Source organism: Dunckerocampus dactyliophorus, chromosome 1 (assembly GCF_027744805.1).
Source record: "Dunckerocampus dactyliophorus isolate RoL2022-P2 chromosome 1, RoL_Ddac_1.1, whole genome shotgun sequence".
NCBI lineage: Eukaryota > Metazoa > Chordata > Actinopteri > Syngnathiformes > Syngnathidae > Dunckerocampus > Dunckerocampus dactyliophorus.
The window spans coordinates 35,747,057-35,814,511 of record NC_072819.1 but is presented as its reverse complement, the minus strand read 5'-3'; the positions used below and the strand labels follow the sequence as shown (position 1 = coordinate 35,814,511).

Below are 67,455 nucleotides of genomic sequence, written 5' to 3'. Positions count from 1 at the left end.
GCACCATCATTTGTCTGACACGCTGTATGTCGCTAATGATACTCGGCCGCTCCTGTGCTCTTCCTCCCTTCTCTGGCTGCCTGCTTGCTTGCTTCCCTTCCTGCCTGCGATGAACCTTTCCCGCAGAAAAATGAGCAGCAGCACACCAAAGTGGGCGTAGACGCCGACTCACAGAGCAACACTGCAACGTGCCTTAGCACCCGGTTCACCAAGGCTATATACAACAACTCTGATACAGTACACACATTTATGAGATCTATTGTTTTAACATATCATTAAAACCTTGCTCAAAACCCTGACTTCTGCTCCCTGGAGGTTAGATATTTTTTTTTATAATTGAATTCCTCTCCTTTACAGTATACATTCACACACGCATTAATATACAAACAGTCACAATATACAAACTGGGAAACTGTTAGGCACCTTTTGGTAATGGTAATGGTTTAATTTATCTTGAACATCCACACAAATTACAGTGGAGCTCATCACCATGACACAATTCCCAATTCTGCATGTCCAATACCTTTGTTCAATGTACGACCAACTTTATCGTGGTAAGAAATTGATAATAGCAAATGCAATAGTTGGTGGTGAGTACAGGCAATGTACCCACCGAAAATGAGTTTGTAGTCTGTTTTGTTTTTGGAGCCCAGTTGTTTCCCAAGTATGTGGGAATGCATTTACTTGTATTCATGTACAGCGCTGCCTTGGACACATCCAATATGGCGGCGGCGTTGACGTACGGCTCAGCGCTTGATGCGGCGTCTATCATGTCTGCGTCACATGGCACAGTCTAAAATGGCAAAATTCTGTTAACCCCGACCTGACTGTGTCAAGAAGTAAAGTATAATTTTTAAAGGGTATGGTAAGATTTTTCTTTATATATTTACTAATATTTCAATAAGAGCATTTGCTCTCGCTAAAGAAGAAGCCACAAAATCTGACATGATTGCCACACTCCTGCGTACACGGGTACACGGAAAGATGGAATAAGGACATCCAGTGGTGTGAAAAAGTATGTGCTCCCTTCCTGATTTCTTATTTTTTTGCATGTTTGTCACATTTAAATGTTTCAGATCATAAAATAAATTGAAATATTAGTCAGTGTAAACACAGCTGAACACAAAATGCAGTTTTTAAATGAAACTTTTTATTATTAAGGGAGAAAAAAAAATCCAAAACTACATGGCCCCCTTTTAAAAAGTGATTGCCTCCAAAACCTAATAACTGATTGGGCCACCCTTAGCAGCTGCAATCAAGTGTTTGTTATAACTTGCAGTGAGTCTCTTACAGCGCTGCGGAAGAACTTTGGCCCACTCATCTTTGCAGAATTGTTGTAATTCAGCCACATTGGAGGGTTTTTAAACATTTTAAACATTTTAAACATGGTTTTTGAGCATGACCCACCTTTTTAAGCTCAAGCCACAGCATCTCAATATGATTCAGGTCAGGACTTTGACTAAGCCACTCCAAAGTTTTCATTTTGTTTTTCTTCAGCCATTCAGAGATAGACTTGCTGGTGTGTTTTGGATCATTGTCCTGCTGCAGATGTTACAGGTCTCAGTATGAGATCCCATGAACAGATTATTGTTCAGCCGATTGTGAAGGGTGTAATGGCCTGTTAAAACAGGGTTAAAGAAGTGAGACATGCAAGCGGTGTCTTCTCCACTAAGCCTCCTCAGAGGAATTTATTTACATTCTATTAATAAACAATTGCATTAATCAATTGCATTAATAAAGACATTTTCTTTCATAGTGTCTATTCAACTATGAATTAAACAGGCTACCATCTTGCAACTAATTTATTGAGTACTGAATGAATGTCTATGTGCATGAAATGGCAGGCTTAGAAACAAATGCCTTTTTCCAAAGTGCTTAACATCACCTTAATGTATACAAGTCACAAAACATATGATCATCAATATCACATCAAAGTTATCTTATATACCAATATATATGTGTGTTCTGGAGTCAAAAGGATAATTTCTGTTCAGAAGCGACACCAACGAGCGGGATCCGCCATTTTACACAAAGAACAGACAGAAAAAAAGCAAATACTGGACTGTTCAAACATGGCTACAAAACTGTTTAAATCTTTCCCAAATGTCACAAAAATACACCTTAGTTGTCCCAAAGCCTATTAATAATGTGTGCATGTCGTTCGTGACACTTTAAATGGACACCCACATATTAAAACAAGGTGTCTTCTCCATTAAATCTCCTCAGCGGAATGAGGAAGTCACGTCAGTTCTTTAGCAAGAGAGAATCGCTGCAAGGAAGGTCCCATAAATCAGTGGTCCTCAATCCCCGGGCCACGGCCCGGTACGGTCATTTCGTACCGGGCCACACAGAAAGAAAAAATAATTTCCATGATGTTATATTTTGAAAAGTGGCTGCATTCTCTCTGTTACGTCCATCTCACTTGACGCATGTCCATTGTGCGTGTGCTAACTTTATCTCATGCCGCACAGATAGACTACTACTGTACTTTTACCATTTTTCTTTCACCTCATATTTGGTCTCAAATGCAGATACTATGTCGGAATGCATAAAGGTAAGTTTTGATGACTTATTGAGTGCTAATGTGCACATTTGTCTCAAATTAATTCATGCTAGCGCACTGACTTTTACCACACATGTCAAACAGCGATGTAAAAATCTCTCTGGAAAAACTTGGCTGGAACTTGAACTGGCGGATGGTGGGTCGGCATTCATTTTGTGCTTTTAATTTGATGTTATTCATGTCTTAGTTTTACACAATACATAATAAATAAGATAAAATAGGTCGCTATAATGTACTAGCCCCTCCCCTCCTGGTCCGTGGGTCAATAAAGGTTGGGGACCACTGAGCTAGCTCACCAACCCATCGGTGGCCAACAGCGTTGAGCTTCGCAGTACTCATTACATAGGTCAATGGGTTGTTGTTGGTATACACAACAAAATGGGGGGCGTAGAACAAATAGTCTTTGAATTTTTCACAGATGGACCATTTCGGAGTCAAGAATTCCAGCTTGCCTGAATGGAGCCGGTAGTTTCACTCAGCAGGTGTCAACATCCTGGATCCATATGCGATGATCCTGAGCTTTCCTCCTTGGCGCTGGTATAAGACTGCACCGTGACGTGTCCGTGTGGAGCACATAAGGGAGATCAGGGTACGCAAACACTGGTGGATTGGACAAGGTGTTGAGGAGCTGGTCTAAGGCTCTTTGGTGTTCTTCTGTCCACTGAATTGAGGTTCTGGATGACAGCTGTGCTCCTTTTCCTCTTTTTGGTCTGGGCTGAGGCACGGAAGTGACTGAGTCCTTGGACTGCAAGAGCTCATACATTGGTTTAGCAATTCCAGAAAAGTCTTGAATATATGTTCTTTAGTAGCTGAGGAAACAGCCTACGGACTTCTCCAACTGTGTGTGGGACTTTACCCCTCAAAGCCTGGATGGCTTCCATGTCTTTTGGGTCTATTCGGACTCCATCAGCAGAGACCAATATTCCAACATATTGAACCTCTTTTCTGAAGAGCTCACATTTGTTAGGCCTGAGCTTTACACCATGGCCTTGGAGACCTCCCAGCACACGTCTCAATGACTCGACATGTTCTTCAAATGTTTTACTGTAGCACAAGACATCATCTAAATATGGAAGGCAACATTCGTCTCGCAAAGAGTCAAGCACTTCCTCCATACTTCTTTCAAAGGCGGCAGGGACATTAGAAACAGGAAATAGGAATGCGCACCCACTCGTACAAGCCCCATGGTGTGATGAATGGCGACCCCTCGGCAATAAAGCCCTGGTGATAGGCTTTTCTCTGATCTAAAATTGAAAACCAGCTATACCCTCCCAATGTGTCAATGAGGTCTTGAATTCGTGGGAGTGGGTGCCTATCTGGGATTGTTTTCTGGTTTAGGAGCCTGTAGTCAATGCACAAGCGCAAACTTCCATCTTTCTTGCGCATACATACAATAGGGGCAGAATATGGGGATTTGGATTTTACGATCCGCTTCTTGGCTAGTATGTCTTGGATGTACTCCTTGACTTCTTTGTATAGTGGCTTGGAAATGGCTGTATATGTTCGTTGTACCGGAATATCATCTTTCAGGGTTATGGTCATTTGCAGGTTTGGAATACATCCCATGTCATTTTCATCTCGAGCAAACACACTGGACTCCTCATAAAGCATCTGTTTCACTATTGCTTGTTGCTTGTCACTTAGATGGCTCACATCGACAGGTTTGGATGACTGACCTTGAACAGGGCCACGGAGGACGACGTGAAATCAGCAGGCACCTTGCACTTAATGTGGACGACACAGCCTGGGTGGATGATGACATCTTGACGGCCAACTCTCACCACCGAACTGCCCTGTGAGCATTCTTGGGTCTGTATTAAGGTCACCATGATCTCAGATTTCTCTGTTTCAATCTGCATGGCTTCTTTCAGTAACTTGGCAATAGCAACAATTATTTCAGTCTCCTTCTCTTGTCCTATAATGAGCTCCTGAATTACATTGAAACCCAATACAGGTCTGACCAGGCCAACGCAGCTGACCAGGAAAGGCACTCTGATGGCGAGGTTGGGGTCTTCATTGCCAGATAGGTTGAAGGTGAGGTCCACCCATCCATTATATGGTATCGGTCCTCCATTAGCTGCAGTGAGATCCAATCCTCTGCTTCCTAAGAGTTCACTGAGAGGACGCAGTTCTTGTTGAGGTAGGTATTTTTGCTTCCATGGCAGCTTGATCATACTGACTTGAGCCCCGGTGTCAAGTAGGACATTTACAGTGAATCCATTTAGATTACATTTTAATAAGCATTTCTTCAAAAATTAGCTGAGCAACCCGCTGTCATGGTGACATGTCACTAGCTGATGAGTGAGACGGGGCGGGGAGATGATTAGCTGGCTTGGTTGATTTTTTGGTGTGTATGTGGGACTGGGGACTTGTGTTGGTCACAGGACACGTTTCCCGACAACTTTGCTCTCTTCAAGCATCCAATTGCTCGATGACCTTCATCTCTGCAGGCAAAACAGTGGTTGCAGTTGGTACGGCCATGGGAAACACAGTTAGGACAGCCATATGGTCCTTCATTCTGTTATTCTTGACCCTGACGCTGTTTATTGGCACACTGACAGGTGGACTGGGAGTTTGGCCTTGGAGCTGGAATTTTTGCTTTAGCTGTGGCTGTTGTTGTCTGCATGGAGTTTATGACTTCTGTCAATGCTTGGACTTGAGCATTCAGCTGATGTATGAGCTCATCTTTAGCCTTTGTGTCAGCAGCAGGTTTCTCTTTGTTCAACTCACTTGTGGCGACTTCATTGCTGTGAGCTTCAACCATTTTGGGACGGGTGCTATGACCCAAGCGCCTTCTCCTTTCACTTTCCTCGCTGGTTGTCTTGTTAACTTGTCTTAGAAGTGCATCATCTGTCACGGTCGGGTCTGAGAGCAGGGGCTTGAGCTCCCGCCTGATGTCGTCATACTTCTCACTGAAGCCCTGATGGACAGTGCGGAGGAAAATGTTCTGAACTGTTTGCGGCTCATAGTTTGTTTAATAGTAGTGATGGCTTATTTGGTTATGACAAATCTACAGGTACAATTTGAGTCTCTTACTTCCAGGTGTGGACAAAGTACAGTTAAATCTAAATTTAAAAACAAGTTAGAAATAAGTTATCAGTTATTGTGTTGATATCGGTCCTGAGAAGCAGAAAGTTATTGGTACCAGTTTGAAAAAAACATTGTGTATCCTAATGAAAAGTAAAAGGAAGAGGAGAAAGACACAAACAGATGCTGAATCTGATGGAAGTGTTGTACAGACAAGGACAGAAGAAGAGGGTCTAACAGTGACACAGACCAAACGAACAAATAAATCTCTGAGGAAAAAAGTGATCAGGAAGAAGTATGCCTAAAGGTGGAGAAAGAGAGAATTTGAACCTCCTGATGTTCAATTTGATGACAATACAGATGCAACCATTGAAGAAAGGTCTCAGTTTATGCCATTCATATTGTTCAAGCTGTTCATTACTGACAAAATGTAACAGCAAGTTGCAGCCCAGACAAACCTGACCACTCCCCAAGGTCAGGTGAAATGGGGGAATGGGAAAACGAAGATGTGTCATGGTTCCCAGACCAGCCATTGTGGAAACCTATAATAAATTCATGGGGGGAGTTGATCTTCTGGATATGCTCACTGCCCTGTATCAGTGCAGCTTGAAAACCCGAAGACGGTACTTGTATACTCGGTGGCATAGTGTCACACTGGCCACAATGTCCAGCTCAGCCCAATCGAGACCAATAACTGTTTACTCCCACACCACTTGGCAAAATAAGAGAAATAAGATTGTTAATATAGCAGTTATAAAAAATGTTGCTGCAGATGTTACAGATGTTGTTATTGCCTAAAGTTGTACTGCCTAATTCACACTTAGAAAAGTAAAAGAAAAAGTAAACAATTTGAAAAAATATAGATGATGTTACAGATAGCCAAAGAGAAATGCCAGTATTACATATAGTGTTTAATGTATCAAATATTGTAATACTATATTTTAATATTATTAGGGGTGCTCCAATCGAGCAGCCACGGATCAGTATCGACCGATTTTTGTGAAAAACCACGTGATCGGCATATGCCGAGTCAGCAGCGATCCTTTCGTCCAGTGTAGTGTTTTGCCCTAACTAGCATCATCCTCCCACTTTCCTTTAAAACAATAACAATCATGTCTGCCCTGTGGAACTTAACTGCCACCACGTGCCACAAAAACTATCTTGGGGGGTAGCACGTTAAAAATCTTTAATATTTTAACCTTTTCTGATGGACAATTGACTCAAGGTGTCATCATTAGTCAAACAGCAGCTAACGCAACCATGTGGCTAACACCCACACGTACGTGCGTGACAGTCAGAAGGCTAAGTTAATAACTCGAAAAATAATTGAATTCATCGGACGAGATGACCACCCTTTTTCAGCAGTGGAAGACACCGGGTTTGCTGAGTGTCCTCTCACTTACCTGGAAGTTCCACCGATGCATTCTCACATCCGAAGTGTCATCCTCTGGAAGTTTCACTAGTGATATATGTTCTCTTCAAAAAGTAAGTCGAATATGTTTTTGTCTAAATTAAGTTCCTTTTTTCATATTATATACACAGTAGCAGGGGTGCTGCCAGGAATTCTGGGTCCCATGAAAAAACTCCCGTTGCCCCCTCTTGATTAATAAATGACTAATTTTATTACTAATTGCCTATTTTTTTGGGTCCCCTGGCAGTCAATGGACCTCAGAATTCTTCTGACTTTTCCCCTTTATACGGCACCCCTGGCTAATAGTACTCATTATAAATAAACAGAAAAATGTAGAATTAAGCCATGTGATCGGTATCGACCGATTTCGGTCCTGGATGATAAGTATGGGAGTCAGCAGCATAAAACCCTGATCTGAGCATCACTAAATATTATATATTATACAAACATGGCACATTTTTTGTACATTTTGTTAAAGGGTCATACAAATACTGCAGTTTAAAAAAAATCTGAATTTTCTGTTAATTATTTCTTAGGTCTTGTATTCACGCATGATCCAACTGTGTTACTGTCACCTATTAACTTCTTCATAACACACTATATAATAATTATTATTTATTAGTGTTATGGTAGTTATATAATTGTAGTTATATGGTAGTTTAATGGTCATTATATATGTTATATAATTTATTTACATAAATTTACAATGCCTTTCACTTATGATATTCAGAGTTGGCAAAGGGTACATGTTGAACACAGGAAGTGAACAAATGGATTAGCTATTGATGTGAAATGGATGGGGGTAGGATTAAATAAGATTACCTTCTTTCTACTCCTTTTTGGACATGTGGAATTGTGAATCGTAATATGTGATGCATTCCATTGTACTGTGCATGCATGTTCAAAATAAATGAAACCATCACCACAGGTCAGGCATTACAGTATTATGGTGTGTCGACTGGGGGCAGCCAGTGGTGGGTATAGAGTACAGCATGCAACAGTGTGCAGATCACACTCCAGCACAGGGGTTTCCAACATGTTACTTATGTAATATGTTCCATTTATAGAAACTACCGTGTGACAGGTTTCTTTAGTGCCTCCCTACGCCGCTGCAGTTGGCTACACTACTAATTTCTAAGAACACGACCTGACAGAACAGTAGCTTACAATGGCTTATGGGAAATTGAGTACGTTTAAGAAGAACCTATGGTTAAATGTCGATATTTTTTGAATACAGACGTGATTTTAGCCCTCAGTCACCACTTAACATTACCAAATATAGATTTTGTAGTGCAAAACGGCACCAAAGTGCATTATTGGCTTTTGTATTGGCATGCGTTTAAATAAAAAAATACAACTCCCAAAAACTAGCGTAGCCAGGAAGTGGGGCCGTCATGTCACGTCGACATGGAATTAGCAGTCTATATTGACAACAAATTTTTGCGTTCTTGTTTGAGCACACATTTATGATGATGCGTACAGTTTGGCACGTTTTGTTATGCATTTTGTTGTATATTTACTCGTGTGTATCAGAGCAAACTGAGAGGAAAGATAATTTCTACGTGAACGAGAGAGATGACGGAGGAGTTGCTCAACATAAGGATTATAGTCTTACTGAAAACCATTTTGCAGTAATCAAACATGACTCTCAAGGTGCACACGATTTACCAGACCTACACAAAGATGGACCACTTGCCAGGTTTGAGCTAATGGTTTTGGATTCAGTGCATTGTGGAGAAAGCTTGCTAATGTAATGTGTGTGCTAATATAAGGTTAACCAATTTAAAGCTAGATAACTATGTCTCACATTACATTGTTGATCAACTGGCACAACCAGAAGTGTGTCGTAATAGGCAACATTTAATGGCATTTATGATATTGACTATTTGTTTAAAATGTATCTTAGCCCTATCATACAAAACGTGGTATGATAACAACTGGGTTTACATGCTTTGTAAACGTAGTATTTTTTAATTTGAACAAATGTTTCATTTGATCTGTTATCTGATCAGTACTATTTATGGTGTAGCTTCTGCCTTGCTGCTTCTTATACATATTGTATACTTCCCTGATTTTCTCGTTGTAGCAAGATTAATGACTCAGAGAACCACTCAAATGATTCCATCCACTCCACAACATCAGCAAGGCCAACTGCACCAGAACACCCAAACCCGAAGGCCATTCTTCCCGTACAAACAGGGGTCAAGGCCCAGGAAGAAGAGCAGTCCAGTGGGTTGACCATATTTTTTAGCCTGCTGGTTATTGGTAGGTTGGCTTTTTTTATTTTTATTTTTTATTCAAGTTTGCTTTAATCTAGTAGAAACCACATAGAGCAGCCAGGCGTTAGCTAACCACAATCAAGTTAAGTAATACAGTAGTACCTCGCATAACGTAAACCTCCTTTTACGTAAAGAATTTATGTAAATTTTTCGCATCGTATTACATAATGAATTCCATATAACGTAAAGCGTCAAGTCCGTGCAAGCGACATAGAGACTAACAGAGTACACTTGGTGACGCCTTCTGGCTTCATGCTCTCATTAGCTGATTATCGGGGCACCGCCTACGCTCTCATCTCATTGGCTGATTATCGGGGCACCGCCTACGCTCTGATCTCATTGGCTGACTTATTCAGCGCGTCCCCATTTGTATGTGAGCTCCCTTCCTCATTGTAGCCGCCCTTAAACTGGTTTGCACCCATTGAAATCTCTTCTTAATTTCATTACTTTTCTTTGTGTAAAAATTACCATAGTCATGGGCCCAAACCAAGTGTAAGGGATAAGAAAAAAGGGAAAAGTTGTCGATCGTAAGGAAGCAGGAAGTTATCCTCAAATTCTGACGCTTCGTGCTCTCGTTGGCTGATTATTGGGGCACCGCCTACGCTCTCGTCTCATTGGCTGATAATCGGGGCACCGCCTATGCTTTTATCTCATTGGCTAACTTATCCAGTGCGTCCATGTTTGTGTGTGAGCTCCCTTCCTCTTCTTATTCGCCCTTAAACTAGTTTGCACGCATTGAAATCGCTTCTTAATTTGTTTACTTTTATTTGTGTTAAAAGTACCGTAATCATGGGCCCTAAATCAAGTGTAAGTGGTAAGAAAAAAGGGAAAAGTTGTCGATCGAAACGAAACAGGAAGTTATGCAGAAATTCTGACGCTTCATGCTCTCATTGGCTGATTATCGGAGCACCGCCTACGCTCTCATCTCATTTGCTGACTAATCCAGTGCGTCTTGTGTGTTTATGAGAGACATGGTGCTCTGTTCCTCATCGTAGTCGCCCTTAAACTAGTTCGCGCGCATTGAAATCTCTTTTTAATTTGTTTACTTTTCTTTGTGTTAAAATGACCGGAGTCATGGGCCCTAAACCAAGTGTAAGTGAGAAGAAAAAAAGGGAAAAGTTGTCGATCGAAACAAAGCAGGAAATGATCCAGAAGCACGACGGTGGTCTGAAATTAAGTGATGTTGCTAAACTATACGGCCGTTTCCCATCGACCATTATACCTTATTTACCTTATTTTATATTGGAATGTTACTCTACTATGTTTATGCTGTTTTGTTATATTTTCCCACCATATTTGGTAGACTCTGAATATTTTGAAGGTCCAAAGGTGTGAGTTTGGGAAGATCTTGGAACGGATTAGGCTATTTACATGTATTTTACGCTTCGTATAACATAAAATCCCTATAACATGAAGGTTCTTGGAACGGATTATTTACGTTGTAGGGCCGTCTACTGTATATTTAATCAAATTAGTAAATGAAGATGAATATTAAATAAAGATATTTCAGACAAAATGTGGATATTAGTGATTCATATGTGGTTTTGAAGTGCTTCTTCCATCACAAAAATTGCCCTTCATGCATGACAGTTCACTGCTGGGTTTATTTCATTAACTGTTGTTCCTATTTTGAGTAAATTTGAAGTTGCAGGATATGCCTCCTGACAAATAGCATAGTCTACCGAAAGACTCAATTTATTAATGGACCAAATGACAAGCTTAATTCCATACTAATATTTATTTTATACAGTCTGAAAATGTGAGAAAATCCGATTACAGTATGATGACGTTTCCGAAACCTCATATGATTATAGTTAGGGTTGGGCATCGAGTCTCGAGCACCGATAGGAACCGGGATTAACATTCCGATTCTCATGGGATCATTACATTTTAAAAATGTTGATTCCTAGTTTTGATGCCCAGTCAGCTGACCAGAATAAATAACCGCAAACCCCATCTAAGAAGAAGCTAGCACCAACAAAGAAGAAGTGACTCAAAAGTTTGGCTTAACTTAATTAAAAAAAAAAGAGCGGTTGGCTCAATGCAACATTTGCAACACAACACGACCAACATGATTAAACACCTCCGGATTCATGGTGTAGAAATAACAGAGTGTCCCATATTTGACGCGCCACGTCTGACTTCCTCTAAGCTGTCAGAAATCGGGAAATCAAACAATAAATGACGTCTGTTTCATGTCAGTGTAACTGAAGGTTTCAATATGCCGGCTGATGTTGTGGTTTGGTGTTCGGTGTAAATAGCCATGGCTGCGGGATGCATTTCTATTTTCTATTCATGTACACACAGCACATCTCATTGAGCAAGTCAAGAGACCTCTCAACCCACAAAAACACTTACGCCTTCAAAATAAGAGCGTTGTGCACCATATCCTGTTTACTTCTAAATAAATAGGGTGTCATAAAAAGTAGCTTACACCAACATTGAGGCAGCTAACAAAGTAAACTAGTGCTAATACGGTAGCTCAACTCAAATATCCAGCTAAGATTAGCCCGTGTACTTTTAATGGACAAACCTTTTACAAGTTGTTTGTTTCAGACATTTCATTCAAAAAGAAGAAGATTATAAGGAGCCGGAATTGAAACGAGGAATTGAAATCAGAAAAATATGTATTACAATATGTATTGCCCATCCATCTATTTTCATGTCGCCTATCCTAATTAGGCTCGCGGGGGCTATCCTGGAGCCTATCCCAGCTGAGTTTGGGTGAGAGGCGGGGTACATCCTGGACTGGTCGCCAGCCCAATCGCAGGGCACATATAAACAAACAACGATTCACACTCCCATTCATACCAATGGACAATTTAGAGTCTCCAATTAACCTAACATGCATGTTTTTCAAATGTGGGAGGAAACCGGAGTACCTGGAGAAAACCCACGCACGCACGGGAAGAACATGCAAACTCCAATATGTTTTGTATGTATTATAATATGTACAGTGGTGTGAAAAAGTGTTTGACCCCTTTCTGATTTTTTTTTCCCTAATTTTTGTCACACATAAATGTTTCACATCACTAAAGAAATTAAAATATCAGTCAATGACAACACAAATGAACACAAAATGCAGTTTTAAATGAAACTTTTTATTATTAAGGGAGGAAAAAAAATTCAACCTACATGGCCCTGTGTGAAAACGCCTCCTAAACCTACTAACTGGTTGGGCCACCCTTACCAGCAACAACTGCAATCAAGCGTTTGTGATAACTTGCATTGAGTCTCTTACAGCGCTGTGGAGGAATTTTGGACCACTCATCTTTGCAAAATTGTTGTAATTCGGCCACATTGGAGGGTTTTTGAGCATGAACGACCTTTTTAAGGTCACAGCATCTCAATAGGATTGAGTTCAGGACTTTGACTAGGCCTCTCCAAAGTCTATTTTGTTTTTCTTTAGCCATTAAGAGGTGGATTTGCTGGTGTGTTTTGGATCATTGTCCTGCTGCAGAACCTAAGTTGGTTTCAGCTTGAGGTTACAGACAAATGGCCGGACATTCTCCTTCAGGATTTTTTGGTAGACAGCAGAATTCATGGTTCCATATATCATCAGAAGTCATGTCCTGAAGCAGCAAAACAGCCCCAGGCCATCACACTGCCACCACCATATTTTACTGTTGGTATGATGTTCTTTTTCTGAAATGCAGCATTACTTTTACACCAGCTGTAATGGGACACACACTTTTCAAAAAGTTCAACTATTTTGTCTTGTCAGACCACAGAGTACTTTGCCAAAGGTCTTGGGGATCATCAAGATGTTTTCTGGCAAAATTGAGACGAGCCTTAGTGTTCTTTTTGTTCAGCAGTGTTTTTTGTCGTCGCAGTACTCTTGGGGTAATTGGCCGGCTACTCCTGGGAAGGCTCACCACTGTTGCATGTTTTCACCATTTGTGGATAATGGCTCTCTCTGTGGTTCGCTGGAGTAGGGTGGGCAAACACTTTTCACACCACTGTATAATAAATACATAATGTACATGTATGATAACATATATATTACAATAATAGAACAGTTCACATCTGATGTGTTATCCATTTTTGCCAGATGGGGGGTTGTCATATGGTGATCCAGGTGTATTCATTATATGCTCTTTTCCTCTCCCTTGTACCCCAGGTATCTGCATTATATTGGTTCACCTGCTTATCAAGTTCAAGCTGCATTTTCTTCCTGAGAGTGTTGCTGTTGTGTCTCTTGGTAAGTAACATGGCTATTCTAGATGGTATTTCGACGTAAATGGCGTCAACCCAAATTTAACAAAGCTTTCACTATTCTTCTTTGTTGTGGACATGCCATACAGTTTTCCCTGAAATAGCTTCCCTGTTTAGGTTACCATGATGTATACTGTATGAAAGTACTTCGGTGACTAGGGCCCTGTGATTTCCGTGTGAGCGTAATAGCGGACGGAATCGCAGATTTTACTGTTAAACGAGGAATGTCACAGCAAATGACATAATGTGAATGAAATGATGTCATCATGAAGAGAAGGAATGTTCGTATGGACAAGTATTTCCCCGGCGGGCCACTCACTTGTGGCGGAATCTCATCCCAAACAGTAACCAGCCCCCTCCCAAACTAAACATGTCAAAACGGCTGCAAAAAATCTTGGAAACTCCTCTCTTACAGAGCGTGAATGGTAGCTACCAGGATTGGCTTAGTTTAGCACAGCATGCTAGTGCTGCTGTGTGTGTGCGACTCAGGCTGGAGGAGCCGTGTTTACACCATGTTGTGTTTTACCGCTTTAATGTAAGCGAGTGTTTTACAATGCCCGCTAACGACGTGTAGGTTCTGTGTTAAAAAGACACAAGGCAAGTTTATTCTTGCACCCAGCTCGCCTTAACCCTCAAGACACATTCTCAACACACACAACACACTTCCGGCTTTCATTGCGCTCACAACGCCTCAGATCACTACAAAAAAAGTAAGGCTACATATTTGAGCTGACATCACTGCTGCTGTGTTTTTATTTTTGACTTTGGAAACGTTAATGCTAGGTGTAGGCATTTCTATATTGCTATGTGAAATCAATGTGCAGAGGAAGGAAGTTCCGGTTATGCTTAAAATGGCCAAAATACGTGAAATACATGTAATACTAAGTATTACATGTTATCATGAATGTACCTGTTATTACATGGTCACAGCATGTATATAAAACCATAAAACCTTTTTTGAGAGGTGTTTTAATAGCGGTCTTTATAGGCGGCATAGGTGGTTCCCATTACGTGCAATAATTACTTGTCTCTTTTTAACAGTTTTTATATCTTTAGAACACACAGAAAAGAGAAAGACGTGTCCATGGCTTACATAAGGATTGTGGATGATGGTCAGCATTAAAAAAAAAAAGTGCAGTCTTTTTTTTAAAACTTGTCAGTCATGTGAGTTGTCGTGTTGTACTTCCCTTAATGGCCATTTATGTCACCCATAGTTCACTCGGACTTAGTGACACACATCTGTCTTGACCCCAAAGTCCTTCCTGTTGTATCTCCTGCCAACAACGAGATGTTGCAGTCTTTGGAGCAGGACTCTGCAAAGGAGAGATAACAATGTGCTAACAAATCAAAGAGACACTGCTTTTCCTTCCTTATCTCTTCTCTCTCATCCACTTATTGTCTTCCTTACCATCCCACTCCATTGGACCTGCTTGGATATCTCTAACTCTGTAAATACTTTGATGCTTACACTTATGTATTCTCTTTTATCTTGCTTTTCATGTGCCCTTTACACATATGTATTTGCGTTTTTGTCTTTTTAGTGAATGTGTTTCTGCTGAGCCACGTAATGAGCTCTAAGTCCATGAGAACCTTTTAAAGACAAAAACACAGACAATAGCTACACGACTGAAGTATGTAATATCCAGTGGAACCTTGGTTAGCGTCATAAATTCATTCCGGAAGGTCCGACTCTAACCAAAATGGACGTTAACCGACACTATTTTTCCCATAAGAAATAATGTAAATCCGATTAATCTGTTCCCGAAAGCCAAAAATGTTAACAAAACTTGTTTTTGTAGTTTTACAATAATAATTTTATGCAGAAAACAATTCGAAATGCATATAAATACATACAAATGATGAATGAGAGAGATAAATGAACATTTAAGGTTACTGTTACCTTCATTGAAGACCTGATTCTTGACGTGACTGAAAACCGGAAGGTGGTGGTAGAATTGCTTTATACATGTAAAACTATAAAATTGTGTTTTGTGTTAACATTTTTGAGAGTCAGCTGCTGATGACATCATAGTCGGGCGGCGTAACTTAACTACTTCCGGTTCCAGTTACCATTTTGTTTCGCTAGGTAATGTGATACTAACAAGGAAGCGTGTTTTGTGATAAAAAAAAAAATTCAGAACACAGTTTGACTCACACAGTGTATTCACAATAAGACAAGATGTGTGCCATATTGTACTTTGACCGTAGAATGCACGCAAACCGAGGGAAAATTGTGGCGTACGCTTTTTACATTAACCTAAAAACACGCTAAATGGGGTGGACACTAACCGAGGATCCACTGTATCCAGAAGCAGAATTTTAGTTCCAGTAATCCATTAGTTTTAACCAAACTTCCCTATAGTTTTTGCTTTATATGCTCCAAGATTTAAATAGAAGATTTTTTTTTCTCTTGTTTCCTTTTGTTCTTTTAGGAATTCTAATGGGGGGATTCATTAAGGTCATTGAGTTCCAGGAATTGGCCAATTGGAAGGTAAAATTTTACTCGTCATCTTGTTTTTGGTGTGTCTATGTCTCTGCATTGCTGGTCATAATTGTTATTGACAATTATTGGTGTTTTGATTTGACTTGTCTGTGGAAAGGTAAGAATATGTTTAAATATAAGTTTTAATTACGTAACAGTAACTTGCTTATTGAAAGCATCACATATCAGGTTTATACTATACTGTAAAATCCACTCTGCCTATCTTTTGTATAATGTAAGCAAATTTCCCACAATTAACAATCCTCTATTGTCTCTTTGCTTTAAGTTTAGTTGTGTTCCTTGTTCCTTTCTTTTCTGCTCACTCAGCCGTGTCTTGCCTCCTGTTTTTTTGTCATTAATCTTAAATCTGTGCTCCTGTTAGCCGCTCATACTGTTCCTTGCTGGCTGTCCCTTGAAACACCCTACTTCCCCCCACTAACCCCCAACCCCCATTTTTCTGGCACTTGCAGCCTTTAATTAACATTCCTTGTTCTCTGTGACTGAGGGAAAGGATGAATGAACAAGAGATGAGAGAGAGAAACAGAAGGGGGTGCGGGGCGGGTTAGGTTGAGTCAATGTTTCATACACACAGTGGCCCATTGTTTTCGTTTTTTGTTTTTGTTTTTGCTTTTGTTTTGTTTTTTTACCTTGGGCCGTCAGGATTCTGTGGAGTCATTGACCCCAGTAACTTGAGACTAAGGAGCACATTCACTGTGCAGAACCTGTGTTTTGAACCTGGAGAATGTTACTTTTACGTACAGGTACATCTTTATTCTGACGGGCTTGTATCAGCATAAACTTCATCATTTACTCTTGCTGTATCGCATAGTATGTAAAGTGATTATTCCGTGCATATAATATGCTACAAAGTCTTTGCATACGCACAGGTTTTGCTAAGGGTTTTATTGGCCCTTGGAGATTGTAGAGTATACAACCCATGATGCACAGCCATTATCTCTGATGTATTTGGTTTTGAGAGAGCCCTGAAGAACAGAATGCCCTGTGTAACCTAACCTGTGTAATCACTGAGTTAACACAGCTAGTAGCAAACGGGTCAAAATCAATTCCTGTCACACCCGGGTTTTTTAAAAAAAGTTTCACCAATACAGAAAATCTGTAATGTATCTGCAGTCTGTTCACCCGAATGTTTATTTCATGGTCTTTTTTTTAAAATGTGGGTTCATACTGGGTACATGCTTTATGCTTCTAGCTACCCTGAAAGCAAGCATTCTTTTCCCCTGCAAGCATGTTTCCAAAGCTGGCCCACTTTACTAATCTATCAAGCATTCAGCATCTCTACACAAACCAGCAAGGGTGTACAGACCCCTGAGGCAACCGCATCCCAGCTTTGCAGGCTTTACCCTTGCCTTTCACCACCAATCTGCTTTCTTTGCCCATTCATGTCAACTTCTCCATCTGAAGTTGTTTCCCTACAGTCGATCATCATTAAAAGTATGATTTTTCTGAATTCTCTCTCATACGCCTTGACTTCCAAAGATGTAGTAACTCTAAAAGTAACTCTATAGCAACCATTTTGAGCAAAACACATATTCAGCTACATACAGTGGTGTGAAAAAGTGTTTGCCCTCTTCCTGATTTCTTATTTTTTTGCTTGTTTGTCACACTTAAATGTTTCAGATCATCAAACAAATTTAAATATAAATATTGGATAGTGGAAGTTGTATGACATCCCCATCAGCAGTGAAGTGCATCGAAAGTGACTTCCCCCCCCTTGGTCCCGTGAGCCCAGTTCTGATAGGATTTTGGTAATGAGGAACGTAGCTCCAGTTAATTGCTGGGGCCACTTCAGTAGAGTTTGGCTTCTGAAAACATTATGCCTTCTAATGAGTAACACATTTGCATCACAAAAATGCCTCCTTGAAAAAAGTCAGACATCACAAATCGCTGGGCGTTACTTTTTTTCTTTCGTCGTATCACTGTGCGTTGTTGCCTGTCCATTGTTGTGTATGTGATGAAGATGGCTGCGACGCTTGCATCTTTATCCTCTGCGCGGCTGTCGCGGCCATCTTGTATACGTACTGTATGTGTTCGACAGCGGAATCGTCGGAGCCATCTTCATCGTATACACAAGAATGGACAGGCGACTGCGCGCAGTGATACGACGAATGAGAAAAATAAAGACGAGTGATTTGTGAGGTGTGATTCTTTTCGAGGAGTCATTTTTTTGATGCAAGTGTATTACTGTTTTGAATTATTTTGAGATATTATATAATTATAATGATTTTGAGATGCCAAACTCTTTACTTTACTGGCCCCAGCAACTAACTGGAACTACATTCCTCGTCACCGAAATCCGACCAGAACTGGGCTCGCAAGACCAAGTCGCGGGTTAGTCACTTTCGATGCACTACACTGCTGATGCGGATGTCATACAACTTCATGTCAAAAAATCCGAACTATCCCTTTAAGGTCAGTGTTCATGACTACACCATAAGAAAGCCACTAGGCAAAAAAGGCCTTCATGGCAGAGTTCCAAGATGAAAACCACTGCTGAACAAAAAGAACATTAAGGCTCATCTCAGTTTTGCCAGAAAACATCTTGATGGTCCAGAAGACCCTTGGGGAAAATACTCTGTGGTGTGACGAGACAAACTTTTAACTTTTTGGAAGGTGTGTGTTCCATTACATCTGGTGTAAAAGAAACGCTGCATTTCAGAAAAAGATCATACCAACAGTAAATACAATGACGTAGTGTGATGGTCTGCGGCTGTTTTGCTGCTTCAAGACCTGGAAGACCTGGAAGGCTGTGATAAATGGAACCATGAATTCTGCTGTCTACCAAACAATCCTGAAGGAGAATGTCAGGGCATCTGTTCGTGACCCCAAGCTGAAACGATCTTGGGTTCTGCAGCAGGACAATGATCCAAAACACACCAGCAGGTCCACCACTAAATGGCTGAAGAAAAACAATATTGAGATGCTGTGGCATTACCCGAAAAAGGCGGTTCATGCTCGAAAACTCTCCAATATGGCTCAATTACAACAATTCTGCAAAGATGAGTGGGCCAAAATGCCAAATGTAAGAGACTCATTGCAAGTTATCGCAAACGCTTGATTGCAGTTGGTGTTGGGAAGGGTGGCCCAACCAGTTATTAGGTTTAGGGGGCAGTCACTTTTTCACACAGGGCCGTGTACGTTTGTCTTTTTTTCTCCCCTTAATAATAAAAAGTTTCATTTAAAAATTGCATTTTGTGTTCAGTTGTGTTGTCATTGACTAATATTTAATTTTTTTGGTGATCTGAAACATTTACAATACAGGCCAAAAGTTTGGACACATACACAATACAACCCCATGTTCCCAACCCCCATTAATAAGGCAAGAAATTCCACTAAGTAACCCTGACAAAGCGCACCTGTGAAGTGAAAACCAGGAACTACAGTTCCCATTATGCTTACAGTGCCATACCAGGATGTAGTGATTTTTTTCACGATTTGATAGCAGTCATATGCGGCGATTGTGTTTTGATCCGACAAATCTTAAGTAAGGTTAATCAAATGTAGAATTACCACAGCTTCTGCTTGGACATTTAACACCGCCGCAGCTGTTGATGAGTGACAAGTGACACTGGGAACACTGAGGTAGGTTGGATTGCAAGGTTTATAGCATCCGTAAAGCACAATTCACAGTAGCGATGCCATAGTTCAGTCTGACTTCAGTCAGACTTCTAAATGACCTATTCATGACCTGTTCAAACATCTTTTCTGTAAACGAAAAATATTGTCACCTTTTAGTCTTGTGACACCCCTAGTGAATACATTTGCATTTACAACGATCTCATAAATTTGTTGTGTCTTAGTTGTGGGCTCATGCGTTTGTGACCACTTTGGTGCCTCAAAGGGCAGCATATACTGTACCTTTTTAATAGATCTCTTCCACGCTATGAAAAGACACCAACATAGGCATACCAGTGTTAATTAGGGCTGGGAATTTCCGGGTATTACAATTCACAATACATGGCTCACGATAACTATAATATCCTTGCGCTGCGATAGGGTGAAACAAAGTCAAACATTGAGGGGAAAGGCTTCTTGAGACGTCATCTGTACTTCTGTGAAGAAGGTGTCGGATGTTTCGCTCCTCATCCGAAGAGCTTCGTCAGCGAACTAATAAGTGCTGATAGCCTAGGCCTTAAATACAGTAAGAGTGGGCGGAATTGGTGTGCCAACACCCTCCTTCTATTGGTTCCTTACACTAAGCCTGGGCGAAGTAGTGGTATAATCCTCTCCTGCTATTAGCACCTCCAATAAAAGGGAAGTTTTGCTCCCTGCGTTGGGTATGAACAACTCTGATACTGGCTCGTTAGCATCTATTGTTCTGGCTCGGCCCTGGCTTCACCTCATAGTCAGAACAATAGATGCTAACGAGCCAGTATCAGAGTCGTTCATACCCAACTCAGGGAGCGACACTTCCCTTTTCCGCAACAATCCCTTTGCTTGACCTACTTTGAACAGTTTGTTGTTGGAGTGATGTACATTTGTGTTGACACACTATTTTGGTGTTAAAGTCTTGAGATTTTTTTGCTGTACTTTAATTATTGTTTAAATGCATCTCATTGTTTAGCGTGGGCCTGTTTAGCTCAACGGTCTTAAACATTTCAGTGCCGCACGTTTAGGGTGGTACTTTCCACACCAGCCTTCTGACATTGTGATCAAAGTGACATTTGATTAGTTAGGTAGATTAAATAGTTGGTACAGTTTTTGTAACTGCAACCTCCACCAACACCTCTATCCAGAAAAGCACTACAGCCATCTATAACCAACAAACAACAACTAAGACATACCCGTAAATTTGCACAAGCTGTACTTGGTGCAGTTATTAAAAAAAATACAGTTATTGGCCCAATTTCACTGCAAGGGGTCGGTTTTCCTTTTCTGTTCTCCATGGGTGTACTGTGCCTGGAGCTGATGACTGTAGTCTGTGTTCAAGTCCATCTGCTTATGGGGTCATTGGGGCAGAGAAGCTCTACCAAGCTGTCAAGACTGCAGCCTATAACACAAAGCGATACATTGTTGACGAGATGGACTAAATATGGACTGGCCCTCTTCAGTCTTTCTGACAGAACTGATACAAATATCGCCTCAGCCACCATGCAGAAAAAGATCTTGCCTTCTTATGCTTATAATACACCCAGTGTATTAAGTTTAACGTGCAATTATAGATGCTCCTTTGCACACTGTGTTGGTCTGATACTTACTGCTAGAATTATATCCTCTTTTTAAATCTATCTTAATAGTGAGTATAATTAGTGGACACATGAAACATGTGCAATACACCCTCGTGTGCGTGTGTGCGCATGGATGCTGCACATACAGTAAATGGGTTTATGCCAGAAAAAATGGTGCAACATGCACAGACTCACTGGCAAGCAGAGAGCAATGCACGGGCACATGATGCCTACGCCTGGCCTAGGAAGCTGGCCCATTTAGTTGAGATGCAACAATGATTTCATTATATCACTGAAAAAATCAGAAAGCTAAGGACAGAGTGTGTTTGTGTGTGTGTGTGTGCGTGCGTGAAGATTATACTGAGGGAATTCACGTGTCTTTTTATAACATGTGTGTTGAAGTCTGTTAGTAGATCTGTTTGATTGCATGCATGAATTAGCTGGCAGGCTGGCATTCCCCCAATGAGCACAGTGTGTGTGTATGTGCATGTGTGTGTATGCGTGCCAGTCATCCGGAAACCAACATGCTAACATGCCTTCTCAGATAAAGCATGGCTACTTGCAGTTGAAGCTTGACTTCTTACCCTTGTCCAAAACCAAGCAATGAAGTCAGCTGATGATCACTGCCACCAGTCAAATGAATGTCAAGTAATATTTTAGCTGGATTTAGTATCAGTGTCTGTTTGCAATTCATTATCTGTGCTGATTAGCATCAAGATCACTTTGTGGATAAAACACAATTTGTGCAATGCGAGATCAAATGTGTGGAAATAAAACAGTTCCATAAATTATTATGTATCCTTTTGAATTATCTTGCTAAAAATGTTATATTGTTATGCCGCTTTTAAATGTGATGGTTTTTAATTTCAAGATGTTAAAAACTACATTCAAACTAATTAGCATGTTGAATTTCTCTAACGCACAGTGATGGCTACCTTTTTTTTGTATGTCTGACTTTTGAATGTTTATTATTTCTTATTTTTCTCCTTCATGTTTTCAAAAAGGAGGAGGAAATGTTCCGGCCCAATATGTTCTTTCTTCTGCTCCTGCCACCAATCATCTTTGAATCTGGATACTCATTGCATAAGGTACTGCAGGATACAGACTTTTCAACTGAGCCGCCATTAAGAGTTTGTGGAGAAGTAGACCACATTCCATTTAGGACTGTAATGTTTAACAAGTCTTTCATTGCTAGGTTAGTTTGTGTCACTTCAAAGTGTGCATAACATGAATCAAGAATCTGTTATAATTCACTGCAACTGTCACTGCAAATATTGGACAAAGTCTAGAAGAAAGAATCCCAAATTCCTGGTTAGTGGAGGAATGCAGTGGAAGTATAGACGGGAATCCCAGCTGCTTGTTCCTCACTGAGGGGACAAAAGAGGAAATAATTGATAGTGTCAACAAATGTAAAGCAAAAACATTAACTGATTGCAATGGAATTGAAATGGAAATGATAGAAAAGGTAATTCATAAGATGGCAGAACCACTGACGTACATCAGTAACTTATCATTTCAGACTGGTACATTTCCAAAAAAAAAAGTTCTTTTTTAATGATCCAAAGTGGTTCTGACACTATTTGCTGATCTAAAAACAATAATAATGTTGTGACATACGTTGATAAAATCCCACCGAGTAAAATCTGTGCTTCATCTAATGTTACATGTTATGTAATGAAGCTACAGTGTTATAACATTTGCTCAACAGTGAAATCATATGAATACCTATGTGCTTCCATGTGCATTTAGGGTAACTTCTTCCAAAACATTGGCTCCATCACCCTGTTTGCTGTGATTGGCACAGCTATCTCTGCCTTCATAGTTGGAGGAGGCATCTACTTCCTTGGACAGGTAAGGTGTGCTCAGGCCATAGTTTTGTTCAAAAACATAGAGCTGTGCCTTGCAGTATGATGTTTTCTCATTGTTCACTTTACTTAGTGTTCAGTGTTTGTTCAGTCGTATAGAGCAGAGATTCTCAAACTTTGTGTGTGTGTGTGTGTGTCATGTGTATTCGGGTGCTTGCAAAGGAATCCATGAAGCTAAGGCTTAATTAACACTGTTACAATGTTCAGTTTCTGCCATGAATTTTAATGCTATTAGGAGAAAGTAGGGGTGTCACGAGACACCCAACTCACAAGATGAGACGATACACGAGATTGAGTCCACGAGACGAGTTTTAAACAATTTTAAGAAAAGTACAATAAAAACTATGACTGGACAAACAAACCTTTATTTAACAGTCACAAAACCATGCAGAGGGGTTTTGAAATGTTTATTGTCCCACAATTGGCACATTATTGTTTACATTTTTTGCGATCAAATAAACCAGTGTTATGATGATATGTAATAATAATATTAAATTATAATACTTTCACTCTTTAAAGTGGTGGAATTGGCGTTTGTTACATGTATTTTCTCAGAGGCTAGTCAGACTGACTGTCATAATTATTTATTTCTGTAATGAGCCACGTTCCACAACGGCCCCTGTGCCACACTTTGGATACCTATACATGTTTCACCAGGAAGGCAGGTGCGGCCAGTGTGTCTGCTTCACAATCAGAGGTAGAGATTCTGCGCGGCGGTTACTTCACCTTTGTGGAACGCTTGTATTTATTTACAAAATAAATGCGTCATGCAAGAAACTCCTGCCTTTCACTTTTAGTGCACTTGCCTACTTGCTAAATATAGTGACCATGCTGCTAAATTGTCAACACGGATGTCCTCTACGTATGAGGTGTGTTAGGAAGTGGAATTATGCTCGCCACATTACGCCTTCATGTCACACACACACACACGCTCCCGGCAGCCCCGGTACCGCTCTGGAGGTCAGGAGAATCAGTGTATAGAGCGGAGGGAGCCGCTACGGTGCATATAGTTGGACACATGCTCCGAGCAGCCCCTTTCTGCCATTATTAATGTTGATGGTGATTAATGGGTGCAGACAAGTCAGAACATTTACGTGTGTTGATTTGATCAATTTTGTAAGTGTAGAATTACTACAGCGTCTGCTTGGGTATTAACACGCACAGCAGCTATTCAACTTGGATGGAAAAACATCCACACATCACTCCCAGACGCTGATGTTGAGAACACCAAGGTTGGTTGGATTGCAGGGTTTAAAGTATGTGTAAAGCACTTAATGTGCGCTTCCAATAATGCACCTCACACTGCCACTTCTATATTACATTTATTATCATTAATAGTAGTAATGCCGTAGTTCAGTGTGATTGGCTTCTGGCTGCCCTGTTTTTGTGAGACTGCTTTTCTCCAAATGAGAAATCTCGCCATGTTTTAATCTTGCGAGATCTTGTGACACCCCTAGTAGAAAGTAATAATATTTTTACCATTATGTTGAAGTTGAACCAATTCAGTATGTGTTGGTTATGATTTTATCTCCTTGTTGCAATTTTTGTTTTTCCAACACAGGCAGATGTGATTTACAAGATGACCATGACAGATAGGTGAGTACTGATTTACAATAATAATAGTCATTATTATTATGTTTGCCTATAGGTTATGTCTACCTAAACTTGCCTTTCCTCTGCTGAAGTTTTGCCTTTGGCTCACTCATCTCAGCTGTGGACCCGGTTGCTACCATAGCCATCTTTAATGCGCTCAATGTGGATCCTGTCCTAAACATGTTGGTGTTTGGTGAGAGCATCCTTAACGACGCAGTCTCTATCGTCCTCACAAAGTAAGAGTCTCTTCCTCTCAGACTAGGTAACTATGTCAGGAATACATTGGCACATTATTTGCTCATGCTTGATGTTGACACAGTTTGTCACAAAAAGAATTGTCAAGAAGATGTCAGCAGATAATGTGAAAGTCTCACGCATAGTGATGGCTGCTGTCCATGCGCATACATAAACAGAGAAAAGTACAATCTGTCAACATGGCTATATGTGTCCGCTTTATACACAAGGGTCAAAGTGTTAATTCATTATCCATATATTGGCTTCCGAAATACCACAAAAGCTATATGTAAATCTTTATTGGGAACAGACGTACAGAAAGGGCTCTGAAACCAGTCCTCTTGAGAGGGGTTGGTCTTTATTCCAAACTGGCGTTGTCAGCAGTGAGAGGCGACGGGCAGGGGTGGGAGTTCTTGTTGCCCCCCCGGCTCAGGGCCTGTACGATGGAGTTTAACCCGGTGAATGAGAGGGTAGTTTCCCTTCGCCTTCGGGTGGGGCGACAGGTCCAGACTGTTGTTTGTGCTTATGCGCCAAACAGTAGTTCAGAATACCCGCCCTTTTTGGAGTCCTTAGAGGGAGTACTGGAGAGTGCTCCCTCGGAGGATTCCCTTGTACTTTTAAACTGTGGATATTTTGTCATTGCTTGTGGTAAAAATCCAGACTATTCCACAGTTTCACCCCACATACAGTACACACAAAAGCTCTTTCTGGTAGTTAAAACTTTCGGAAGTGTAAAATTTCCAAAGCCTCTTATGCCATAAGTGCTCTCTCTAGGTGCAAAAAACCTTTTATGTTATTTGTTAGTAATTTTTTAAATGCTTTAAATAAAATTATCAAGGTATGATAGTTCACAAGGTAATAAATCTTGGAAAAAAATTTGAATAAAAAAAAAAAAGATTACTATGTGCTAAAAATTTGGCCTTGTGTTGGATCCTCGCTGCTCGTTTTTGTAGTATGAATAATAGATGTATGGAACATTGATAATTGTTGCCCCACACTTCAATACAGTAGGTAAGATAAGGGAGGACTAAGGAGCAGTATCATGTTCTGAGAGCATCATGAGCCAGAAATTGCATAGCTTTGTTCATAATTGAGAGGCTTTTTGAAATTTTGGTTCTTATATGTCTGTGAGTATTCCATGTCAACTTGTTTTCAATTATTACTCCTAAGAATTTATATTCGGTAACACATTCTAATTGGACACCGTCAATGTTAAATTGCAATTCTAGGTTACTTTTGTGATTACTAAATATCAATACTTTTGTTTTATTTGCATTTAGAATTAATTTGTTATAATCCATCCATTATTTTATTTTAAGAAGTTCACCATTTACAGTATCACAAGTTCATTATAATTGTCACTACTGTAAAATGTTTGTGTCGTCAGCAAACAATATTAGATTTAATAATTTCGATACATAGAATAAATCATTAATATATAAGTTGAAAGGTTGAGGACCCGACACTGACCCGTTAGGAACACCACAAGAAACACCAAGTTCCTCAGATATATGCTCTCCCATTTTTACATATTGAGTTTGTCCTATTAAGTAGCTTTTTAACCATTTCTCCGCCATCTTTCCCTACTTCTACAATTTATTAAGTCAAATTGAGTGATTTGTGGCGTCAAATGCTTTTTTAAGGTCAAGAAATATTCCAACAGCATGTTTCTTTTTATGTAGAGCATTTGTTTTTTCTTCCACAGCTTCGATTAATGGCACTGAAGTAGCATTTTTAGTTCTACAGCCATATTGAGCTTCATTTATTATTTGGTGTTTTTCTAAACAATTGTCCAAACGTCTTGATGGCTGTAATTTTTTTGAATTTTGGAAAAACTAGTCTGTTCTTAACAATTATGCCTACAAAACATCACATTAACAATTAAAATGGAAGATTTGGTAGATCACTGGTATAGCTGTATTATTATTAAAGAACATACCACATATGTTATTACTTTATATATGCCGCTGTTGAAAGTGGTTTAATAGTCTGTACAATCAGACGCTTGAAACCACAATAAGTGACAGACAGTAACCAGATATATTCAGATTATATTCAAAAGTATTTCAAATTATTGCTCCCCTTAAGTCATTAAAAGCATGATGTGATACAGTTGACCTCTATTAGTAAACAATATTTTGATGTGTTTTATGGCCACCCCCCGCGACCCTAATGAGGAGAAGCGGTATAGAAATGGATGGATGGATTTATGGGCAGTCATCCAAACTCACTGTGCTTCTGTACAGTTGAATTATGGAGTTTGTCTGCCCTCTAGAGTCAGGTGAAGGTATTACTAGTATTCACCAGTATTTTTTGTTTCATTTCTTTCCGTCTGGTCTTTGCAGCACAGCAGAGGGATTCTTTTCCCGCTCAGACACAAACATGGTAACGGGATGGGAGACATTTTTGCAAGCAGTGGGTTATTTCCTCAAAATGTTCTTTGGGTCTGCTGCCTTGGGAACCCTCACAGGACTCATCTCTGCTCTTGTATCCACATACTCTGGTTGTTTATGTACAGGTGCTGCTCAGTAAATTAGAATATGACCAAAAAGTTTATTTACTTCAGTAATTTCATATATACATTCCATTATATACATTCATTACACACAGACTGATATATTTCAAATGTTTATTTATTTTAATTTTGATGGCTATAACTGAAAACTAATGTAAATCCCAAATTCAGTATCTCAGATAATTTGAATATTACTTATGACCAATAAAAAAGGATTTTAGAAATGTTGGTCAACTGAAAAGTATGAACATGAAAAGTATAAACATGTAGAGCATTCAATACTTAGTCGGGGATCCTTTTGCCTGAACTACTGCAGCAATGCAGTGTGGCATGGAGTCCATCAGTCTGTGGCACTCCTCAGGTGTTATGAGAGTCCAGGTTCCTCTGATTCTGGCCTTCAGCTGTCCTGCATTGTTGTGTCTGGCGTATCGCATTTTCCTCTTCCATTTTCCTTAGATTTTCTACGAGGTCAGGCGAGTTTGCTGGCCAATTAAGGACAGGGACACCATGGTCCCTAAACCAGGTACTGGTAGTTTTGGCACTGTGTGCAGGTGCCAAATCCTGTTGGAAAATGAAATATGCATCTCCATAAAGTTGGTCAGCAGCGGAACTCAATCAATCACTTTGGAAATCAAGGTCCCAGAGTCTGGAGGAAGAGAGGAGAGATGGTTTGGGGTGCCATGTTGTCTGCTGTTCTTGGTCCACTGTGTTTTCTGAGGTCCAAGGTCAGTGCAGCCATTTACCAGGACGTTTTAGAGCACTCCATGTTTCTTGCTGCAGACCAACTTTATGGAGATGCAGATTTCATTTTCCAACAGGACTTGGCACCTGCACACAGTGCCAAAACTACCAGTACCTGGTTTAAGGACCATAGTATCCCTGTCCTTAATTGGCCACCTGACCTCAACCCCATACCCAACAATGCAGAAGAGCTGAAGGCCACTATCAGAGGAAACTGGGCTCTCATAATACCTGAGGAGTGCCACAGACTGATTGACTCCATGCCACACCATATTGCTGCAGTAATTGAGGAGCCCCGGCCAAGTACTGAGTGCTCTACATGTTCATACTTTTCAGTTGGCCAGCATTTCTAAAATCCTTTTTTTAATTATCTGTTAAGTAATATTCTAATATTCTGAGATTTTTTTTTACTTTTCAGTGTAAGCATCAACATTCAAAGAAATAAACATTTTAAATATAGTCTGTGTGTAATGAATGCATATAATATACAATTTAAACTATTTGAATGAAATTACTGAAATAAATCAACTTTTTGGTCATATTGTGACTTACTGAGCAGCACCAGTATGGCTACAATTCTCATGTCTATGTCAAGCAGCCTTTTTTGTATTCCCTAACTTGATCACCAGTTTCTAAAACACTTTGACCTGAGGAAGACCCCCTCACTGGAGTTTGGCATGATGATAATCTTTGCCTACCTGCCCTACGGCCTGGCAGAGGGTATTAAACTGTCTGGTAGGTGCACACGTAAAGGATGAGTGACAATATTTTTTGATGTATGGTTTCCACATCTCAAGTTGACCTGCACCATTCTCCACTCAGGAATTATGTCCATCCTGTTTGCCGGCATTGTGATGTCTCATTACACCCATCACAACTTGTCTCCAGTCACCCAGATCCTCATGCAACAGACGCTGCGTGCAGTTGCCTTTATGTGCGGTCAGTAGATTCTCTTCTCTTTACCAGTGCCCAATGCCAATTACAATACATTTTATTATTGTAACTGACAAAGTTTGACTTGTCCCTCCAGAGACGTGTGTATTTGCCTTCCTCGGTCTATCCATCTTCAGCTTCCCTCACAATTTTGAAATATCATTTGTCATTTGGTGCATTGTAAGTACCCTTTATTTTGGTGCCATTAATTGCAGCCATTTGTGCTGTTTTCCCCATCACTGTGAGCATGACCGCTGTTTGTCTTTCTATAGGTCCTGGTTCTTCTGGGCCGTGCCGTAAACATTTTTCCTCTCTCATTCCTACTTAACTTTTGCAGAGACCACAAGATCACACCCAAGATGATGTTCATCATGTGGTTCAGTGGTGAGATGATACATTCAACATTTGTTGTTTAAGGAAATAACAGGATGTCATGCTATCTGAGTGTGTAGGAAGCCTCACAATTAGGCCACAGTCGTGTCAGAAGGAAATCACAATCGCCTTTGTTCTCATAAAAAGCCCCTTGAAGATTTTTAACCACTCATCTAACCTCTCGTTGGTATATTGCGTGACTGCTCTGGCTTTCAGGCATTTGTGGTCACATGTAAATCAGTCGATCCCCTGGGCTATCATATGAGCTGTTTTGGTCAAAATCAAAGTGTGGCTAGAAATTTTGCTGCTGCATTTCTAGTTGTTGTTGGCCAGGGACAGGTGGACAGCATTGTTCTTCAATTCAAGTCACTTGTCATAATTACCTCGGCCAAGCGCTGTGCAAAGCGCAAGCGCAGCACAGAGGTTATGTTTTTGCCAGCATTTACGTGTCTGTTTGTGTTCAAAATAACTTGAAAGGTTCTGAATGGATTTGGATTCAATTTTCAGCAATTGCTTTGGGGTGATCAAAAATTCAAAATTTTCCCCAAAATTCACCCTTTCCCGTACAACTAATTATTACCTGCTACACATTCAAGCCATTCCAACATGAAACTGTTCAACACATTCAGGACATTCAGGATAGCTATATTTATACTGGTAAAAAAATAAAATAAAAATGTCTCCCAACTTAACACTTTTCCGTGAAACTACTATTACCTACTACTACTTTCACATTTCTCAACAGATTGACCTCATTCCAACATCAACTCATTCAACAAAGTCAGGACATTCATGCTATTAGACAAAGCACAAAAATTCCAACATTTTTTCTTCCGGAACGCAAAATGCCTTTGATCTAAAGAGCTCTAACTACTTCCACAATTCTCAAGCCATTCAGACTTTCCAAAGTCAAAATTCTCAACTCATTCGGGACATTTAGCCTTCCCTTTACATTGCGTTATCATGCTAGGTTTTAACATGCTAACGTTAGCACATCAGCATTGTAGCATGTTTAGCCATTTTCATTGCTAGGCATATCTATAAACACTTAGCACTATGATGCTATGTATTATCATGCTAATGTTAGCATGCTAGCATTGCTAGCATTGATTGATATGATGTACTCGCATTACTATGCCATAAAATTAATGAAACAAATGTCTCAAAAAATGTTATCAATAATATCGATTATTGACAATAATTTTTAGGACAATTATTATAATTTGTTATCGTGACAGGCCTAGCCAGAACAACAAGCTTTTATTGCAGTTTTGAGTTATCTCACAACAGGCACAATAATAATAACATATTAATAAGAATAACCATAATAATAGAATTGGCTACTGTTGCAGCCGTAATCCACTACAAGTTACAACTCAACTCCGAACCCCTGACTTCACTTCCTGTCCTCCACACATCCAGAACACATTTATTGCAACACAGACGAGCACAAGTCTTATTTATGTCTTAAATGTCTTATTTTCTCTGATTATGTCTACTGTATTGGGTAATATGATTGTAAAGGTGACTATAGGGGTGTTAATTCATGTCTAGAGGGCTCTAATAAATGTTAAAAAGCGTATTTAAAAGGCCATAAACAGGTTTTCTATGTGCTAACTACGAAAATATTCCATTTATAAATAAGGAATTCTACTTTGCTGAAATTTACTTATCACGGCCGGGTCTTGTACCAATTAACCGCGATAAACAAGGGATTATTGTATATATTGCCTGGACTCTATTTGGTATACAAAACTGCCTGAGTTGCCTAGAATTTCAAGCATAGAAGACCTTATTTTGTATTCTGATAAATGATGACCTCTGGTTAATGCTGTCACAACGCTAAAAACATTCAGCATTTCAGTATGTGGGATCAAATCATGGAACGGATTGGGTAAAGAACTCAAAACAATGCACTAAAACGAGCGATTTCAAGAAACAGTACAAGGAGTCGATGTTTAGAAAGCACAAGGAAGAAGAGCCCTGCTCTTGCACTTACTACTAATTCTTCATTTTCCGTGAGAACATTGTCTGTACTCACTCATCACCCAACTATGTTTCCGCCAACTTTTACCCTTTCATCAGTTATTATTTATTGTAACTATTATCTAATTTATTTACAGTGACCACAAACCTTGATTCCTATTTTACCACATTGTTATACTGCCTTATCATTTTCCTATGTAATTAAAATTGGCAAAGAGTACATTTAAAACACAGAAAGTGTACAAATGTATTGAAATTGATGTGAAAAGTATGGGGGGAAGGATTAAATAAGCTTTGCTTCATCCTACTCTTTTTTTTTTTTTTTTTTGGACTGGAGGAACTGTGAATTGTACTATGTGATATATTGCAATGTATGTTCAAAATAATAAAAAAAACCCATTACCATTACTTACTGTTTTTATACCTTTCTCTTTGAGGTTTGAGAGGTGCTATCCCATACGCCTTGAGCCTGCATCTTGGCCTGGAGCCCATTGAGAAGCGACAGCTCATTGGCACCACCACGATCATCATCGTGCTCTTTACCATCCTCCTCCTTGGGGGCGGAACCATGCCCCTCATCCGCATCATGGACATTGAGGACAGCCAGTCACGGAGGAAGAACAAGAAAGACATTAATCTCAGCAAGACACAGAAAATGGTAACACACACACACACACACACTGTAAAGGGATCACATTCGTACAAGCTGTGCCATTCTCTTCATCTTCTGCCATCAGAGTACTACATTTCTCTTCAGAGGGAAAACCATCAAAGGGTTGGAGATGGTTTGTGTGAAGGGGGCATGAATAGCCCAGTATGAACCACTCTCATTATAGAGGCACTCAGAGAAAATCAGACAAACATCCAAGTTTGTTAATAATACTGACTGCTCCAAGTCAGTAACTTGTTTTTTGGGGGGGACAATATTTGCTTATTTTGTGTTTTAAATTGTGAGCGCTGCATTCCAAGGAGACCAGCTACAAGGTCACCTTGTTTGTCCCTACAACTACAATCCCCTTCTTGCAAGCGGATAACTTTATTAAGACTGTGATCTCGCCATGTCCACCTGTTAAGAAGTTCTTCCACTGCTCACAGTCTGTCCCTGTATCGGTTTTCCCTCTGCCTAGTTAGTCACTCTGCTTTCATTTCTCTCTATCTGCTCTCTCTTATCCCCCTTTATCTTCCCTTAGGGGAATACTATTGAGTCGGAGCATCTATCAGAACTGACTGAGGAGGAATACGAGGCTCAGATATACCAGAGACAGGATCTAAAGGGCTTCATGTGGCTTGATGCTAAGTACCTTAACCCTTTCTTCACCCGGAGGCTAACCCAAGAGGTAAGAGATGGCAAGACAGAAATCCTCTGTCACCCAGGAGGTTGCTTCATAATTTTGCTGGGAATCCTTTAAGCGTTTGTTTGTATACACCAGGTTGACCATATTTTTATTACCAAAAACAAGGACACTCGGTCCAGAAATGAGATACTGAAAGTATGCCTTATTATTTCAATACATTTAAAGTATGCCTTTTCTGCATGGATAGAACATTATTATTAGAATCAGCTTTATTGGCCAAGTATGCTAACACAAACAAAGGTTAAATTAGCTCTTACTGTACATACAGTATTACACGAACACTTAAGAAAAAAGTAGTTTTTGTTCTGACATGGACACGCCATGCTGGATGATGACATCACTAAGCGTCGCTGCTACTGGACTATAAACTAGCATCTGGAGGAGTACACAACGTCCTTACTTTGCATATTGTCCCCATAAATGTCACTTAGAAAGCGTTTCAAATCAGGACAGATGAGTTAAACATGAATACTGAATGAAGTGAATCAACTGATCAAAAGAAGAAGAAGCAAATCAACTGTATTACACAGGTGCACTACAACTCCCATGACCACAACATACATGGAAAACGATGACGTCACAGACAGGCAGACTGAATCGAGTCACGTTTAACATCTTTATCAATAAAAGTACTGAAAAACACACCCATATAAAGCCTGCCATTCTTAAATCCAATGCTTTATTTCCTAGTATTGATTCAATTGATTTATTACCTTTTAAACGCTGCAAGATCGATATACAGTATGTTGTCCGGAATGGAATATAAATCGATGCATCGATCGTAGTTACACCCCTAGTTGACAGGCTTGTCGTGAGTGCACTGATAGCTCATGATTGGCTCCTACCAAAGAAAGAGCTACCGTTTCCACGTTGACTCGCAAGCGGAACAGTATTTAAACAATTAGTATTAGTTCTGAAGTAAAGGAGATGTCACAAGAATAGAGTTTAGCCATAGATTAGCCGCAACGCTGTATAAGATGGAAGGGTCAAAGTTGAAGAAAAAAGTAGCGGCTTATACACCAGAATTTACAGCATATACTGTATAACCAAAGACACATTCAAACAGGCTTCCCAGAGGTGACTCAACATGTTTTATTATGCCTAAAATAATATCTCTTTGACAAGCTCTAATGGTGCAAAAATACATTTGAAATCTCTGGAATGAAGTAATGATAAACATAATTCTCTTCTATATTAGAAATATGGGCCTGTAAAAAAATAGCTCTCTTTTCAAGTCTTACTGGACAAATTAACAACTAAAACACAAAATAATATTGGCAATATTAGCAAATCTAATTAACAAAAATAACTCTACAAACATTTCAATGTAATGATGTAAATCAGGGGCGTCAAACTCGTTGTCACCGTGGGCCACATTGCAGTTATGGTTATCCTCAGAGGGCTGCTTTTTATAATTCTATTTTAGAAAATTATTAATAATTAACTATTACATTAATTAATAACTAATAAAAAAAGTCATTTAAATTGGATTTGACAACAAAAACATAAGGTTTTCTCTCAATATTTACAACAAATACCTTTAGCAAGAAAGATTGTCTTTTTGATTTAAAAAATAAGTATTTTTAATTTTTTTGTTAGTAATATTAATTTTGTTTTTACTTTAATATTTTATTATTTATAGTAAACATAACAGTAAATGTAAAAGTAAGTTTTAAATATCAATTTTTTTATATTATTGTAAAAAATCTTTTTATATATTCAAAATTGTAATTATTTTAATATATTTATATTAAGTAAAAAAAATAGCATACATACAACAATACAATAATGTAAATATAATTTTACAATACTATAAAAGTAAAATAATGAAAAATAAAGCTTGAAAAAGTAAAGATAAAATTAATATTAATAACAAAATAATAATAATATATATACAAATATTTTTCAAAATAATATTAAAAGAAGTCTCCTTTTGACATGCATTATTTCAAGGCTTTCGCGGACCACATAAAATGATATAACGGGCCAAATCCGGCCCTCGGGCCTTGAGTTTGACACCTGTGATGTAAATAATAAAGATATTATTTCAGCAAACAAAAATGATACCTCTTGCTGCAAAACAATGAAAACCAAGACATTTTCATCACTTTAACATACACTGCTTTCAGCTTTCAGTAAAAAAAAGTGTCACTGTACAAAAGAAATAACCTGACGAGTTTTATTTTTATGAAGGCATTTGTTGCAGATATTGACGCAGCAGCTCCACTTGGGGAGCAGCCTGTGTGATTTTGTTTTGTATCCCACAGGGAAATATTACATTTCTTGTTGTTTGTGTCCTGCATCCTCAGAAACTTTGTGGGGTTTATATTTTTTTTGTATTTGTAACTTATAGAATGCGTACATCTGTCATTGCTTCACTGTTAGTAAATCTGTGAGCTTTTCTTTTGCCAGCAAGTTGAAAGGTTTGTAAGTGTCATTTCCCCACTCGGCAAAAACAACTACAGTTTGATTGTGCTATCACTTGAGAATGCCTGCAAACATTCAAATTTGTCCAGTAGGATGATGTCTAGTTTTGGCCTCTTTGCCCGATGACAAAACCATTCACACAAATGCGTAACTATAATTGGAAAAACTTGTGATGGTTTGTTTGATGAGATTTATGTTTATGTTAGCTAATGTGCCATAACTGCATCCTGCAGGACCTGATGCACGGACGGATCCAGATGAAGACTCTAACCAACAAGTGGTATGAAGAAGTTCGGCAGGGTCCCTCAGGTTCAGAGGATGACGACGATGAAGCAGAGCTTCTGTGAACTGAACACTTTGACATCATATACTGTATATAATGTTTCATCACAGGGAAGTTCAGCAAAACTGCACTACCGAACACTGGAGGCAAAATATTTCTACGAAAATGAATGTTTGTTACTTGAATGCCATATTGTCAGCAGCTACTTAAATATATGACACAGGTCACTGATGTTGGACAGAACATGTTAGGTTCCGTACCCATTTGCCAAGTGTTAAGGGACAACATTTTGTAAAGAAATACAAGAGCACTTTTTCTTTTTTCTACTGACTGTGTGTGGGTGTAGTGTATACAGTCGTGGTCAAAAGGTTTGGGAGTACATTATATTTGGTATTTCAATAAATCTGCTGCCTCAGTATTTTTGAAGAAAACATTTTACGCGTCTGTTAAATACTGAAAAAATAAGACATTTTTGTGCGGATCACAAAAATAGAAAATAAAGCAGCAAGCACAGAATTTAACGGACTCCCGAAATGTTTGGCCATGACTATCTACTTCATTTTACAATGTAAAATGTCACAAATCAATTTTTATTCTATGAATCTTTACTTTCTCTACGTTTCTTGGTTTGTATGCACCATTGATGATTTTGACTTGATCAGTACATATGCAATGAGGATAAAATGTAATTAATTTACGAAACTGGCTTGCAGATAGACTTTAATGTTTATTTGGAACAGTGAGCAAGGTTTCGACCGCTACCCTGCAGCAGCGGTACTTGCACTGGAGTCATTGCTGCTGGATGTTTTACTGTGGATTTCTAATGTAGGGAGGCATCAATGTGATGTGTGTGTGGGTACATTTCTGTATTTGTTCTACTTATTTCTAAAATGTACGTGTTTTTTTGGGGGGGGGGGGGGGGGGGGGGGTTAAATGCGATCACTGCTTTTCATACAATTGCCTCGGCCCTCAAGCCATGTCAAAATTAAAAGCATCTTATAAATGAAGTGGTGAGAATCAAGAGAAGTGAATTTATAAGAGATGTCTGTCTCCTGCATGGTTTGGTAACTTCTTTGGTAACACAAGGACTGGGCTACAGCAAAATATGAATCCGGTGCTTTGATAGAAGGCACAGTGGTCATCTTAAGGGCACTACTCAGGGGACGATAGGCAGAAAGCAATGATCAATGATTCATGGTGGAGACTGCTATCTCAGTGTTGGGACAGATAATCAATGGGATTGTCATTACGAAGGTCAGTCTTTATACTTCACAATCCTCATGCAGCATTACCACTACCCACCCAGAATTGTAAAAAACTAGTAGAATACCTTCTGTTCTGTGACAATACAGACCCCATACTGTATGTACATGTAGGGCCACATTTTGTAATGGTGCATTATGTAACAATGTAATACATTTTCCCCTCATTATGGAATAACACCACATTTTGTAATTCTCTGCTGTATTTTGTGATACAATTCTTCAATGCGTTTTGTAGTAAACTGCGCCACATTTTGTAATAACTTCTTATAAGTGTCACGGATAGCGGTTTCGGTAATTTGGACGCATGATGTAGACAGGAAACACGCACATGGTTGGAAGTAACAAATATTTTAATAACAAAATGTGTCCAATGAAGGTAAGTAACAGTCCCAACACAAAATGGTAATCTCCAAAACAAAAAGACACAGGCAAAGCCAACAAAATCGCTGCCAGCCAAAATGTGCTGCAGGGGAGAAAAATACACACTCGTCAACTGAAAACGCTGCCGAATAATCAGGCAGAGAATTACGAGCGGACAAGCTGAACCAGAGAAACTAAACTACTCACTGCTAAGTTTGGTTCTGCATGATGATTGGATGATCTGTCTGAGGCGGAATCCCTTTTTCATTGACAGTGAAATGAGCGAATCAGTGATATTAAAGTATAAACCTCCACAGGAGCATTTTCCAAGATTTTCATTTTGTTGTTCCGAACTGATCCGGAGACTTTACCAATCCTCAGCGACTAGTGTTGTGTTTGGCGACTCTGTTCTGTCACTCTGCGATTTCTCTTTCCCCAATGAGCAGCGACAGCTGCAGAGCTTCTCCACCCCGTCACACTCACAGTAACCTCGCGCAGCAGCTCCAGCTGCTAGCAAGCTGCACATCATGGCAGATACTAGAATTTAGATATAAATAAATAAACAGGGCCGCACGGTGGCCGAGTGGTTAGCATGTTGGCCACACAGTCAGGAGATCGGGAAGACCTGGGTTTGAATCTCCGCTCTCTGTGTGGAGTTTGCATGTTCTCCCTGAGCGAGGGTAGGTTTTCTCCGGGCACTGTGGTTTCCTCCCAGTCTAAAAACGAGCATGTTAGGTTAACTGGTGACTCTAAATTGTCCATAGGTATGAATGTGAGCGTGAATGATTGTCTATATGCGCTAGGATGGCAGGGAGTAACCTGCTTCTCGCCCAAAGTCAGTTGGCATAGGCTCCCTAAGGAGGATATGTTAGGGTCTGTTGTCGTTCTGCTTCATTTGATGTTGTGGCCTTTTGACCTCTGTTGTGCCTCCTTTTAGATTCCTTCACTCCCTGAGCAGGCGGCGCCACGAGGCGCACCTGTAGCCACTGTGCCAACAAGGGCTCTTAAGCCACCTGGCTGCAGGAGGAGGACGTGGGATTGTGACTATTAGTCTTCATGCTGCCTGTGAAGCTCCAGTTAGTTTGTTGCTGTTCTTTTGACCTGAAGGCTGCTGTTTGTGTGTTTAGAGCCTGTTCCACGTCCTCCTTGCTCCTTGTGACGCCGTCCTGCTCACCAAGTTTTTGCCTTTTTCCACGGTGTCTTATGTTTTGCTACCTTAGTTGCACCGTTCTACTTCAGTTTGGACTCTGGATTTTTGTATTATTTTTGTTACTTAGTTCCTGCTCCACCTACATTAAAGACTGTATTTTTGACCTGAACTGTGTCTGGCTCCGCATTTTGGGATCTTCACCTGACTGTCCGTAACAGGATAAGCGGCATAGAAAACGTATGGATGGATATATGAACACACATTTATGATGTAGGCCGGAAAAAATGAGCTTCCCCTCCTTGAATGATCAGTAGCCGCCACTGGTGCCATGTTGCGATGATTAAACACTATTTTTCTGAACAGTGCTCCTCAACAAATCTCCCGCTGCTCAAATGTGTTTGCTTCTTCTCAAGAGTATCACCCTTTCTGAGTATGGTTTGTCAAAGAAGAGTGGTACCATACCACTTCATTGGTTACAAAACTCAGAAGTGCTAAATAACTTTGAGTCTTTCCTGGCTCATTTGTCTGATTGTACGCATGCTGATGTAATCAAATTGACTGAAAGTTTTGAAAATAACTTTTCAAATCATCCTCGTCAGACACCCGTCCTGTGCCATGATATCAATGGGGGGGGTTTAGCTGTACCAAGCATGCGTGCTTGGAGCTTCCCTTGGTTCGACTTCCAAAACCAGATAATACCGCTCAGTTTTGTAACGACTACCATAAAGTAAATGCTATCGCAAAACTTGACTCTTTTCCGCTGCCTAGAATGGATGACTGTACTGATCACATCGGCTCTGCAAAATTCATAACAAAACCAAAACTGGTTTCTGGCAAGTTCCCTTAACTGCACGAGCATCCGAAATATCAGCTTTTGTCACACCAGACTCGTTCTTACAGTACAGTTATGCCGTTGGGTTTGCACAAAGCTCCAGCGACTTTTCAGCATCTCAAGTGTGCAGCAGACGGTAATAAACTGAAGTGCACCTTGGTGATGAGGTTGCCTATTCATCCTCTTGGTCTGATCATGTAGCCACCTTCACAAAAACTTGTAGATGTTTTTCCAATGCCTCTTTCACAGTAAAGCGGGCTAAAGGTGAGTTCGGAAAAGGTACTGTAACATATTTTTAGGTAAACAGGTAGGACAAGGACAAGTGCGTCCGTTGCCGTGTGTTTTTTTTTTTGTGTTGGAGGACTCCGGCTCCACGGATTGGCTGCAGCAGACGACCAACCTCCATAAGAGGCAGAGGAAGACACCTGCCATCGCACAGCAGGTGAATACACACCACGCCTCATTCACAGCTACATGGTAGTTAACATCGCTTATTAATTAAACTTTTGCACTTCATTAGGTCTCTGAAGAGTAAGACAGGCTCTTTTGGTGGAAAAGTGCCAAGGAAAAGAAAAGTCATCACCATGGAAGTGAAAATGAACACCTTAATACGCTGCAGGGAAAAGGAGAAACACCCAACAATATTATACACTTTTGGTCTTAACTTGGTCTTAATTCGGCTGTTGCGACTATCATTAAAGATGAAGATTGTATCCTTGAGCATGTTACAGGATTTGCTGCTATGAAAGTATCGCAGTAGTCTTACTATTGAGATGGTTGCTAGTGCTTTGGCTGGAAGACCACCATCAATATCCCAGTAAGCCATATGTTGATTCAGGAAAAGACAAAAAGATTGTTTATTTGTTCTCCTGCCTCTTCTACTTCTTCCTCCAATAAGCCGTAGGGATAAAGATAAGGAATTGTCCTCTTTTTTTTTTTTTTACTACAGTTTAATTTAATTCTTGTATTTAATCTTTTTGTGACGACTTTGTGTGGGTTTGGAGCCCAGATGCAGAGAGAGAGCTCGTAGGGCAGTTCCAGCTTTTAGTTGGACAGAGTGCAAACAAATAGTCCAAGGACAACAGAAGGCGATGGTGTTTAGAAAAAAACAAAAATGAGGAACACCATGATGCAGTACAAACAAAGGGAAAAGGGCTGGCTCGATAGCTGGGGTAGCAGCTGGGCTAACCTGGCTAAGGAGATGTCATAGAGATGCTAATCTAAGAGCAGAGTAGGAGTCCACGTATGGGTAGCCGGCAGGAGTGTGAACAAAGAACCAGCGGCTTCCAGCTGCAAGCAGTCAGCTTAAATGGTGAATGAGCAATCAGCCACTGGTGTGCCCAGCCTTCAAGGGTTAACTGAAAAAGAGAAAAACAGGCCAGGAAAAGGCAGGGTTGGAAACAGCGACAGACAGAACGAGAAGGCCACTGGCGAATGTGACACTTTTCTTACTGTATTTTACATATCCTTAATGTGCTCTGTGTTCAGTGTAAGTGACTTTGGTGTTCATTTAGGTATACGATCCTACTCATACCAAAAACCGCCTTATTTCACAGTCAAGGAACAGAAGTTGCTCGTAACCAGAGGACCACCTGTACTTTGGTGGAGAAAGTAAGAAAGAAAAAAGAAGAAAAAACAAAGTGATGTGAAAGTCTGTGTTTTGTGGACAGACATGACATGATTCATCAACTTTGCTTAAATATGTCATATATTGTTTGTAATTATGTTCTAAATTGTTTGATTTTTGAAAGTACAGTACATTTGCAAAACTTACATTTATAGTTCATGGCGCTAGCCATGACGAGCTACTGTAGCTCTTGCAGTTCCGCCTTATTTCTGGAAGTGACGCCATCGGGGTCACTCAGGTAAACAAACATACAAACAAACATTTAAGCGATGTGTGAATTGTTTTAGTCGAGTATCCGTTACGGATAATGCATTTTTGCCGAGTACAAACGAAACGAGTACAGGTCGTCATTAGCTGTAATCGTGATGAAGGAAAATCCTCATTGGGTAACTACTGTATTCACTCTTCACGCTCTGTGATTGGCCGGTCACACACAGCCACCGCCCCTCCTTAGACAGACTCGCTACAGCGAGACAGAGGAGCCATGCTTCTCACTCCTTCATACACAGAGACAATACAGACAGTGACCCTCTGCTTGCTTAACGCGACTCCAGCTCACTTTCTTTATTTCGCTCTATTTTGGTTTGTATGATCCTAGGGTAGGGTCACCCGAAGAACAAGATCGCGGGTCCAAGCGGCCGAAATGAGTTTTCTCCGTAGGGTGGCTGGGCTCTCCCTTAGAGATAAGGTGAGAAGCATTGTCATCCGGAGTAGACTCGGAGTAGAGCATTGAGAGGAGCCAGATGAGGTATCTGGTCAGGATGCCTTCCAGACGCCTCCCTGGGGAGGTGTTCAAGGCAAGTCTGACCGGTAGAGGGCCTCGGGGAAGACCCAGGACACATTGGAGAGATGTGTCTCCCAAACTGGCCTGGGAAGGCCTCGGGAACCGCCAGGAGGAGCTGGACGAAGTGGCCGGGGAGAGGAAAATCTGGGCCTCCCTGCTTAAACTGCTGCCCCCGCGACCCAATCTCGGATAAGTGGTAGTATTGTAAAATGATTCTTGTCCTGTGAACTCCAGAGTACCTTTTGTTCTGTGAAAGACAGTTGAACTCAGGCCTACGTGACTGAGGGGGAGGTCATCGTGACCGAAGTTATACAAGATATGTTCCAGATGTTATGTGATTTCAAAATGTCCTGCCAACAGGGCCAAGGAAGGATGAGGTTTGATAATCCACGTCATTGTTATTGTTCACTGGGTCTATTTAAGGGTGAACGGAATAAACGGGGTATCCCTTTTCCCTCAACTGCATACAAGTTGTGTTGTGCCTCTTATTATTCCACAACATTTGGCGTCACGAACAGGATTGGAAGGAAAGACGTTGATGCTCGTGGCCTTCTGACCTGCACCATATTGCAAACCAACGGCCGTAAAAACAGGTAAGATTTCTTACCATTTGGTTTGACAGTGTGGTGCAGTAATGGGGGTAACTAATGAGCATTAATGTTAAAAATTTCTCCAAATAAGAGAGCCTGTTGTTAGTGCATTACCTTGTAATAACAACTGCAGAGTGGGGGTGGGGAACACTCACACAAAATGTGGCCCTCACTTTAGAGTGGGAAAAACTTTTTGTGTGTTTTACTAAAATGACTCGAGTCCAGCTGTGTTACAGCATGATTGGCGTACTTTAGAAGTGTTGAGTAAAGGAAAAGAGTACAGGCTCGTGCCGGCTTTGTGTGTGTGTGTGAGGTCGACAATTTATGCTGCAGCAACTCTTAGTCCGGGAGTTCATTCATGGAGGAAAAATTAAGGGCTAAATATAAGGCCGACTGCAATTGGTAGAGCGAGGTACCCTATACAACGCAGAGTTCGTTCACTGCGCGCTAAGTCTGTGTGGTTACGACCCTCCGAACGCGCAAAGGAGGTGACCAACTACAGAGCAAAGGCTGCGCCTATATAATATGCGTGAAGCAAATCACGTCTAACAAGTAGAGAAGCATACTCAAATTACACATGCGGAATTACAATAAAGTAGTTCTTATTGTCTACTTTGTGATGTAACTCTAGAACAGTCTTGCAGTCCTAGTCAGCCGGACAAGGTCAGTCATGAGTATATTAATGCATACCTAAACTATAACAACTGGAGGAGATTAAGGCGTGAAGCAATCATTTGGATTGCTTAACTTGTGTGTTTGGTTTGAAGTGCACTAAAATTTTGTTATTTGTTGTATGTAACTAAAATTCTAAAATCCAATTGGCATATACAGTACTTCAAGTGTGTGTGTGTGTGTGTGTGGCTGACTGTCTCACCTCTTCTGTAAAGCGTTCAGCGTTGTTTTTTTTTTTTTTTGTGTGTGTTTTTTCACTGTCTTGAGTGAGTGAGTGTGTGAACGAAGGTCAGCTGAGGACAAACTGTGCTTTGTAACCCTCAGAAGAAAATAACTATAAGATTAATCATCTTAGTCGCAAGACAGTAACGTTAGCCAGTGTAAATAGCTGAAAACTGCCAAACACGCAAGTGAGAAGTGCGGTTAAAAACGTATTGTCAGAAATGTTCATAGATTCATCCTTTGTTTGAATGATCTCTTCTGGAACAACAAAAAGGTCAACCTTACACATAGTTGAAGTGAAAGCAGTTTGTGTGTCATCTTTGTGTCTGTTGCTGGAGGTGCTGCATGTGGCTATTATTGAGTGTAGTGCAGTTGCCTAGTTGTGTTATTTGTGCCAATGTTAATTTGTTGTGGGTTGCACTGGAGTGAGGCTATCTTGGGTGTGGTCCCAGAGAAATTCAAAGTGCGTCATAACGTTGTCTGCTCTGTAGTGGGGGATATGAACTAGCTGAAAGGACAGAATTGCAGTGGTTGAATTGAGAAGAAAATTGTGTGCAATGTGCTGTGTGATAAGTCTTTTGAGACTTTGTTTTGTATAACTTTGAACTTAGTGAATCTTGTCAAGCTGTGTGGTTCTGCCAGTGACCGGATGTGAAGTGAATAACTGAAGGAGGTGTTGAGCGAGGGGACGCAAGGGGAGTGGCTACAGCCCTCCCTCTGAGTGTTGGAAGAACAAGTCAGCCAGTGGAAGAGTTTTTATTTTTGTGTTATGAGACTGGAGAGTTTCTGCAAGCTGTGGTTCTGAACTGTACAGCATTTATGGAAAGTGTCATGTTGGTGTTTAAGTTTAAAACATTTTAATGTGGTGTGCTAGTGTATAAAGACTTAATTTTGAAAGTGAATAAAGACAATACTCATCAAATAACATTGTGATAAAATTGCAGTCTGAGTTTAAGATACTTTTGCAAAATAACTTATTTTTGTGACAGAACAAACAATAACATTTATTTTAATTTCTGTCTTGAAAGTTGAAATACTCAAAATGGCTATTCCTTCGACAACGATTTTAGGGTTAAAATACCCAAAAAGGAAGGATGACATCGAGAAGGTCTCTAAAAAGTGGACAAAACGCACTAAAAGCTTAAATCCAAGTTGGCCTGAAGGTGGAACATTTGATGTGAGTTTGTGTGATGACATGGAAGTCCAAATAAAGGACTATAAACCCAAAGACAAAAGTAACAAAAGACAACAGAAAAGAGAAAAGGAATTGGAAATTATACAGTTGTTCAGAAAGGAAGGTGAAATGTTCCGAAAAACAATGAAAAAGAATCGTGAACTGTTTAGAGCTAAAGGCGACGATGGATTTAAAATAAAAAACAGAAATATGGACAAAAACATGCAGGGTAATAGTCAGTTCGCTGCAGTGGCTCCGTCTGGCCTTTATCCTTTTATTACGGGAACTGTCGAAGTTGCAGGAGATGTTGATTTTGATGACAACAAACAAGATCCTATTTCACCAGTTGGAAGGCTGAAAAATCCACCACAATACTGCAGCACAGACAGGAAGGGTGCAAAACCAAAAAAGTCACAAGTACTGGATTGTTATGCTGAAAAAGATCAAGCGCTTAAAGAGATGACAAGAAAGGATGGACACTCATATTGGCTGAACCTGGAGCACTCGGACTTAGAAAGACAAAAGGAAAGGACTATAATTCAAGAACTTGAGGATGAGATAGATGATGTTAATGAAAAATATGTACAAAATACGGCTACAGAACAAAAACAGGAAGAGAAAAAAAAGGAGCAGTAGAAAGAGTAAGTAGTGCTATACCAGTAAAAAGAAGAGTAAGCTATCCAGAGGGAGTCCAAGAGGCAGAAGAAAGAGAAGTCTTAGGGGGAAGTCTTACCTTTGCTGCAAATGGCAAGGAAAACAGAAAGTATGATCTCAGATACAGGCCTGGCATACACCCTCCAGAGAGGTATACCGATCCGGCTCATCAATTGCCAATATTAATAAAAGGAACACAGGGACAGTATATTCCTTGGCAAACACTTGATCTTGAGGGGTTGATCGCCAGGCTGCCTGGTATCCATGAGGGGGCCAGCAAATGGATAAGGGCGTTTGAAGAAGAAACAGTGGGTAAAATACTGGCGCTTGGAGATATCAAGGCTGTGTGGGCACGAGTGTTGGGGATACCAACAATGGAAAATGTGCTATATCTAAGTGGCCATCGATGGATGCAAAATCCTGAAGCGGATGGTATTGAGTTCAATCCTTATCGCAGAGACTTGTGGGGGACACTGCGAAGGGAGTATCCGATCAAGATTGATCCCAAGGCCCTGAAGGGACAGCCACTTACGGAAACGGAGAACCCTGCCGAGTATATCAGCCGTCAGCTCAAACGGTGGAAGCAAGAGACTGAGGAAGAAGTTGGAAATAGCCCACTGATGACCACACTATTCAGAACAGCAGTGGTTGAAGCCATGCCAACTCCAGTAAAAAGTAGACTGGAGGATGTTGTGGGACTGACGTCAAAGTCACACAGGGAGTTCTGTGAGCATGTGATACATGCTATTGAAAAATACAGACGAGATGAACAACGGCTGAAAGAGCAAGACCAAGACGTTCAAAGAAAGGTTGCCCAGTTGCAACTTGGGGAACTGTCAAGCAAGAACAAAAAGAAAGCTCAAGCCTTAGTCGGGGATGCAAAGCCAAGTGTGGAGGCACCCGTAATGCCATCTCCAGCTCCACCTCCAGCTCCAGTGCCAACAACAGTACCACCAGTTCAAGCGCCACCTGTCATCAATGTATATGCTCAACCAAGAACAAATCAAGCGTCGCAAAGGGGAAGGCAATATCAGATGGGCCGAAAAGATGGATCAAGAAGGAGGTCGCAACAACAAGCTACCCCTCCGCAAGTACTTCCCAAAGTCTGTTGGGGATGTGGACAGCAAGGACACAATCGACAGAACTGTCCAACCAATCCATGGCCGGCGCCTAATTGGGTCAAAGGAGGCTATGGAGATCAACAACCTCAACAACCATTGAGCCAAGGTCCAAATTCAGAACAGCCATATTCGGGTCCAGTCAACCCGTGGGGAGGTCCAAATTATGGTTATTAGGGGTGCCCAGAGAATCCTGCAGGGGAAGGTCAGCTGCCAATAGTAACATCTATAACTAAAAAAGAACCAGTAGTTCAAGTTCAAATCGAAGGAAAACAAATACCAATGTTGGTCGATACTGGAGCAACCTACACTTGTGTAGGTCCAAGTTACGCCTCACACCTCCCCATGTCTGACAAATTTGTCAAAACAGTAGGATTCTCGGGAAAGCTTCAAACAATACCTATGACGGCTCCAGTTCAGCTAACAATGGAGGGCGAAACAACGACATTGCCAGTTCTGGTATCTGAGCAGACACCAGTAAATTTACTAGGAAGAGATGCTCTATGCAAGCTGAATGTAAACATTTCTTGTACGCCTGAGGGAGTGAAAGTAGATAGAGTGAAGGAAAAGTTCCAAATGAATGTTCAGACAGCACGTGCAAAAGTATACTGGTTAGGAGATATATCAGAACCAGTGCTCCAGGCTTTCCAAAAGTGGGAAAAGTACATCTGTGCTCAAATTCCAAAAGCGTCAAAACCACGGTCTGAATACCATTGCACAGTCTATTTTGATCCATCATGTAGCAAAATCTTTGAAGAAAAGTGGGAAACACAAACTGAAGGCCTGACGGTGTCATTGACAACAGAGTATATCATAATTGGGCAAGAGGGTGCAGCGTTTAACGTTGAGTCAAATCCTTTCCTGGCACAATGGTATAACGTGCCCAATTCGGCACCACACATAACCTTGTTGGTTAACGAAAATTTTGCGTCAAAGGATTTGGGGCCAATGATGAAAAATGCGTCCAAAATAACTTGGAATGCGACTGAAAATCCACTAATTTTTGTGTCGCCAGATGAGACAAAGATAAAAATTTTGTGTGGTACCCATATGGTTTCAAAACCAAAAGAAGTGATCATCACTTCATTTGACGTACCACAGATGCCGCAAATCCGTGAAGGTGAGAGTGACTTAAAACAAGAAATGCTCGAACACGTCCCAGAAAATCTATGGTCAAAACATGAAACAGATGTAGGGTTAGTGAAGTCAGCAAACCCTGTTAGAGTGGAGCTTAAACCAAACATGAAACTTCCAAGACGCGCACAGTACCCTCTGAAATTAGAGGCAGAGAAAGGTATAAGCCAAACTATTGAAGGGCTTCTGAAAGCGGGAGTATTAATTGAGACACACAGTTTTTGTAATACGCCAATACTACCTGTGAAGAAAGCAGACAAATCCAAGTACCGGCTGGTACATGATTTGCGAGCAGTGAATGAGATCGTCCAGGATAGTCCAGTGGAAGTACCAAATCCGCATACTCTCTTGACAAATGTTCCACCTGAAGCTAAGTTTTTCACAGTAATAGACTTGTGCTCAGCATATTTTAGTGTTCCGTTGCACGAAGACTCTCAACATTTGTTTGCGTTCACATATCGAGGAAAACAATATTGCTATACTCGAATGCCACAGGGGTTCAAACATAGTCCACATGTGTTTAATCAGGTGTTAAGAGAGGACCTTGAAGGGTTGCAACTCAATAGCACCCTGTTACAGTACGTTGACGATCTGTTAATATGCGCACCGACACTCGAGGACTGCCACAGAGACTCAATTAAGTTACTTCAGAAGTTGGCTGAGGGGGGGCATAAGACCTCCCGGGCAAAGTTACAATATTGCCAGCCCCAGGTCGAGTATCTGGGAAGAGTTATATCACACGGAACAATCTCAGTGGCACCCTCTCAGTTGGAGGGAGTGAGCAAAGTGCCACTCCCTCTTACAGTGGGACAGATGATGACTTTTCTAGGCATGACTGGTTTCAGCTCAAACTGGATAGTGGACTATGCTGTCAAAACTGCACCATTGAGAGGAATAATGAAGGAGGGTGAGACTCAGACATTGAGGTCACCGCTGAAATGGACCAATGAGTCCAGAATTGCGTTTGAAACAATCAAACAGGAAATGCAAACAGCTCCGGCGTTGGCAACACCAGACTATGGCAAACCGTTCTTTTTGTACGTGTCAAATAGACATAACATGTACGCATCTGCAGTGTTGATGCAAGAAACCTGTAGTGGTCGAAGGAAGCAACCCCTTGCATACTACAGCACGAAGCTGGACAATGTGGTCCAGGGTTGGCCACCATGTTATCAAGGGTTGGCTGCCGTTCATTATGCGTATGAGAAGGCATCAACAATCACAATGGGACATCCAGTGACAATATACACGCATCATAAAATTTCTGAGCTGATCCACCAAAATAGGTTTGTGATAACGCAGGCTCGATGTTTGCAGTACTTGCCACTGCTGACGTATCCAGATGTCACCATTAAAAGGTGTGCAACGGTAAATCCTGCAGACACAATGCCATTCAGTTTTGAAGGTGAGCCTCATGAGTGTGTGCCAGAGGCAATGAAGTACACGAAGTTAAGACCAGATTTGGAGTCTACACCTTTGTTAAATGCAGAAGTGACATACTTTGTGGATGGATCGTGTTACAGAGATCACCTTGGCAGCCATGCAGGGTTTGCGGTTATCAAACAGGAAGGAAGTGATTTTGTGACAATAAAGGCTGAGAGTTGTATACAACCATGCTCTGCACAATTAGCTGAGTTGAAGGCTTTGACTGAAGCGTGCAGAATGGCCAAAGGAAAGACAGCAAATGTGTATACGGATTCGGCGTATGCACATGGAGTGTGTCATTTGTTTGGGGCAGTGTGGAAGCAACGTGGTTATAAAAAAAGTGATGGTTCACCAATACACCACCAAAAACAGATAGTTGATCTTATTTCGGCGATGATGCAACCGACAAGGCTTGCTGTTATCAAGTGTCAGGCACACAGGAAAGGAAATGAAGATGTTGTGCAGGGAAACAATGCAGCAGATGAAGCAGCAAAATTGGCTTCTAAAAGCCAGGTGACTGTTTTGGCTCCATTGGTGTCAATAGAACCAGTCGCTACGCCAGATGACATTGTGTTGATGCAACAAAATGCAGGGCTAAGTGAGCACAGTTTGTGGCAGCAGAGAGGAGCTTCAAAAGATGAAAAAGGTCTGTGGAGATCACATGAAGGACTGCTTGTTGCGCCAGTCTCATTACTTACAGTGCTAATATCAGATGTGCACAGTCCAGATCACTGTGCAAAGGGGGAAGTTGTAAGGAAGATAAAACAGCAAGGATATTGGTCACCATATTTACAGTCAATGATAGATGAAGTCTTGGGACAATGTGAAGTTTGTGCACAGAACAATGTCAGAAAAGGCATAACTACACCCATTGGACACATACCAGTTCCAGAAGGACCATTCAAACATCTTGTGCTAGACTATGTAGACATGATTAAATCGGTGCATGGAAAGAGGTACATGTTAGTAGTTATTGACCGATTTAGTCGTTGGGTTGAAGCGATGCCGTCTAAAGATCAGAGTTCAGAAACTGTTGTTAAATTCCTGTTAAGAGAAGTAATTCCGCGGTTTGGAATACCATCAGAAATAAGTTCGGACAACGGTCCGGCGTTCGTGCAAAAAGTAGCCAAAGGAATCTTACAACAGTTGCGAATAAGACAAAGGTTGGGGTGTGTCTATCATCCTCAGTCCCAGGGAATGGTAGAGAGAGTAAATGGGACACTTAAAGCCAAACTCAATAAAATTTGTGCTAGCACAAAGTTAAATTGGGTGGATGCACTACCACTTGCACTCATGAGTTATCGCATGCAGACTAACAGAATGACACATCTAACACCGCATGAAATGCTTACGGGTCGACCCATGCCAGCACCACATTTGAGAGGGCCTTATAAAGGGCCCCCACTTGAGCAGTTGCAAAATGAACTGAAAGATTATATAAAACAGTTAACTGCCATACATAGAGCTATCTATGTGCAGGAGAAAAGCAGGGCTCCTGAGTCCACGGAGGTGTCAGACGGCCTGGTGGTGCCAGGCGATCAGGTGTACATCAAGGTGTACAGGCGAAAGTGGCACGAGCCAAGACGAGAGGGACCCTATAAGGTGGTGCGAGCAACACCGACGGCTGTCCAAGTGGAAGGGAGCACGACGTGGTACCATTTAAACCACTGCACCAAGGTGCGTCCAGCCCAATCCAAGCAAGAGGAGGAGTTGAGCAACAAAGGAAGCACACATGGAACGCCAAACGCCAAAGATTCACTTGCTGGTGATGGTGAGCTGCATGTTGTGGGCACTGATGAATGCAATGCCAGTGTCTCACACCAAGGGGGAAGGGACGCTGTCCTCCAAGGAAGTCCAAAGACATGAAACAGATGAGTACGATGCAACTATACGCCACTCAGCACCAGCACAACGGAGGGACAATGTAGAGTTTGCAGAATTATGGACTGCCAAAATTAAGGTCAGTCAACTAGGGAGAGTGGAGGATGTTCGTTCACTTACAGTGTCACTATTCGGTAGGGGTATATGTGGAGTGGATTTTAAAATAGAAGATGAGCCTCCAGAATGGGGATCAGACCAATGCACTTTAATAGTACTACAAAAACCAGATACAATGGGTGGTATAAATGGATATGGTACACAACCAGGGAAATGACAAATGTGGAATGCATAGCATGTTCAGCAGCTCCAACCGCGTTACCAATTGTAATTCCTGAAAAGAACAGTTTCAAAACATGTGCAGATGAACAAAGGCAGAAATGTAAAAAAAGAGGATTCGTGTCAACTAATCATAAAATTAGGCTTTTCTCATTACCAATGTGCACCATACAATGTAGATTAATTTATGGCTCAAAAAAGACACACAATTTAATGAGTCCACTGCCTGCTCGGGCTAAGGATAATGTGTGCACTGAGTTTGGACTCACAACAGCCTTAGATGGACCCCCAACAAAGTATAAAGTAGATAGAACGGCAGAGTATGAATGTTTCGCAAGCGGTGGGTTTAAGACTGATAACCAACTTGGGAATTATGTGGGAAATACTACGGTGAAGTGTAAAGTAACTTGGGTACTATCTTGGTTTCCACACGCAAACATGATTCCGATTTTTGTCACCAGACCGGTATGGTATGAGAACCCAGGCCCAAATGATCAGTCATGTCAAAATATAACAATGACAATACCTAATAATCAATTTTTGGCTGTACAATCTACGGCAGTAGCGGACAGCTATTGGATGTGTGGAGATGACATATTGCGTAATGTTCTGCCTCAGCAATGGATTGGCCTGTGCACATTGGTAAGGATGAAAGTGCCCGTTCAAGTAATGTACAAAGGTGTCCGAGAAGTACTCCAAACACAGGGTGCCATTAGATTTAAAAGATCATACATACCAGACTCTCGGGTCTATCTAGACGCAATAGGGCAACCACGAGGAATTCCAGAGGAATTCAAAGCTAGGAGTGAAATTAAGGCTGGTCTGGAGTCCATATTTCTCTGGATTACGCCCAATAAAAATGCGGAATGGATTAATTACGTGTATTATAATCAACAACGCTTTATTAATTATACCAATGAAGCCCTCAGAGCGCTCGGAGAACAATTACATGAAACAACCAAAATGTCATGGCAAAATCGTCAAGCCTTGGATTGGATGCTTGCTGAGAAGGGGGGAGTGTGCCACATGTTTGGAGAACAATGTTGTACCTACATACCCATGAACACGGCCAGAAGAGGATCTTTTACTACAGCAATGTCTAGAATTAGTGAACTAAGCAAAGAGTTGACAGGAAATGCAGGGAAAGATGTAAAGGCACTTGACTGGTTCACCACAAAGCTTGGGCATTGGGGTGCTAACCTGGCAAGAACTGGAATAACTGCAGTAATAGTTTTGACAGTGATATGTCTGTTACTTTGTTGCATCGTACCCATTCTGAAGAAAGTACTGATTAAGACTTTTGTAAGACAGATGACTGCGCTGGCGGTTACCAAAGTGGCAGAGGCTCAGCTAGCGCAACTGGTGGTCGAGCAGCCTGATCTATTTCCCAATCCGGACGATCGTGAGGACGATGACACCGACTCAGAGGACTCAATGAGCCGTGAGGTATGATTGACTGTGGGATTGGGAAAGGAGCTGGAATTTGAGCTGGACACCACCAACTGTATATCACAATGCGCTGAGGCCTCTCCACGAACTGTGCTAGTAGCGTGTGGAAAACCGCCATGCCAAGGACAGGACTGACATAAAAGGACAATGGACTTGGCGGGACTGAACAACAATGCACTCACTCACAGTTAGTCAGTGTTGGACTGCTGAGTAACACCAGTTAGTTATTATTAACAAGTGTATTATTTCAGTTATTTAGCATTAACTACCATGTCAGGATTATGTCACTCACTTACTAGGTTAGTTACTCTGTAGTCGCTGTGAGTTTACACTGACGCAGTTATTCAATGAGTTACCTGAGAAGTACATTAGATCATGAAGAATTAGACATGGAGTAAAATTTGTGATCTGTTCAATATTCACTATATCACAGCACTCAGAGTACAGTTTATGCCACACATATATACTATCTCTATAGACAGGTGTAGTTGGTAGATCATTGAGTTAACTCATAATAATAATAGTTACCAGACAGTTAGATAAGTAGTTGGCACAGGGTCAGCTATACCAACCAAGGGGACCCTCCAGCCGAGACGAGCCATCCATGAGGACCACGCCAGCCGAGACGAGTCATTCCTGAGGGCTGTAATCGAGGGAGCCAGATCGTGCGGGAGGACATCCATCCAGGAGGCAGGCTATGAGGAAGGGGTGAGATGAGCGCCCTCCTCCAACATGTGACGTGCCAAGTCACCACCTCGTTTCGGCGAAAGAAGCCCCTCATCACAAAGGGTCCCTCCAGATGACATCGTGCTGATCATCGGCGGATGATCGAAGAAGGGACTGAAGATGGCCTACACCATTCTTACAGAGGCACAATAATCCTCTGGGCGGTGATGATATGAGCAGAAACATTTCTCCCGACCTTGCCACACACCGAATCACTGCCCATAACACGTTCCCCACTTCCCCGTGCCCATTCTTCAGGACAAGCATGCATCAAAATCCCCACGAACTTAATCTTTGAACTTCTTTCGGAAAATGAAGACGGTGAAATGACGGGTCTAAGAGACATTATTATTTGTTTTGGGGGTTTGGGACCCCCAAAAGGGGGGAATATATTGTAAAATGATTCTTGTCCTGTGAACTCCAGAGTACCTTTTGTTCTGTGAAAGACAGTTGAACTCAGGCCTACGTGACTGAGGGGGAGGTCATCGTGACCGAAGTTATACAAGATATGTTCCAGATGTTATGTGATTTCAAAATGTCCTGCCAACAGGGCCAAGGAAGGATGAGGTTTGATAATCCACGTCATTGTTATTGTTCACTGGGTCTATTTAAGGGTGAACGGAATAAACGGGGTATCCCTTTTCCCTCAACTGCATACAAGTTGTGTTGTGCCTCTTATTATTCCACAACAGTAGAAGATGGATGGATGGATGGACAGTGAGGAACATCGAATTTGTGTTCTTGTCTATAGTTTCATTCCATTCCTCCACTGACCAGAATTGTGGGATATTTTCCTCCAGTTTTGGTCCAATATTAAGTAGTTATTAAACTTTCCAGCTACCTCATTCATATCATCATACTTGGCATTTCCAACTGTGATAAAATGAGGGTGCTTTCTTAATGCCATTCCTAATAATACTGTTTAGAATGCCCTTAGTTGCTCTTATATTGTTTTTTTTGTCTAATAATTGACTATAGCATTCTTTCTTACACACTCTCAAGATGTTTGTTAGCTTATTTTTATATGACTTATACAATCCCCTGTATAATGTGTTTTTTCTTACAGGCATTTTGCAAAGTTTTTGTCAACCGTGGCTGATTATTCTTCTTTTGCTTATCTCTCAAGGGACAGTTCTTATCATAGAGCTCCATATAAGTATTTAAAAAGCGTCCATATGCTTCATCCACATCATTTCCCTCTTCCGGATCTTTCTTAAAAGCATCTATGCTGTCTTGTGTGCGTAGTCGTTGGTAAACGCTTTTGTCTTTCATTTCTGTCTTTTTATAGTTGTCGTTGTAAATTGTCAACACTAGGAGATGATCTTGAATGTCACCAATTAGCAGACCACTAGTTGTGTTGTTATCAAAATCATTGGTGGATAAATTGTGAATTAGCATAGCACATTGATTGGTCTGTTATTCTGCTTGGTCTGGTGATTTTACGACATAGACTCACACTACACATTCTATCTATAAAGTCATCTTTTGTCTTGTTCGTGTTGATTCAGAAGATCAATATTGAAGTCTCAACACACAAAGATTATTTTTTGCCTGATATCTGAAGGTTGCTTTGATCCAGTCCTCCAACATTTTGATGTTTGACTTCGGTGTTCTATTTAAGCAATTTATTAATACATTTTTTCTTTTTTCTTTGGATGGATTTTTCTTTGTAGTTCAGATGTTTGTCCACGTACACGGCCACTCCTTCTCCACTTTTGTTGTTCCTATTGATGCAGGTCATTTCATAGCCTTCCAGCTCAAGGTCCATACCTTTGTCGACGTTAATCCAAGTTTCTCAAATTGCAATTACTTTGAAGGGTTCCTTGAACTGATTCAAATATTGCCTAATGTTACAATTTGCATACATGCTTCTGCTGTTTATGTGGATAATAGACAACTTATTGCCGATATTAACATTATTATTATTATTATTATTATTATTATTATTATTATTATTATTATTATTATTATTATTGTATTGTTCTTCAGTGTAGTAACCGCAGTTGTTTCTGAAATGGGAAAAAAGGTTTGTGTCTGGATCTATGTCATTTCCAAATCCAGTTGTTTGTGTTCTGCAAGGTTTCCAGTTGTAGAACTTCATGTCCTAAATCCAGTGCTACTTGTTGATCAGTCCCTGGTGGCATACTGGTGACGTTGGCAAATAATGATGAATGTGATCCTTCCCTCTGTGTCGTTCTTGTTTGTGAGTTGTGTTCCTTTTCCATGTTGTCTTGTTGATGCGGTCCTTAGTATTGGTCCAGATGCTTGATGTCTTTGACAACAAGCACTCTGGTGCTCCATTTAACTTCATGTAAATTTTGCAGTTGGCACGCCAAGTGCCTTGGATCTTTCCCTGCTTCTTCAAGTCACGTGCTTTCTTGGCAATTTCAGTTGCGTTTTGTTAGGTGCTCATTCATGTAGACATTTGTTCCCTTCAGCGTGTACCTTTTTTGTTTCAGCAGTGTGGTTTTAAATTTCCTGCTGGTGAACTTGATGATGATGACGGGTGTGGAGCTGTGTCCGCCATACAGTGGGATGCAAGAATCAATGGTGTGGATGTCTACGTCCACCTTCTGTAAATGTAGAAAAGTTACAAATTTTTGTTCGGTTGAAACGACATCCATTTCGTCTGGTTCTTCCTTGTTCGTGACTGCCCTGGCATATGACCTGGGTTTAACCTGAAACCCCGTCATGATCACATCGTTCATTCTTGCATTTTGGTTCATGTCATCAGTTGTGTTCCTCAATTGCTCGATGATGTTTAAAAAAAGTCACAGATTAAAAGGCAAAAACCCCCAAAACAAAACATGTCATTCATACAGGCTAATTCCTTGAAAAAAAAAAAAAAACAAGGTCTGTGACAAGTGCTTGCACCGAGCCCACATCTGCCACTCGGCAGACACAACGTTCTTCTGATACAATGTATCACAGTGTAAGAGTGTTTGTCTGCATACCTTTTCAACTGCAACACTGAAGTTTCCCATTCACGAAATGCTCAAACTTCAGACTGAAGAGAGATCAACAGGTCCTTCCATTTGAATACATCTCATCTGGGTCAGTCGGAATCTTTTCTAAAAGCAACTTTATGTAAGTGCAATCAGACATACCAGTCTTCATTTTCGTCCTTGTGCTTTATTCGTCACTCAAGATGGTGTGATAAATCGACAGGCTTTTCTTGCAAATAGCCAAGACTATTTCCTGTTACAAACCTGACTCTGACTCCCAAACTGGAGTGGAGTGTATGCTCTCTAAGAAGGAGATTTTCTGGTAAGTAAGTAAGAAGTGTATACTGACAAACATATTAAGCAAATATGAGAGGTAAATAAAAAAAACAAAAACAAGATAATGATACATAGCAGCCATGTCGTTGTGCATTCATGTATAATGCCAAAAAGAGTAAATTAAAACAAAAAAAGGAGAATACAAATCTAATTGAATTAAACAACAATATTAATTGAAACATTTATTATAATTAATATTAAATAAAATAAATATTATGCATGTTTACTGACCGGTTGATTGAGAAGCAGAGATTGTTTGCTATTCAGCCCCTGGTGAGCCCAGCCCACCAAAAGCTGGCAGAGCCTAAGCACACCAGCACACACACCCCCACCCCACAGCCAAGATCAGACAAGCCGCCACACATCGCCCCCACCCCAATCCTAATTCTTATTTTGTCCCCGTTCCCATGTTTCTCCCTGCATTAGTGTGTTGTGCATTAAAATAAGCATTGAGCTTCCCCTATGCTTGACCCCTTCTATGCCTGTGCATATTTAGTGGACTAAAAAGAGTGGTCGCACACGAGACGGCGTTGCTTTCACTAGTGGCTAGCTTAGTGCAGAGGAGGAATGCCAGGAGGGGCCTCGACACCACAGCCAAAGCGGGCCTGGCACACCATAGGGAAAAAAAAATAATATATATATATATATATATATATACACTCCTGATCAAGTTGAAAAGTTGAAAAATTTCCAGAATTTGCATTTTGCACATTCGGATCTTAATGAGGTTTTAAGTAGAGCTACAATTTGCAAAAACGAGAAGGGGGAGTGACACAAAAAGCTTTGAAAGAGTAATTCATTGAAAAAAAACAATTAAACTGAAATAGGCTGTTTATCAGCTGATCAAAAGTTTAAGATCATCGCTCAAAAAATAACAAAAAACTCTCCAAACCAGAACAAAAAATGTTCTCAGTAGGACTCAGTAATGAGTTGCTCCACTGTTCTTGTTAATCACTTCAAAAATTGGTTTGGGCATGCTTGATGCGAGTGTTTCCAGGAGGCTAGTGGGAACATTGCTCCAAGTGGTGAAGATGGCTTCATGAAAGGCATCAACTGTCTGGAACTGATGGCCATTTTTATAAACTTCCCTCGCCATCCATCCCCAAATGTTCTCTATGGGATTTAAATGAGGGGAACATGCAGGATGGTCCAAAAGAGTGATGTTATTTTGAAGAAGTCCTTGGTCAAGCGAGCATTGTGAACTGCAGCGTTGTCCTGTTGAAAAACCCACACAGACCCCACAAAAAACATCCAAAGAACTGCAGGCCTCACTTTCCTCAGTTCAGGTCAGTATTCATGACTCCACTATAAGAAAGACACTCGGCAAAAACAGCCTGCATGGCAGAGTTCCAAGAGAAAAACCACTGCAGAACAAAAAAAACAAAACATTAAGGCTTGTCTTAATTTTGCCAGAAATCATCTTGATAATCCCCAAGACCTTTAATACTCTCTGGTCTGACAAGACAAAAGTTGAACCTTTTGGAAGGCGTGTGTCCCATTACATCTGGCGTAAAAGTGACGCTGTATTTTAGAAAAAGAACATCATACCAACAGTAAAATATGGTGGTGGTAGTGTGATGGTCTGGGGCTGTTTCGCTGCTTCAGGACCTGCTGTGATAAATGGAACCATGAATTCTGCTGTCTAAAAGGAGAATGTTTGGCCATCTACTCGTGACCTCAAGCTGAAACAAACTTGGGTTCTGCAACAGACAATGATCCAAAATACACCAGCAGGTCCACCTCTGAATGTCTGAAGAAAGACAAAATGGAGACTTTGGAGTGGCCTAGTGAAAGTCCTCAACCTGGATCCTATTGAAATGCTGTGGCATGACCTTAAAAAGGCCATTCATGTTGGAATACCCTCCAATGAGGCTGTATTGCAAGAATTCCGCAAAAATAAGTGGGCCAAAACTCCTCCACAGCGCTGTAAGAGACTCATTGCAAGTTATCACAAACACTTCATTGCAGTTGTTGCTGCTAAGGGTGGCCCAACCAGTTATTAGGTTTAGGGGGCAACCACCTTTTCACACAGGGCCGTGTAGGTTTCCCTTGATGATAAAGCTGAATTTAAAAACTCCATTTTGTGTTCAGTTATGTTGTCATTGACTTTCGCAAAATTCCCCAAAAAGTGCAGTTTTCTTTTAACCAATATATGGTTTGCTGATTTGGATGGATTCAATCAGACACGGTGTACTGTACATCATATCCCATAATGACTGCATGTTAAAAGTTTATAAACATAAGAGATAGAGACCTTATATATCAACATTACGGGAGCACCAGTACGCTGTGTACACAAACAGGTATCAACAATAATTGAAGATTGAAACAGTTTGTCATGAATCCATTTTTGATAACCAGCCCCCGCCAAATCTCCATTGTCCACATGCGCCTTTATTAAGTCTGGAGAGTATAGACGAGCAGATGTATGATGTTGATTAAGCAGCAGTTATCCAGGATTGCTATGCACCGTCGTTGCCAGGGTCAGTGGCCTCCAGCTGTGACTATAAGATGCAAAGCGAACAGTACGTGTTTGCACGTAAATAAAAGAGAACATCTCCTTGCGTGTGAGATTAGCACAACCTCATAGTCTTGCATATAAATATACCTTTAACATTTTTAAACATTCATTATCCCTGAGGTAATGTTTGACTGTGCTGGGGATTGCATGTCGACTTTCACTCCCAGGAAAATACAAATTGTATCCCACCAAACATCATACGTCATCTGGACGTTCTTTTTCGGGCTGAAACAGTTCGTCCCAGAAATAGACGTTGAAAATTGGGCTGCGTTTAGTCCGCCTGATTTGGTCCAAATTTAGCCTAAAAATACACGTTGAAAATTGGGTTGCATTTAGTCCGCCTGATTTGGTCCAAATTTAGCCCAAAAATAGACGTTGAAAATCGGGTGGCATTTAGTCCGCCTGATTTGGTCCAAATTTAGCCCAAAAATAGACGTTGAGTTTAGTCTGCCTGATTTGGTCCAAATTTAGCCCAAAAATAGACATTGAAAATTGGACTGAGTTTAGTCCGCCTGATTTGGTCCAAATTCAGCCCAAAAATAGACGTTGAAAATTGGGTGGCATTTAGTCCGCCTGATTTGGTCCAAATTTAGCCCAAAAATAGATGTTGAAAATTGGGTGGCATTTAGTCCGCCTGATTTGGTCCAAATTTAGCCCAAAAATAGACGTTGAAAATTGGGTGGCATTTAGCCCGCCTGATTTGGTCCAAATTTAGCCCAAAAATAGACGTTGAAAATTGGGCTGCGCACCTGATTTCGTCCAAATTTAACCAAACAGTAAACAATGAAGATTGTGCTCATTTTTGTCATGTCTGATTTGGTCCAAATTTAGCCCAAAAATAGAAAGTGGAATTTGGGCTGTGTTGACATCTGATTTGGACCAAACTGATCTTTTTCGGACCGCATACAACCCATTTTGGTTTTGGTGCACCACAATACTTCTTAACTTTGACGTACCTTCCTCATCCATCTTCTATGCTGCTTAACCTCACTAAGGTCATGGTTATGCTGGAGCCTATCCCAGCTGACTTCGGGCAAGAGGTAGGGTACACCCTGGACTGGGACACACCAGTTGCGATCGATTGAATGCACTGAGAATACAATGACCTGGATGGATGAGAATATTCAGAGGCCTATTTTTTTCGGCTTCCGCCCAAAAATGACATGCACAAACTAAACAGGTAACTTTGTGAATATAAGCTCATGTGAACAATCTTGATATCAAAATAAAGGTAACACTGTAATCTGTCATCATTACTGTAGATGTATCAGAGTAGATGCAGAAAGAGCACAGGAAAATATTTGAAAAAAATCCCTTTTATCTGTTCTCCTTGAAAATAGGCTGATCAAGAAAGTCATGTAATAACCTTCTAACAATACACGTGCAAAGTTTTATGCTGCTAAAATAAAGCAGAGCAAAACTAAAGTGGCTTTAGTAAAGGCGTTCCATGGAGCGTTATTTGCAATTTTTTTGGTTCCAATGTATAAAACTAATTTCATTTCAATGAAATTAATTCACTGGGGCTCTAAAAATAACCTGCTTGTAATTTTAAAAATTGTGACGAACTGCCTGTGCGCACTGCGCCCTGCTGCGTAATAAGAGCTAGCTGTTCATCAGTTGATCGCTTCGGCTCAGAATGGCCGATTCCGGTGATTGACACCTGGAACCGTCAGGACCAATAGAATCAAACCCAGGTCATCATTTAGAGGTCAGAGAAACCATCAGCGAATCAAATGATGTAAAACCCAAGTGTGGACGATCGACAGCTTCTTAAATTCTTGGGTGCGCATGCGTCGTCACTCAAATCCAACTTGGCGTCGGAAGAAGTGGCAAAAGAAGCGGGAGATTGTTCGGTGGTTAAGCGGGAGACATATTGGACTTAATTGAAGAACAAGAGCGATGGATAGACACATTGTAAGTATCACGTTCTTAGAATTTGTAATACAAAACGTGTGCTTGACTGAATTTAGGTTTTGCTAACATTAGTGCGCCAACGGATGCAAATTGGAAATGTCTGAAGTTATCTTTGCAAACTGTCGGTGTGTTTTATCTACAGGTTAGCTGCAAGCACAATATTATAACGCAACAGTTCACACGGCAGTGAAGTGCGACCAGTATCCATCTTTCTGCCTACATGCCACCCATACTGTAGTGTAGTAGTAGATCATTTTAAATGTCTAGCATTTAGGAGCTGTAAATTGTCTGTTCTAAATGCAGTGATATACTAAAAATATGAACTCTTTTCACACAGATTTCACAGTTAAGTACGATTGGCGGTAAGAACGTCAAGGACTGCACAACAAAGATCTTGGACAGGTATCGAGAATCAAAATGCAAACATCACATTCAAATCACAATAATTCCTTTAATTATAAAAGCTGATCTTATTTGATGGTAAAAGAAATGCCTGTTTGTCAGGTTCAAGCAAGCTAAAACATTCTAAACACACTAAGAAAGAAGAAAGAAGACAACAAGATTGCTTTTACTCGCGAGGAGAACAGACAGAGATGTACTCAGTTTACAACCTCGATCCGTTCTGAGTAAACTCTGAGTTCTCCTCCCTTTTATTCTGTTGGGAATTCCCTAGTTACACAGAGCACGGAGCACAACAGCTGCAACGTGTCAGCACATTCTCTAGGTGTGTGTGTGTGTGTGTGTTCACATAAACAACAATCAAGAGTGTGAATCTGTAAACATGCAGCAGGCTCAGAAACAGGAGGTTCAAAAGGTCCGGTGAATAAAAGAAAGCACATCGTAAATCCAACAGTTACACCGGAACATTCCAAGCTTCTGTTGTTTAGCAGTTCCTGTTTGTTCTTCTTGATCTCCAAAGAGTCTCTGTGGATGAGTGCATAGAAAAGATAACAAGTAATCATGACTAAGGAAGGAACAAAATCAGCTGAGCGCTCATGCGGTCAGGAGGAGTTCCTTCATCTTCTTCTCCGTAGCCCCATAAACGTTACTGCTCAGACACACACACATACAGAGGTTGTAGTGGTTCAAACAAAGGAAGATACATTCTTTAAGACAAATATATGATAACATTTATATACATTTCTCCAACACTGTTGGCTAAATCTTGTCTGTACCTTCCTATCTATACCTCCTTCCCTCCCCATTTCAGTCTCCTTTATTTCCCTCACTTCCTCCTTATTTTCATCTTCCGTCCTCTCTTTCTCCATCTCCATACTCCCCCAGCACTCAATCCCCTTCTCCCGCTATTTCCTTGCCTCTTTCCCTTCTTCTATCCTTTCCCCGATGTCCAACTTCCTCTCTAGTCTCCTTGTCCCTCCCTCCCTGCTCAATATTTCTATCTTGTCCCTTATTCAATCCCTCTATCTATCTTTACCTCCCTATCAACTATGTCTGTCCTCCAAACCTCACCTCTCATCGTCCCTCCCCAGCTCTTAAATAGCACAAGAACTTAACTAATTAAGTTAGACACCTCCTGTGCTAATTTTTCAGGCTGATGACAAACTCCCTCATGTCTTCATTCAATATGAAAGACCACGCTTCCAAGTGGGCATTCCGACCTTTACGCCATTGCGACGGGTACATATGGAGCTGCACAACTTGAGTTGATTTTTTTTTTTTTTTAACGTATTTTTCCGTCCATAAATTAGAAATGTGACAACGTACAGATTTTTTTTTGTTGTTCATTTCATTGTTTTGTGTAATTAGGAATAAACAAATGTTGATTAAATATGATTTTCTTGTGTGATTGCAGCTGCTGTCAAAAGGTGGAATAGCAAAGCCACAGACGGTGAAATTTCACGTAAATGGCAGACCGTTCCAAACACGCTCCTGGGCGGTCTGGTGATGGAGGCTATCTTCAAAAACATAAAACAGGTGTGTCCACAGCTAGTGTTGGACATTTGTCGGGTGACAAACACAACTCCAAATGAATGATGTCGCAGTGGATGTGAAAATAAGTTACTGCTTGCAAATGCTGTTTTTGAAAAAAATATGATTTAAAATACACAATACTTGCGGTTCCTGTCAAAAATGTATTTATTAACTACTTGGATTGTTTCTGAGTTCATCAGTCCATGCTAGTTTTGGCCCTCAGTTGTGCTGTGGGATGAAAACATTTCACTTTATCATTTTTGTCATAGTGGATATTCACTCAGGACACAGTGTCCCTCGTCTGTTTGAAAACTTCTACTTTTTTCCATTTTAATGTTTTACATCCTTGACATCATGTTGTTCTAGATATAAGATTATTTTGTTGTTTTTTGGGTTGTTTTCTGGCATATTTGATATGTTTAGTGTATATGTAAAAAGTTACGTTCTTGTCCATGTGAGAACAGTAAATGTTTTATTGATACTTTTTTGTTCAATTGTCTCATTTTTTTTTTAAGGGTAAAAATTCAGTCTCGAATTTGTGATTATTTTTAATAATTAATTCAGGGCTTAAATTACGTTTACTTTGTAACCTCATTTAGACATCAAAGGGACGTCTTCATGGAAACGTCTTTTCAACGACCCGAAAATGATGGCTTTTCACCTTTCACTTTTCAACCAAATCTAAATGCTGTTTCAACGCCTGGACATGATGCCTTTTCAATTAATTTCTGCTGGTTGGGAATAATTGAAGATTGAAACCGTTTGTCACGAATCCATTTTTGATAACCAGCCCCCGCCAAATCTCCATTGTGCACATGCGCCTTTATTAAGTCCGGAGAGTATAGACGAGCAGATGTATGATGTTGATTAAGCAGCAGTTATCCAGGATTGCTATGCACCATCGTTGCCAGGGTCAGTGGCCTCCAGCTGTGACTATAAGATGCAAAGCGAACAGTACGTGTTTGCACGTAAATAAAAGAGAACATCTCCTTGCGTGTGAGATTAGCACAACCTCATATTCTTGCATATAAATATACCTTTAACATTTTTAAACATTCATTATCCCTGAGGTGATGTTTGACTGTGCTGGGGATTGCATGTCGACTTTCACTCCCAGGAAAATACAAATTGTATGTGTGTGTGTGTGCAAATAAATAGCATTACTGCTAGCTAAATAAATTAAGAGATAAGCACATCCTTAGCTTTTTCCAGACACCTGCTGAATATTTAAAATATGAATTCTCCATCAAGCATCTGTTTGAGGAAATCTTGGAATTTGCATCTTTAACATATTGTCCTGAAAGCAACCACGATGACAAATAGGGGTGTCAAAGGGATCACTAAGAAGAGCGACACAGGAAATAAAAAGAAACACAGTGGAACTGTGAGAGAGATTTGTTCTGTGTGTGAAGGCCACGGTGTTGTCGTGGTGACATTAGAAACATTCAACTCTTCTCTTTTCTCTTCTTTTAACTTCTCTCTTTGCAACTATAAATCGCTACTACTCCCCTGGAGCAGCTGTATTCTTTTACTGTCGTGTTGTAAAATCAAGCACACGTAAGTACTGACAGAGTTACAACATTTGGTCATGAATTATTGTCGTCCTCTTGTTTGACCTGAGTGTAATGCGGTATGTCTAGTATTTACACGTGACACTCTTGTTGTTTAGAAAGCAAATATTTCCTCATGACAATGCACAAAAAAATGCCCTGGTGTTCCATTTTGTCAGTCTTTGTAGAAATAAGATGACGTGAAAGCGTGATACAATTCCATAGCGGGGTTTACCGTTCCGATGAGTTAAGAGTGCTGATCAGAGGACGAACCACTTCATATACTGTAAGTAAATAGCCATTTTTATTTTATAGATGAGTACGTGGCTAACAAAACTGAGAGTGGCGTTATGGAGAACAACAGCATATGGGTTTAGTGACGTGTCGGTCGTGAAACAAAACTGCTTTTTGGAGCTGCCTTTTTTAAGTGAACAAGCCGTCTTTTTTTTCTCATCTTTTTTTCTGTTACAGCAACAAACACAAACAGATTGGATTTTTTTTGTCTATTTGAGTCTAGTCATTGTTTTTGTATTAATTTTTTTTTTTTTGTAGCAGTCTGTTCCATGTTGAGCATATATATAAAACCATATCAGTACATTTGACGTATTTGATATAATTGTATTTGTACTTTATAAATTCATTTCACACATAATTTGGTGATAAATTTAAGCATACAACAAATTCTGAAGAGCCATATGGGACTGAGAAGAGGCTCCCATATGGCTCATATTTAAGGGAGCTGATTCTTTGGGCTCAGCTCCGTTAAGTACTGGGCCAACCACTATATTGTTACGCTATGTAATTACCCCATGGAGGGAGGAGCTCTAAGCCATCCAAAGAAAACTGGTTTCAATGCGGTTTGCGTCATATAGTCTGCCCTTTTCTACAAAACAGGAGTGACATGATAATAGTGATTAATCTGTACACAAAAGTGTGGTTTATTATTATTATTATTATTATTATATTGTACATTTCTATTATTATTATTTTATTTCTCTATTCTATGTATATTTTAATGGTATCCTGTGTGTTTTACTATTACTATTTCGTTGTGATTTGTTATTATTTTTACCTGTATGGGTTTAATTAACAGGTCGCACGGTGGCCTAGTGGTTAGCATGTTGGTCACACAGTCAGGAGATCTGGGTTTGACTCTGCGCTGGGCATCTCTGTGTGGATGTTTTCCCGTGTGTGCACTGGAAAAAAGGATTTTTTTGTCACAGTAAATGTTACCATGAGAAAACTGTAGTTAATGTATTTATTAAAAAAAATCTGTGTAATAATGTGTTAACTTAATATTAAGTAGTAAATGTTTTATACTGATTTTGTTATGTACATTTGAATAATGATACTTCAGTAACATTTACTTAAGTAGGATCAGTAGATCACATTTTTTTAGAATACCAAGTCAAATCTCCTAAAGAAGTTCATATGGTGATGTCGGAGGCACTCATGATAACTCGTGATTGGCTTCTGCTAAAGAATGAGCTACCGACTTGTGAGCTACTGACTTGTGAGCACAGCATTTAAACGGTTAGTTGTTGTCCTGAAGTATAGGAGGCGTTACGATATTAGAACTGGTTATAAATTAGCTACACTGCTAGGTTGAAAGTTTAAATAAAATACGCTGGATATTACGGCTTATGTTAACTACGACATTTCTGTAGGATGTTTTTAATACGCAAGTAGGGATTACTTGAAACAAATGAAATCAAGCACAGTTTAAGTAAAAATAACGATGCATTTTTAAGTGAAGTTTTATGAGGTAAAGCAATATGCTACTAAATGTTACTTAAGATGTTTTTTTTTTTTAAATCATTCTTAAAAAGCAAGTAGCTCTTACTTGAGAATGATGAAGCGTTTACATGAGAAGAACCTCTGTAATATTTACTTAGATTGTCTACGCGGAAAAAGTTCAAGAGCTTTTTTGGTAACACTTTAAAATAAGGTACATAAAATTACAGAAGTTAATGAGCAACGAACCTACCTAAATCTTAACCCTAACCACTAATCATTATTTACTCATTAGTTGTTCATTAGTTCCTCATTAACTAGTCTAAATTTATGTGTCTTAGTCATTAGTTCCTCATTAGTTTTTCAGTAGTTCGCCGGTAACTACTGTATTTTTGTGTACCTTATTGCAAAGTGTGACCCTTTTTCTAAGTAAATGTCACACCAGATTTTTTTCAGCGTGTCGGTGTTCTGGCTGTGGTCTGATGGTCTACTGGTGCAGACGGCCCCTGTGGTAGTGTTTCCTCACGTGGCTCCTCCTGTGCTCAGCCATATTTTAATTCCATATTTAAATTGTATGGGTAAATGTGCGTATGTGTGTGTGGTTTGGGTGCGAGGGTATGGGGGTGGGGGGGCTAATGGGACATTGTTTCCAACTTTCTAAAGCACTTTGGGTTGCATTTTCTATGTATGACAAGTGCTTTATAAATAATCGGGGCTGCACGGCTGGTGTTGCCTACGCTCTCCGGTATATACTGTGTCCTGTTCTCTGTCATAGAATGCCTCGCCTTTGTCACAAGCTGGTTTGCTCTGGACGTAGAGGAGAGACGGCAGATGGCAAACAAGGAGGAGACAGGCGCACTAAGCAAAAGAACGTGGAACGTGACAGCCTTTTCGTCCACTTTTATAAATACAGTATGCTAGAATAGACCAGAACATATTATGAAAAGGGACGCATGGTGGTCTAGTGGTTAGCATGTTGGCCACACAGTAACAGCCTGGAGATTGGGAAGACCTGGGTTCGATTCTCCCCTGGGGTAGTATAATACCGAACCCTCACCCTCGACTAGTTACTGACCAATAACAGGACACATATAAATAAACAATCATTTCTACTCACATTCACACTTATGAATAAATTAGAGTAGGGCTGAGCGAGTACACCACTATCTGCAGCTGTATCTGCTCACCCATTGAAATGATCTGTATCCATATCTATACTCAGCGTGGGCGGGGCATAATCCGGAAATGGGTGGGGCTTACATTATTTGAAGTCTGAAATTGACATGGATTGATCAGAAGCTGCTATATTTATTGTTTATTATTCAGCTATATGTGTACTGTGTATGTGTGTATAACTTGATCTGTCGGACTTTATTATTTAATTATTTTTTAATGATCTGTGTGAAGTTGGTGATTCATGCAAACATCCAGTGATGGCAAACTGGGAAAAACATCTGTCAGCCTTGTTCACTTTTTTCAAAAGCACCGCGTTTAGTACTACAAGCAAAGTTTTCCAACTGACTTTATATCACCAGCCAAGCAGGCGCAGACGAAAAAAAAACAAAAAAAACACCAGCAGTGTCGGACACAACACAAGATGTTTACAGCTCTGTCTTGTCAAATGCACCGCGTATGTAATGGAGGAAAACCTAAAAAAACAAACAAAAAAAAACCCCCGTCCGGAGTGGATGCAGTGACCAACGCAACACGAGCCGTT

At 40.5% G+C, this 67,455-nt stretch overlaps 2 protein-coding genes across 3 annotated transcripts in view; one reads left to right on the top strand and one right to left on the bottom strand.

Annotated features, from left to right (window-relative positions):
* Window positions 1-185, bottom strand: part of b4galt5 (UDP-Gal:betaGlcNAc beta 1,4- galactosyltransferase, polypeptide 5) — a 62,419-nt gene extending 62,234 nt beyond the window's left edge. Inside the window, exon 1 of the mRNA XM_054772296.1 lies at window positions 1-185. This exon is cut by the window's left edge and continues 433 nt beyond it. The gene's annotated coding sequence lies outside the window, so the exon portion shown is untranslated.
* An 8,172-nt stretch (window positions 186-8,357) lies between these two features.
* Window positions 8,358-36,367, top strand: slc9a8 (solute carrier family 9 member 8). Of its 2 annotated transcripts, XM_054789229.1 has the most exons (16): window positions 8,358-8,700; window positions 9,088-9,266; window positions 13,401-13,481; window positions 15,928-15,986; window positions 22,168-22,251; window positions 22,913-23,014; window positions 24,590-24,624; window positions 24,714-24,857; window positions 27,201-27,342; window positions 28,741-28,846; window positions 28,934-29,050; window positions 29,142-29,224; window positions 29,317-29,428; window positions 31,840-32,060; window positions 32,593-32,739; window positions 35,418-36,367. In XM_054789229.1, exons 1-16 carry the CDS (start codon window positions 8,468-8,470, stop codon window positions 35,529-35,531), a joined length of 1,959 nt encoding a protein of 652 aa, XP_054645204.1. In that variant the 5' UTR covers window positions 8,358-8,467; the 3' UTR covers window positions 35,532-36,367. The 2 variants fall into 2 exon arrangements, with proteins under 2 accessions (XP_054645204.1, XP_054645214.1); XM_054789239.1 differs by lacking the exon at window positions 9,088-9,266.
* Window positions 36,368-67,455: the final 31,088 nt, after the last annotated feature.

Excerpts from the sequence above, each read along its gene's own strand:
- slc9a8 (XM_054789229.1), top strand. The coding sequence starts at position 8,468 with ATGATGATGCGTACAGTTTGGCACGTTTTGTTATGCATTTTGTTGTAT. Across the intron at positions 22,252-22,912 it reads CTGGATACTCATTGCATAAG|GGTAACTTCTTCCAAAACAT; the intron begins GTACTGCAGGAT and ends ATGTGCATTTAG. Across the intron at positions 27,343-28,740 it reads CAGGACTCATCTCTGCTCTT|TTTCTAAAACACTTTGACCT; the intron begins GTATCCACATAC and ends CTTGATCACCAG.